Source organism: Typopeltis vanoorti, chromosome 9 (assembly GCF_054136105.1).
Source record: "Typopeltis vanoorti isolate ZY-2024b chromosome 9, IOZ_Tvanoo_1.0, whole genome shotgun sequence".
NCBI lineage: Eukaryota > Metazoa > Arthropoda > Arachnida > Uropygi > Thelyphonidae > Typopeltis > Typopeltis vanoorti.
The window spans coordinates 104,117,931-104,190,019 of record NC_143557.1 but is presented as its reverse complement, the minus strand read 5'-3'; the positions used below and the strand labels follow the sequence as shown (position 1 = coordinate 104,190,019).

At 34.8% G+C, this 72,089-nt stretch overlaps 3 protein-coding genes across 4 annotated transcripts; 1 reads left to right on the top strand and 2 right to left on the bottom strand.

Annotated features, from left to right (window-relative positions):
• Positions 1 to 3,266: 3,266 nt before the first annotated feature.
• On the bottom strand, positions 3,267 to 11,542 carry LOC150103367 (uncharacterized). The gene is made up of 3 exons (XM_090398325.1): positions 11,468 to 11,542; positions 6,212 to 7,016; positions 3,267 to 3,458 (listed from the first exon to the last, which is right to left on the bottom strand). Exons 1-2 carry the CDS (start codon positions 11,477 to 11,479, stop codon positions 6,249 to 6,251), a joined length of 780 nt encoding a protein of 259 aa, XP_090254451.1. The 5' UTR covers positions 11,480 to 11,542; the 3' UTR covers positions 3,267 to 3,458; positions 6,212 to 6,248.
• Positions 11,543 to 38,073: 26,531 nt separating this feature from the next.
• LOC150103366 (uncharacterized) lies at positions 38,074 to 49,198 on the top strand. Of its 2 annotated transcripts, XM_090398085.1 has the most exons (4): positions 38,074 to 38,148; positions 41,193 to 41,751; positions 41,998 to 43,088; positions 49,055 to 49,198. In XM_090398085.1, the coding sequence occupies exons 1-3, from the start codon at positions 38,137 to 38,139 to the stop codon at positions 43,086 to 43,088; spliced, it is 1,662 nt and encodes a 553-aa protein (XP_090254211.1). In that variant the 5' UTR covers positions 38,074 to 38,136; the 3' UTR covers positions 49,055 to 49,198. The 2 variants fall into 2 exon arrangements, with proteins under 2 accessions (XP_090254211.1, XP_090254210.1); XM_090398084.1 differs by having other exon boundaries at positions 41,193 to 43,088.
• A 12,128-nt stretch (positions 49,199 to 61,326) lies between these two features.
• On the bottom strand, positions 61,327 to 65,455 carry LOC150103365 (uncharacterized). The gene is made up of 3 exons (XM_090398456.1): positions 65,444 to 65,455; positions 62,780 to 63,818; positions 61,327 to 61,435 (listed from the first exon to the last, which is right to left on the bottom strand). Exons 1-2 carry the CDS (start codon positions 65,453 to 65,455, stop codon positions 62,844 to 62,846), a joined length of 987 nt encoding a protein of 328 aa, XP_090254582.1. The 3' UTR covers positions 61,327 to 61,435; positions 62,780 to 62,843.
• Positions 65,456 to 72,089: the final 6,634 nt, after the last annotated feature.

Sequence of the window (72,089 nt, the reverse complement as noted above, 5' to 3'; positions counted from 1 at the left end):
TTCCTCACATCATGGACGGAAATGGAACCCAGGTTCTTATTATTTGCCTTAGTGTGTATCGAATAATGCAAGCACATCCCCCTTTCGGGTGTGTATGATGCTAATAATGGCCATTAACTAAAATAGTTTCTACCTATATTGAAACTTGTTTTTGAGGTTTCATCAACGGGAGCAAAACCCGGGAAAAACCAAGATCCTGAGACCTGTTAACTCACCTTTAATCGAAAGAGACCATATAAAGGTTACTCACATCATGGACGGGAATGGAACCCAGGTTCTTATCATTTGCCTTAGTATGTGTATCGCATAATGCAAGCACATCTCCCTTTCGAATGTGTATGATGCTAATAATGGCCATTACCTAAAACAGTTTCTACCTATAGCGAAGGTTTCATCAACGGGAGCCAAACCCGGGAAAAAACTAAAATAGTTCTTATAAGAACTGGGCGATGGACTGAGTCCCTTGACTCTTTATCCCGTCATCTGAATGAAGTAAATCTGTGTGAATGGGGTGTTATTGAGCTAAGTAGCTCTAGTCATGGCTGGGTAACGGCAATAGCTAAGCCTCAGTTAAAACTTCATTGGCTACAACATTGCCATTTGTTACCATCCAGAATTCATATATATCTTATATACAAATAAATAAACAGTTTTAGAAGTTATTAATAAAAATCTCTAGATAAGAGAAATATATGGAAAGTATTTTACATGAACTTCATTAAACATTAAAGATACAATGAAATTATATATAATATTTGGTTTTATATTCCTTTTACCAAGGAAGCAAAAGAATGTTTTCCACGTTTAATATATATATATATATATATTTATATATTAAACGTGTAATCAATTTTTTAACTTGGGGATAAGATGTAATTAATTTTTTAACTTGGGGATATTGTATATTAGGGTTACCAAGTAATTTTATAAGCTTGATTATTTAACTCCTAATCTCAAGTATGCAAACACATAAATATATACACATTTATATATACACACATAAATAAATAAATAAATATATATATATATATATATATATATATATATATATATTTTTTTTTTTTTTTTTTTTTTTTTTTTTTTCGAATTGCGCGCAAATGATAATGACTGGTGAACGATATTGCAACGAGTTCTTCAACGTCATGTTCGGCTGTTCCGTGATGCTGTAGGCGAAGAATTCATTTTTATGGATGACAATGCCAAGTCACATCGCACACGAGCAGTGGAGATACTTCTGTAGACCGAGGACATTAATCGAATCGAGTGGCCAGCATGCTTCCCAGATTTCAACTCCGTTTGGGACGCAATTGGGAGACGCATTGCTGCTCGAAATTCCCCTACAGAAAACAAACAAGGCCTTATCCTTAATGTGAAGAGGAGTTGGCGAGTTTACCTAAAGAACTCCTGAGTCACTTGGTGCTAAACATGGTACGCCGTTGTGAGAGCTGCATCGCAGTTCGGGATGGACATATAACATTAAATGACAAACTAATAACATTAAAAATATATCATTCTGGTGTATTTAAGAAAATATAGTTATGAAATATGGATGATATCATAATCCATATTTCAAGCATTGGCGTCACGCTTTCAAATTTGTAATCAAGTGCTGCAGGCGCAGCTGTTGCGTGATAGGCGTCCCCTAATTTTTCAGAATCTGTACTGCAGTCAGTATTCACGAATTGGATTCAGTCGATCTCATATGGGAATGGCAGAATATTCTGTTTTGCAGAATGAAAAAAGTCTGAGTTCTGAGAGGAAGCATCCTGACATCTCCATACGAAACGGGCATTTTCTCTTATCTTGTAACTGAAGATTACATCCTCTGTTCAAAAAGAAACCGAACTTTTCGGAAATAGAAGAAACTAGTGGCGCCACCTGTTGTATATTTTTATTATGGAAAGCCGCAACCTTCAGTAGTGTTGTGTCAACTGCTTATGACATTTGTTTGATTAGAAGCTGAGTTATAATGTGAAGAATGACAGTGTGTTTTGACGAACGGTCGAAAAATGAGTTTCAAACAGAGAGCTGCGATTGACTTTTGTGTTAAACTTGGTAAAAGTTTTACCGAAACGCATCAAATGTTTCAAAAAGCATGCGATGATGAATACTTGTCCCGTACTCAAGTTTAAACAATGAGTGGTTTAAGCGATTTCAAAGTGTTCGTGAGACGTTTGAGAACGATGAAAAGCCGAGCCGTCCAAAAGCTGGACTGAGCGAAGTTAATATCCAAAAAGTGTGTGATTTCATCAAATAAAACCCGAACTCGTCCGTGAGATTGATTGAAGATAAAATGATTATTAAGATATTGATAATGTCACACACACACAATTTTTTTTTTTTTTTTGAAAAAAGGCAACTGTAGATAATGCAATTTTAGATAACTACAATTTTCTCTGCTGCAATTTTTTTATTATTATTTTTCATTTTTTCGTTTCGTTCTTTGTTTTTTTTTTCCATAATGCTCCTCATTATTCTAAACCCTGCATTACTGGCATCGACATTCTTGTTTCTTGTCTTATATTATAACATGGTCTTATATTTTATCAAAAATGTTTGTATTCATTTAAAAAGAAATATCTCATTTTTTTTGTGACGAAAAAATAATAATAAAAAAAAATCAACTTCCAAAGGTTTATTCCCCATTCGAGAAGAAAATATAAAATGGTAAAATTTTATATTTTCGTGATTCTTTGTTATTTTTCACTACATTTCTGCTTTCCTAAATGATTTAATCTCTTTATTCGTTAATGTCATCAAGAATCGCTCACAACAGTTTGTGTCATGCATTTTTGTATTTTTTTTAAACAATTCTAGCAGTGAGTCTTGGAACTTTCTGTTAGAGGGCGCTGGGTTATTATCAACACGCCGAATGAGTTGATCGAGTGTTGGTTTAAGTGATAAAATATTTCTTAATATTTATTCATTATTTGATTATATTTTTCATAAAAACATCTTCAAAATGTGAATACATTTTTATATAAAAAATACTGATTAGGAGCTTTGTTTAAATTTTAGAATCTTAAGGAACATTAGATTCAGATAACGTGGGACAGATTTTAATCAGTGCTATACACCTTTCGATTATACTTATAAATAATAATAATAATGAAAAATGTTATTTTTTTTCTGGTTATAACTAACCGAGATTTCCAATTGAAATTGACAAACTCCAATTCCAATTCTAGTTATCAATAATTATTCACTTTTCTTCCTTTGTCTTTCAAATATCAAACTAATTCACTTTCCTTCCTTTGTCTTTCAAATAAAGTCAAAATTTTCTTTCTATGTAAAAAATATTCTTTATTAATATGAAAATTTACAGATGAGTCACGCTTTAGTTGAATAATATTGTGGCCGCTTGCTTCTCTGGTAAGCACAGGATCTGCCTGGTGGACATTTAATTTTCTTTTATTTTCTAGTTCTTTGTGGAAAAAAGCCTCCTTCAACGTAACAGTCTGAAAGAGAGAACAAATAACATTCAAAAATCAAACATTTGCTTTAAACCGTAATGAATATTATATTGCAATTTTATCGAGCATTGTAATAATAAATACTGTATACCAATATAATTGGTGAGTTGGAATTATGGATGGACAAATCAACTAAGAATTTGTCTGTTAACTACATGTGTTTGGAGAATTTGCTTATTTTGTTAGAAAGAAAACAAAATCGTACCGCCTTTAGTTTTGAACCAACTTCGCTTGTTGAAATGTTCCTAACTTCCTAGACAAGATTCGAATCCAGAACTTCGAATCTTGTCTATTCGAATCCAGAAATTCGAATCCTACAGAATTTCTGACTAAACTACAAAAGTTTGTCTATAAATAGATTAGTGAAAGACTGTTAACATCACAGCAGGCATCATTGGTCACTCACGGGATTAACTGTTTAAATGCGTAAAATAATCTTGTATCATCTGAAAATAAGATACAAGAAGAACAGGTGCGTGGTTTGACCTTTCCTCTGAGCGGTGGGCCCCCTTCACAATTCCAGTAATGAAGGTCAACCACTTACTAAAAAACCCAGTCTGGTTCTTTCACCTGTTTATATAAATTATGATACTTCTGGTTAGAATAGCAAGGTAGTTTGTCTTTGTACAAGACCACTGACTGTAAACGCATTGCCTGTTGTAACCATGGCAAACCTCTATAAGAAAAAAAATAAAAAATAAACTTCTTCGATTCTGTTTTGAACGTTCATAATTCCCAATAAAAATTCATAACTACTATGGAAATCGTAAAACGACATCTACTTTAGCAACTTGATTCCACATCTGTTAAACAAGTCGATACAGATAAACTACCATTAAAAATTTATTAGATGAGTGTCACTCTATATTTATAACACCTTACTTGTATGGATATAATGGGAATATAATAGTAAAAATAGCAGGATATGGTAACTATTTTGTAATTTATTTTTAGACAAACCCTGTATAAATATCCAAAGTTCAGTAACCCCTTCCCCAAAAAACATCATAATGATTTTAATGAATAATTTTAAACTTTTTATCCAAAATTCACTGTGTTCTTTAAATGGCCCTCAGTGATCAAGTAGAGCTCTGCCCTAATTCCAAAGTTTAGTATTAAATATTATAATATAATAATATCTATATTATAATATAATAATATTATATTATAATAATAATTAAAATAATATCAAAAATAAAAAATGATGGTACAACATGACAAATATTATATATTATTATAATTTATATATTTTATATGTGTAATACATTAAGTTATTTAATTTTTAAAGCAGTTTCTTTAACAATTTAAAAACATAGAAATATTTAAAATATTACAATACACCATTTTTCTTTTTGTATGTATAAGACAATAGTAATCTGGTCTACTGAGTTAATTTTAGATGTATTCGTGGAGAGAGAGAGAGAGAGATGAGCACGAGAAAGCCCTTTTTAGGACTTCCAGGGTAACAAATGGCAATGCTGTAGCCAATGAAGTTTTAACTGAGGCTCGGCTATTGCCGTTATCCAGCCATGACTGGAACTTTTTAGCTCAATGACACCCCATCCACACAGATTTTCTTCATTCAGATGACGGGATAAAGAGTCAAGGACTCAGTCCATCGCCCAGTTCTTATAAGAACTAGATGTATTCGTCATAAGTGGAAAAACTGCAAGCATCCATGGTTGTTGGATTGTCTCATTCTGAACGAATTTTAAGCTGTCGGATTTTGTGGGTTACGCCTTATTTTTTAGATAGATGTGGTCCACTTCATCAGTGCTAGGAAATCGCTCATTCAGTACTATTAAGCGTAAGCAACACATAATGCGAAAAAATGTAACTCTAAAGTACATTAGTACTGTTGGGATGATTTTTCCCCTACATAATCCGAAAGCCCTGCTGTAGAGACTAAGGAAAACAGCTTTTTCAATTATCCAATGATCATCAAGATTACACACACACACACACACACACACACACACACACACACACACACACACACACACACACACACACACACACACACACACACACACACACACACACACACACACACACACACACACACACACACACACACACACACACACACACACACACACACACACACACACACACACACACACAAAGAATGATTTTATGACTAAAGTCTTGCATATGTTTACACATCATATACGATAGAATTAGAATGCCAAATGAATCAATTATGTCCTTCACTGCACTTTCTAGTGTCTATTAAGAATAAAAACATGACCCCATTTGCTAACTAATAAGATAGATACTTAATGGAATAATTACAAGAAAACTCACTTCAAACAGAAATCACATCATTAGCGACAAAGGATCAATATACATTCCTGCCCTGTTTTGTCAAGTGGTTCCCGTTAACGCTCTTCAGCCAACCACTGGTGGTTCGAATCTTGCCATTGGCATGATGTTTGTGATTGTCTTTAGGTAAGAAATGAATTCCATAGCCTCCAGCGGCTTGAAAAGGTTTCATGTTTGGTCTCTATAGCAATTTTCGGACTTTATAGGAAATACATAAAATCAATAAAAATAGGAAAAAATCTTTAACGCATGCAGTACATTTGTAATGTACTATTTGTACGCCTATAGTACTGTAATGTACTATAGGTTTACAAATAAACCTTTCGGCAAAGTAAAACACATAAATTTAATATATGGCAAATATATTAAATCTAGATATATATATTTGAGTAATAAAGTCGATTTATCCTTACCTTTTGATTAGCTGCCTATCAGGACCAAGTCAGTTTCTTACCCTTTGACTTTTTCATGTTCTCTTCCATAGCCAGTTCCATATCCACCCAAGTCTTCTCTTCCACCTCCAATTTTGCTACCATAGGAGGTTCTAGTGTCCCTCACGCCATCTAATTTGCCATGCCCTCCTGAGCTTCTGTGATCTTCACCTCTTACATAACCTCCGTAGCCTCCATATTCTCCGCCTCTAAAACCATCGACCTTACCAGAAGCACCATGACCGCCGCGAACTCCTCCGTCCACTTTTCCGTGACTTTCAGTCTCGTGTCCTCCGTATCCACCTCCAAATCTTCCGCCATGGCTTCCACTTCCACCTGTGAACTTTCCATGACCTCCGCTGCTGACATATCCACCAGTACCGATTTTACCTTGTTCTCCTCCGTAAACTCCACTTCCGTGTCCGACTTTTCCATGATCTCTACCACCGTAAATGCCGGTGCCGTGTCCACTCTCGCCGAATTTACCCTGCTCTCCACCGCTACCGCCGTAAATGCCAGTTCCATGTCCACTTCCACCGAATTTCTCACGCTCTCCACCACCATAACTTCCGCTTCCACCGAACTTACCACGGTCTCCACCACCACCACCATAAATTCCACTTCCATGTCCTCCTACTCTACCACCATGGCCTCCAGTACTGACTTTGCCATGATCTCCTAAATAACTTCCAGTTCTATATCCTTCTCGATGACCGCCCCCGTATCGATCTGTTCCTTTAGGCTTTTCTGCAACGACAACAACCAGAAGAACAGTCGCGATGAGAACCTGAAAAATAGGATTGATATTCATTAATTGCATAGCTTGGATCTGTGATCAGAGAGTTAGTAAAGTAACTCCTAATCATTAATAATGTAAAATATTATGAATGATTGTCAGTATTGCATACCATAATAATTTAAAATTTTTATTAATTGAAAACTACGTAAACTCAAAAAAAAAAAAAAAATCAGCTAACGCCTTTTTATTCCCGTATATACGGGAGTAGGCGAGGCCATTTAGCCATATCTAACTTTTGGAGACTGAGTGGGCAGTTCAATCTCCACTGGTACCCAATCAGAGACAGATGGCCCAAGGCTATCACTAATTAAGCGGTACGCAGTGAAGAGAGACGGCTCAAATGTGCCGCCATCTCGTGGTCTCTAACCCTAACACAATATATTTAATGTCTGAAATAATGTGGGTTCTACGGTCGATTTTCTTGAGTTTACAGGACGAAAAACCCGAGTTTCCGGGAGGAAAAACCTGCTTGCCCGTGCCAGAGATCGACTAACTCGGGAACCGGTCGAAAAAAGGCTTAGAAAAATTTCGTCTAGTCGCCGACTAGACTGGAAACCAAGACTTCCTTCGTGCGGCCTAGCGCGATGGTGTGCAAACGCCACATCCACTGAGCTACACAGGCTACCACTACGTAAACTCATTAGATTAAAAATAAATTGGCGCGTTTTTTTTTTTTTTTTTTTTTTTTTTTTTTTTTTTTTATCTACACGTATGTACTATATCAAAACCGCGATGTACTATATCGAAATATTTATATGTTGAGTGTAAATCAGGTAAGTCCACTTCCATTTGATCGATTTGATTTAACTTCGTTTATATTTTTATTCATTTAACATCCATACTTAAATTTGTCAAGTTATCTCAGTTTTGGTCTGATCAGATACTTTTTAAAGAAAAATTAAGTAAAGGATTTTTGAAACATACAGTTCTTATCTACTTTAAATGGATAAAAATAAATACATTAATAAATGGTCTACAGTACATAAGCATATTGCGGCTCATGATTGGTTCAGCTGTTCTAATAATCGATGACGTCATTAAGCAAGTATATCGCCAAACTCTCTTTTCCTGATTGGCTCAGTTCATTTTATAACATGTTATATACTTTTAGTATTGATTTTTTTACGAGGTTATATTTGCTCTTTCTATCTTGCCTTTTTCAGATATCCACCTAACATACTAATTATTATGATTAATAATCATAATAATTCAGATAAAAATCTGAATTATTATTATTATTATTATTATTATTATTATTATTATTATTATTATTATTATGACATGAGAACTCTATGCACCAACTGAAAACATGGAAAAGCCTGTATCAAATATTGTTTCAAAATAATAATTTCGTTCCTTCTGCAGTAAGCTTTTACCCAGTATACATAAATGTCGTAAATCAAATCTATAACCAGAAAATTTGAAATGTTCCAGCTTCTATTTACATATTTTCAGTAAGTTGGAGACCGATCAGCTAAACTGTCAATTCCAATTCTCGGACCGTTCTATTAACTTTAATCAAAAAATAAATAAAATAATTAAAAGTAAATAAAGTAAAATAAATAAATAAGTGAATAAAAATAACCTACTCATTTATGTCATTGTTCTTAGCATAATTTATGCACTTTTAATCAGTAAGTTAAAAAATATCATACCCACATCGATAGACGTCTCTTTATTTTTGTGTCCCGCAGAAGTAAGGTTGTAAACTAATAGTGTATTAATACCGTGGATATATCAGTTTTTTTATATTTTTATTGTATTTATATTTTAAAAATTATAAAACATTCTAAAGCTATTTTGAACACCTTCAAAAAGCGGAGTATTGATCTCACACCGGAAAATAAAATTCATCTTCTGCTTTAAGATATAGAGAAATATATCTACCCGTGTGGTGGCCGGGATAAGAATAGCCCCAATGTTGCTCATGCATGTCGTACGAGGCGACTAAAATGGGTATCCAGGGAAGGTAATGGATGGCAATGCCGTAGCCAATGAAGTTCTAACTAAGGCTCGGCTATTGCTGTTACCCTCCTGCCATGATCAGAGCTTTATATAGCTCAATAACATCCTATCCTTCACTGTCCTCTTCAGATGACGGGGAAGATAAAAAGCATTCTTGCTTCGCCCCTTTAAGCCAGTCCTTATAAGGACTTATATAAGAAATATATCCATTGACATCCGTGACTGGATTGAAACTCATAACTTATTTGGTATGGTAAATTTGCAGCTTGTTTCATGTAAAGCGAATAGAATGTGGCAACCAGAACGTCGAACTTAAGTTTTATTTTAAAACATATTAAGTTTTAAAATGAGGGTCACTGAAATCCAATTTAATTCCAAATAGATTATATATCGAACATCAATCTGTGTTTTTCAACTCCTTGAGGATGTCGGTATGAGACTGGCTAACTAATCTTCAGTTGAAAAGCCCTGATAAAATTTCTTTGCGTCCATACGAGATTTAAATCCCGTAGTGTCGCGACGTTCTCGTGAATATCAAAGGGGAGACAAAGAAGAAATTTCCAAATACCAACTTCAATAACATAATTTGTAAATGAATGCTATGTGTATTTTTGCTTACCTGATATTTAGTTGCGAATTCTATGTAAATTAGACAGTTAAAGTGCTAATAGCCCAATCATATTAACGATGCCCTTTGGAAATACCAGGCATCGTTAATTTTGATCTAGAAACGCGAATGTTTAATAACGCAAAACAAGCAGATTGGTCTACAGAATGCAGGAAATAATACACTTGCCTCATGGCCTTTTTCTGTAGTTTAAAACAACCTAAACCGCAACTTTTTCATTTGTCAGATAATTCACAGGCTGGAATCCGAAATCTTAATTCCTAAACTGTGAACATATTAATAATTATACTAAGAGCCGTTATTATAACAGAAACAAATCTTACTGCTTCGATATTGAATAGATATTATCGGAATGGATTCTCCTTCTGTTGGCATGCGCAGAAGTGTCGAAGGGTCTCGTATCTGTGGGTGTACTATACCATAAATTACAAGCTGTAAACATATTATGTAATGTTTTTATACAACAAAATTACTGTTATTGGTAGTTTTATGAATTTCAACACTTAAATATCTATATTTTTAGAGACTGTATTTGAAATTTTAAAACTTACTTAAGATTTTTTTTTCAGTTTAGACTATTGCTATAGAAAATTTTAAATAAACATTTTTGATACCCCTTAATCTACATTAGGGGGTGTCAAACCCGCGGGCCGCGTGCAGCCCTGAATGTAAGTAATGCGAAAAATATGCTGTCATTCTTACAGTTTTGATACAGGAATTTTTAAGTTTCAAGATTTCAGAAAAAAAAATTTTTTTTGTGACTTTATTTGCGACTCCATTTTCAGTCGACATAAATACGTTACCTTCAAATTTTCAAATGGAATGTATAGAGTTGCAATCAGATATTCAACTCAAAGAAAAATTTAGTCGTATCCCTTTGCTAGATTTTTATAAGACCTATCTTCCCAGAGAAAAATATCCTTCGCTTCACAATCACGCTTTATTCGTGTCATCGCTTTTTGGTAGTACGTACATTTGTGAACAACTATTTTCAAGAATGAAGCATACGAAGAGTAAAATAGATCAAACATTTCTGATGAGAACCTTGAAAGCTCAAGGTTCGAATTGCAACCACTTCCACCGAACCACACATCGATGCATTGGTTTCACGTAAACAAGATCAAATATCTCACTAGCTTTGTGTTTATGCTGCTCACTCTTTTTAATGCTATAATAAAAATTTTAAAAAAATAAAGGAAGTTTTGTTACTTATATAAGTAACAAAAGCAATACATTAACTATATTATATATTTCATATGCGGCCCAAGACAATTCCTCTTCACCTCAATGTGGCCCAGAAACCGAAAGTAAGAAGTCAAATCATATATTAGTTTACATTTATACTTGTTTAGAATAATTTAAGACAGAATCCGATTATCGTTTCATCTTGCTATAGAAAGTTATTAGTTTATTTTAGGATTGTTAAAGTTTAAAATTTTCATCCATTTTCGTTTCCTTGGTAAGGGGTAGTAAGTCTAGGCTCAAATTTCCCTGGGAAAGGGGACTGCCTTTGATCCAATACGTATTGAACCGCTTTCAAGTTTAATATTGGCTTATTGGAGTTGGACCCTTTTATTATGGCATCGCAAGATGAAAGTAATGTGCCCTTAATTTTAAAAATAATGTAAACTGTGAGATTCAGGCATCTTTTTCAGGAAAAACAGAATCAGATCTTGATAAAAATATAGTAACTGACTGGCGATGTTTATGACTCCTCATGTCGCATCACTCAGTTCATAGAAATCTACTATCAAGATATAAACTCAATGCTAATGAAATAACGGACAGCTTGATTAATAAAACTGCACTTGATAGTAAATAAGAAACACAAAACGGAACAACTTACCACAGACTTCATAGTTAGGATATTCTCGACAACTTCAAGAGATCAAGGCAGGTTGCACTGAAGTGATGACCTTCGCCACTACACTAAACTCTTTATATATGTATACTGCCGACGATGACGTAACACCAACCTCGAGTTCATCCACGCATAGCCTATCAGAGAAAGAGCGTGAAAATATACGAGAAAGACCCCAACCTCTCTCTCTCTCTCTCTTGGAACCAAATGTTAGTAGCGAAGGTCAGAGGTGAATCCAAAGTGTCGATGGGCGGAGACACGATCATAAATGTTGGGTTTAACCTTAAGCACTGATGTTTAGGTACGGCTGCCTTCAGGCACGACAGACATCCTCTTGCTGGTTAAAACAACAACAAAAGTAAAAGAGAAAAATGGACTACTCACCGAGTAGCGACCCTTCCTGAACGAGTTACTGGATGTCCTAAAACTCACCTTGAAACCTGAGTGGCCTCAGTAAAGAGAAGCAATGGGCAGTGGGTTAAAGAAAAAATAATAACAGAAGATGCTCACATCAAAGTCCGTTACGAGAAGAGTTAACATTAAATAAGTAATTCACCGAACTCAGACGTACGTGAGTCTGGTTTCTGTATTTTTCACTTGTAGCCCTCAAAAATTCTTTTAGATTAATCTAGATTAGGATCCTGGATGGAACTTATACCTTTAATAGCCAGACCACATAAACAAATTTTGTTTTCGAGATAAGTAGAAATATTTGCAAAATTCTTGCATTATTTTATTGCATTATTTTTAAAAACTATAAAAATAAAAAAAATGCTAGAATCTATATAAAATAATACAATCTTTACTTGAATTATTTTTTTAATTTCGTTATTTTGTGTAATATTGATACCACACCATTTTCTTTTATATACGAAGCATATATTTTCATTTTATTTCCCCCCCCCCACACACACACACAAAAAATCACAATTTGTGACATATTTTATTTTATGAATTGCAAGGATTATGATTTTTTTTGTCATCTACTGTCATACCAGGTGTGCTAAGAAAAGGGTGAAAGAGAAACAATTAAGTGATTTGAGAAATAATTATTTTATACAAAAGAACACACTAGTGAATACCGCTACGAGACAGCGGACGGAGTAGAAGGGAACATACAAGCAATAAAAGTACCTCCGATCGAAGCAAGTACAGGTAAGAAAATTTTTCTGATCTCTACAAGCAACAACAGTGTTAGACATGGAAAAACTACTAGACGAAACTAAATTCGACGACGTATATCAAGAATTTATGACTAGGGGAAAGTACTTAATAACAATTGGCCAGATATAATAAAACTCTATGAGACACTTTCCCCCCACAATCGCCACAGAAGACAATCTGGAAGACCCAAACCACGAGAACGTGATAGCACTAAACAACAGACAGCAGAGTTCAGACCAGTCACCTGAGGATGCGGCAAAGTTCCAAACCAATGCCCACCCCATACCGGATACAGTAAACACACAGGAGGAATTCCAAACAAGCAAAACGAAGAGGAAAAATCTCCATCACCAGAGACACACACACACACCCAGACCAATGAAAATAGAGATCGATAAGGATACAAACCCAAAAGAAAGACTAATCCCAGTCATCCTAAGAGCCAAAGATCACTGGACATACTTTGCCACTTCACTTAGACATAAGAAATGCCACTAACACTGAAGAAGGAATACCCATCCACCATCCAACCAAAAACCGCTTCAAAACAGAAGATCGAAAGCCTTCATCGCAAAAGAAAGCTGAAACCACCCAAAACGCTCACAAAGAGCTGGTAAAGCGCCTACACTAACCCCACAAACAAGAACACAGATTAAAGAGTCAAGGACTCAGTCCATCACTCAAAGAAGTTGACAGTGAACAGTTGTAAGCATGGCAATTGCTTCATAACATTGGAGAATGTGGGTGCTGCAAACTTTCGATTTTATCAGTAATATTTTAATCTATACTAATAATATTAATATATTTTAATGATAGCAAGACATTTTCAAATGAAACTAACTTAGTCGGTCTCACATGGTAGCCAGAAGAGCCAACTTAGTTAACATACACATACACGTTGAATTCACAGCCTGAGTTACCTCGTGTTTGTTTTTATTTAATTAATTTTTACCCAGTCATATTTCATAAAATTCGACAAAAAGTAAACTTTCCCGACTCCATTATTTTCGAAGCGTTCGCTTAATATATAATAATTATCATACACCTACATATGTGCGTGTGTGTAGTGCGACCGAGCATCCCAAATAGTTCCTGGATGTTGACATTTGTGATCACGCAAACTCCTTTAGTCTCGATACGTTGATTTTGTTATGAGAAGTGAAAAGCGACTTGCACTGATATTATCTTCATGGTTTTCCTTGCTTGCTTGTTTTGCCATCTTTAAACCAACTGAAAACAATGACGTGAGCTGAAGTGACATTTTGTATTCTTTTTTTGACTATTTCGAAACATTTCTCTGATTTTCCGATTTCAAAAGCTGTTCAACGCATCTGCTGTTGATGATCTGAAAAAAGAAAGCACTGGTATTTCTAAAAGTGCACAATAAAAGTATGACGACACTTGTCTTGTTTTTCGTAGGTTGCAAAATAGATATTAGCCAGAAATAAATTATTATTTTATAAAGTTATAAATTATATATAATATACTTTTTACTTTAGAAATAATACTAAATTATATTAAAGATAATTAAAAAAAAGTATATTTTTCTGATACACCTTTTTTTTTAAACAATTCACTTTCATTATTAAGTCAAATATAGGGATAACAACTGTTCGGAGAATAATGAATTGGACAAGAAAAGGATCAATCGACCGTGAGATGCGGTGATTGATTCATTCAATCCAATACCCTTGGAGGGTAATGGATAGCAATGCTGTAGCCAATGAAGTTCTAACTGAGGCTCGGCTATTGCTGTTACCCTCCTGCCATGATCAGAGCTTTAATAGCTCAATAACACCTTATCCATACACTGTCCTTTACAGTTAACGGGGAAGATGAAAAGCATTCTTGCTTCGCCCCTTTAAGCCAGTCCTTATAAGGACAACTGTTCGGAATGCTCGAGGATGAATCAATCGACCGTGAGATGCGGTGATTGATTCATTCAATCCAATACATACCCTTGGAGGGTAATGGATGGCAAAGCTGTAGCCAATAAAGTTCTAACTGAGGCTCGGCTATTGCTGTTACCCTCCTGCCATGATCAGAGCTTTAATTGCTCAATAACACATTGTCCTCTACTGATAACGGGGAAGATGAAAAGCATTCTTGCTTCGCCCCTTTAAGCCAGTCCTTATAAGGACTCATGTTCGGGAGAAAAATGTTTTGGCTTTAGACAAGCCAAAAGTCCTTTTTAGGACTTCCAGGGTAACAAATGGCAATGCTGTAGCCAATGAAGTTTTAACTGAGGCTCGGCTATTGCCCGTTACCCAGCCATGACTGGAGCTTATAGCTCATTAACACCCCATGCCCACAGATTCTCTTCATGCAGATGACGGATAAAGAGTCAAAGACTCAATCCATCTCCCAGTTCTTTTAAGAACAACTGTTCGGGAGCGACTTGAGGATATAAAAAGTCCTTTTTAGGACTTACAGGGTAACGAATGGCAATGCTATAGCCAAAGAAGTTTTAACTGAGGCTCGGCTATTGCCCGTTACCCAGTCATGACTGGAGCTTTTAGCTCGATAACACTCCATTCACACAGATTCTCTTCATTCATATGACGGGATAAAGAGTCAAGGACTCAGTCCATCGCCCAGTTCTTTTAAGAACAACTGTTTGGGGGGTACGCAAGAAGAAGATCTAAAATCGACCGTGAGATGCGGTGATTAACACTCTTGGAGGGTAATGGATGGCAATGCTGTAGCTAATGAAGTTCTAACTGAGGCGTGGCTATTGCTGTTACCCTCCTGCCATGATCAGAGCTTTAATTGCTCAATAACACCTTATCCCCACACTGTCCTCTACAGATAACGGGGAGGATAAAAAACATTCTTGCTTCGCCCCTTTAAGCCAGTCCTTATAAGGGCAACTGTTTGTAATACAAATAATTGCTGTTAGACTTTCAATGAAACAATTACACTTCGAATAAAGCAGGGGATTCTCAACCTTCTCCAGTGGCGTACCACTCTATTTAATTCAGGATATTAGATGTACCAGTAAGCAAATTTATTCTGGAAAAGAATGATTTATTGGTCCCAGGGGAAAAATAAGCATTTCTCTAAAAGACTAGTGATTTATTTAGTTGTTTATTATTTTATTCAGATATTTATTGGAGAAACAGATACTCTTTGAATCTATTCAATGGATTGTTCTGTAAAATGTGCAATTTTTGAAAATTAAAATAATAATGAGTGACTTTCATAAACAAATTTTGACAAACACATATTCCTGATAATGGTACTCCAGTTCTCAAATTAACTTACAATTAGTGCAAGCTATAAATGTGACATATTTTAAATTACACAACTGACATTCTTGTTTCAGTGTGAAGGTTCTGCTTGTTCAGCTAAACACAGCTTCTTAATGTCTGGTTTCAATTGACCTAATTTGAGTCTTAAATCGGGTTCAACATTCAACTTATTCCTGTGCTTGTTTTTGATATAAATGAGAGAAGAAAACCCACATTCACAGGGTAAGTAGTTGCAAATACCAACAAAAAGTTTACTTTTTGTTGGTATTTGCAACTAAAATCATTCGATATTCATTTCTTCTTGCCAACCAGAAGTCTGTTAAATCCATCCTCTTGATCGTTTGCCTGAGACTTCCGACTTCCGAGAAAGATGAACTGATCGAAATCCGGAGATTTCGATCAGTTCATCTTTCTCGGAAGGAGTTAACGTTTCTGGTACAATGGAAAACGGCTCTGTAATCCAAAATTCTGAAGCCAGGTTTTCAGGTAAGTATTCCATGAAATTTGTGATTAAACTCCCAAGATGCTTCTTTATATTCACTGCCAGTTCACTATGAAGAAGAATTCCATTCTCAGTTAAGAACGCATCCAACAATGGAAAGGAACACGTGTTTCCAATCGATTTATTTAATGATGAAGCCAAATTTTTTTCCTAAGAGCCGTAGTGTTATCCTGTACCAAGAATAACGAAGTACGCGCACACTGCAAGCTCGTGTTCAGCTGGTTGAGGTGGCAAAATAAATCTATAAGGCAAGCCACAGTTCATCAGTGAAATAATTCAAGTGTGAGTCTGAGGTAAAAATCTGCATTTCTGAAGGAAGTTCAAACAGGAGGCTCAATACATTCCCCTCGACAGCCACCTAACTTCGGTGTGAAGTAAAAGAGAATCATGTTCAGCAACTATTTCATTGCACAAAATGGAAAATAGTCGTGAATTCACAGCTCTGGACTTAATGAAGTTAACAATTCTCACACGTTCATTCAAAACTGTCATCAGAGCAACAGGCATTTTTGCAACAACGCCACTGTTTCCCAACCATTGCAAGTGCTCCATCACAACAAACACCAACACATTTATTCCATTCTATATCATTCATTTTCATAAATTGGTCTAATTTTGAAAATATTTCATTTGAGGTTGTTCGAGCAGGAAATGGTTCACAACTCTTCCTTCACTGTTTTCCCATCTATAAATCTCATATACGTAAGAAGATGGGCAAAGCTGATAATGTCAGTAGTTTCATCCAATTGTATGGAAAAATACTAGCCTGAATTTTTTCTATTAACTACTCCTTAACATTTGAAGACAAATCTGAAATTCTTTGTGATACGGTGTCATTGGATAATGGAATCATTTCAAGTTGTTTTGCTGCCTTTAATGACTCTCCGATCCCGTGACGATTTCCTGCCTTAGCTATTCTTGAACTGACTCCATAAGATGCCTCCAGAGCCTTCGTGTTAAATCTTGAAAATGAAGATATTTGTTTTTTCTTTGGTGACAAATCGGACAGTTTTCTCTGGAAATATTCCAAAGGTTTGTGTTTTAAATCGCCATGCTGGGTTTCAAAATGATGTTTAAGAAGGGAAGGCTTCATCGAATGTTTTGATAGCGTTTCATAACAAATCACACACACACACACACACACTGGAGAACAGGTGCGGTTTCTTCTCGAATATATGTGCAGCCATATGATAAACAACTAAGATTATATTTACGTTGTGCTGTATGGGGATTTTTGTTGCATTCTTGTACAATGGTCCTCCATCGGTTGGTTAGGATTCGAAGTCGTGGCTTCTGGCAGAGAAGAATTGTTTCCCCAGCTTACACTAATTTCTCCCTTCGATCTTCTTGAGGACCCGCTCGTTAACCACTTATTCATGTTCCGGTTTCTATAATCCGGCACAAACTACATGTAAATACGACAATTTCACAAATAAAATCTCACACTCAAAGACAATAATCTAACACCACAACTTTCATAACTGTAACTGCGGCTCCTACAAACGACAACGGACAAACTGTTGTTGTCCGATCAAATATATACGCGTTACTTTCTGTTATTTTCATTTGATTCATACTTATTAAATTCAAATTGAACTTCCGTATTATTTTTGTATATTATTATACAAAAGTTTTTAATTATAATGTGAAATCTAATTGTTTTCATTTAGTTGCCTGAAATATTTTAAGTAGAACTATTAAATATTTGTGCATACATTTGTAATTCTCAACTCATGTTGCGAGTAAAAAAAAAAATATGTTAATTTACCCTTTTATTTTATACTCTGTTTTCGTACCACCCGGCAGTGGCTCACGTACCACCAGTGGTACGCGTAGCATAGGTTGAGAATCCCTGATGAGGGTATCACTATGAGCCCTTGTGATATTCTGGATTTAAATCCCACATATGAAGTGTCGTAGTGGTGTTAGGAGTTTGGCATTTGTTTCGCGTGTCTTTAGATGGTAGATTAATTTCACTGCCTACTTTGAGATCAAAATGTTGCTTATTAAATGACTCAAACCGTTTCAAAAAGTTCCATATACCATACTAAAATTCCATAGACCACATGTCACTATGGTGCTATTCATTTCCAAACTTTTATTAATAAGGAAAAGTAAAGTAATCAAATTAGCAAACTAGATTATTTTTTGTTTACGAAATTATATCCATGACAATACTTCCATATTTGTGTGAGTTCTGAATATCAGAACAAGTAAAAAATAAATAATGAATAAAATTAGTAAAAATTTTAATAAATGATCTTATTCAGAGTATTGCGTAAAGACACCATTTTATTTCCTATATATATTTTGTTGATAGTCCTGCTTGCTTGGTGGTTCATTTCAGTAATGAAGAACGATTACCTCTGTTTCCTTTCTTTTGGTTACTTGGAGGATTCGAATGCAATGGAAAAAAATATAGTCCCATTTTTTGTAGGCATTACTAAATTACTTAAGATACCCAGATTTCCCTTGGAATACATCGAAACCGATGAAAAGATTATCCACGACGTATTCGGGAAATGGGGCGTTGTACGCAATACGCAATGTACAAGTTCTGAATGACGCAGACAACCCCAAGTTGAAGTCGGGCGAGGTCAATATCTTCATCGAGATGAAAACGCCCGTTCCCAACTTTGTTGTTATTGGATCCGCCAGAGTAATGGTAAACTACCCTGGCGTAAAAAAACAATGTTTTAGATGTGGTGCCTTCATTCACCTTGGGGCAGATTGTCCTAGAGTGAAGTTTAAAAACTGCCTCAAAGCAGGCCACAACCAAGAAAAATGTGAGGCAGCTTGCCTGAAATGTGGGGTCACTAACTACAAAGTGGACACATGCCCATCCAGAACCCTTGCAGAGAGGATGGGTGGTGCAATCACGCCAGCAACTACACCAAGCAATGGATATGGCACAGCACAAGAAGCTCCTCCTCCTTTGGAGGCCGCTCCTGATACAACAGAAATCCATATCTCCAAGTCTAAGACAACTAAGAAAAACCGTAAGGAAAAAAAAATTTCCATAACTGAAACAAGCAGTAAAAACCAACAGAAGAAACAGTCGTAACTCCAGCAGAAGAAAGAGAAGCTACCAATACTACTATAGATATAGATATAGCCAATTCAGATAAGAAAGAAGAAAAGCAGAGGAGACTCTAAGCCATCTTATTAAAGGTATCCCCGAGGTGGCGGAAAAATTCAAAGAAGCGATGGAAAAAGTAGGAGAACCTGAACTCCTTCTCACAGGGAAGTATGGACCTGACGTCGTCAGTGCAAAATGGGGTGACCTCTTCGTTGATGACATCAGCAAAATCACCCCTGAGCAAGTAGAGGTAGCTATGGATATAGATGAGGAGGCAGCTTCGGCGTTCTTCATAGCTCTCTGCAAACTGGACATGGCTAAGGGAAGTGAGGTGACCAAAAGGATCAGGACAGCCCACAACAAAAGAAAGACACAGTAATCATCTGGTGGGTTTCTGTATACAGCTTCACTGGTTCTTTTAGCTCCCACAGGTGGGGGATGGATCTGAGAACCCGAGCGGCGAAGGCTTACAGCGAGGCGGTGCAGCTACTTGTGAGCTGCATCACTCCGGCCAGATCCTTCTCTCACCTCTAAGTTTACCTTTCTTTTCTTTTTCCAGGTACTTCTTGCTTTCTCTGTACTTATGTTTTATTTGTTTGTTATATGTTTTCCTTTTTAAGATTTTTCATTTTTCTAAAGTGAAAAATCAACGACCGTTTTAGAAACACCCCTTGGGGGGTAAACAGCTAAAACAGATCAACTGAGGCCTCTTTTACCTACTCTACCACTATGCACTCTATCTTTATTTCCTCTCCTACTATCTGCTGACTCTCAGCTTATCTTACTCCACAGGCCGATGATAAAGATTTGTTGAACTCACAAATTGGATTTCCGAATGATATATTATTATATATCATTCGGAAATCCAAAACTGTCCTCTTAGACTGTCACATTTTGTTCTCTTAGACTATTACACGGGCTCCAACTGCTAATTGTATTGATTGAAAAGGATTATATTGTAAAGTTGCATACAAGCATAAGTATTAAATATATATATATTAAATATATATACATATATCCTCTTGACTGTTAGATATTAAATATATATACATATATCCTCTTAGACTGTTACATATTAAATATATATACATATATCCTCTTAGACTGTTACATATTAAATATATATACATTTATCCTCTTGACTGTTAAATATTAAATATATATACATATATCCTTTTAGACTGTTGCACGGGCTCCACCTGCTAGTTTTATTGATTGAAAACGATTATTGTTAAGTTGCATACAAACATGAAACGAAGTATTAAATATATATATTAAATTAAATATATATTAAATATATATATGTAATATATGTAAATAATTATATATACAGGGTTAGCCTAAAAGAAATGGCTGTATAAATTGAAAAAGAAATTTCAATTTATACAGCAGTTTAAATGCTGTATAAATTGAAATTTGTTTGTTACATCAGACATATTTGTTGTTACAAAAGGGTCACATATAGAACACTTGTAACTTACCCATGTAAACTTCAGGACGTACTCTTCAAGCCATGTAAGTATTTCAGCCATGCTATTAAAACTTCTTTCTGTAAAACTTTGAAAGTGTCTATTTTTAGGCTAACCCTGTATATTAATATCATGGCTGAAATACTTACAAGTAATTTAATATATATTACATATATTAAATATATTACATATATTTAATATATGTAATATATATTAAATATATGTAATATATATATTAAATATATGTAATTATCATCATCATCATCATCATCATCATGCGTATTAAGGCCTAGCATGGCCTGTTCCAGCCTTAGAAGTCATCGTTGAATCGTTTAAGAGGACATCCTGGTTTTCTTTTTCCTAATGGCTTGTACTCTAAGGCTTGTTTTGGTAATCTTTCTGTTTTCATTCTTTGAACGTGTTCCATCCATTTATGTTTATACTTTTAATTTTTTCAATTACTGGTTCTTGGTTTAATTCTTTCATAATTTCTTCATTTCTTTTGTGATCAAATAGGGTATATTTTGCAGTTTTTCTCATAAACTTCATTTCTGCTGTTACTAATCTTTGTTTGGCTTTTTGTTTTATTAGTCATATTTCGCTTCTATACATTAAGACTGGTAGGGCTAATGTATTGTATACTTTTAGCCTGGTTTGTTTTTGAACTAGGTTTGGTTTAAATATAGAGTTAATTACACCTGTTATTTTTAAATATTTTGCAATTTTTACGTTTATATCTTTTTCATTTTCTATATATTTAGTAATATATTTAACTAAATTATCGCGTCCTTAATAGGACTCGATCCTAAAAATATTTTCAAAGGGGCTCCGTTGTTATCGACTGCGCAAGGACACACACATACACAAATTCAAGCTATCTCAGATCGTATGAAATTCGTCATTGTCTTTTCTCCTGGTCTTTCGTCTCAAAACCAGATAAACCAGCCAGGAGAACACACGCAGTTTATATATAAAAATATATATTTACGCATATATGATTTTATCCAAAAATTGTGGTTTCGAAAGTCAATCAGCATAGGTTGTGGACTTTGTAGGTACACGGATTAAATTTTAAGTAATTTAAATGTGTGGAAATGAGAGAATCATCTCGGATGTAAGGTAAACTAACGTTTATCTTACATTGGGTCCAAAGTCCAAATCTCTATATATGCTCCAAGTCACTCTCTGCCAAGAGATTTAGACCTTTACACATACGTGTTTATTCATTGAAAGTATAAAATCTCTCGATGAATCGAAAGTCTTCACTTCCAAGCTTGTCAAATTGTACTCTGATATAATAAAACAAAAGTATAATGGCACCGTTGATTATCATGAGACCCCTTCCGTTGATGTAAACCAATTTAATCTGATCTTCCAGAGACGAAATATAAACTGAGTCATGGTAAATAAACAACAAGAACAACCTTGATTTATTTGACTCATCAAAAAAAGAGGGATCAAAATATTACAAATCTGTATAAATCTACGAGATTTCAGAAGTTTCCATCACTTTTCTTGAAGTGTGTTAAGTAATAATAATGAACATGTTTTCTACTAATGGATGATATTCTTTTTTAAATAACGAAACCTGTGGTGCGTTCATAATTAGAAGAAACACACGTATAAACCACAGTGAAAATTATTTAATTGTAAATATTTCATCCTAAGTATCTTTAGGACATCATCAGTACAGTATTTAAACAAAATTAGGAATAACATACAGTTAGGGCGCATGATTACAATAGAATCTCATGAAAACGTGCATAACGTGCTAAAGTGGTAAAAAAAAAAAAAAAAAAAAAAAAAAAAAAAAAACGTTAATTATTTAACACAGTTTTGTATGATAATTTCCCATACTTTAGGAATAGTAAAAACGTCGTTGCGGTTTAGGTTTGGTCTGTGTAGTAGGGCTTCAGAACTTTCTTTGTATAAACGTTCATGTTTAAATAAAGATCTATGTAAAAGTTTAGCCTTTTCCCAATGGATCCTATGGTTTGGATTTTCAATTCCGTGTTGAGAGAGGCCAGATTTCTGCGGTTTAAGAAGACAAATGTGGTCTTGATGTTCCGAGATGCGTTTCTGAACAAACCTACCTGTCTGTCCAAAGTAAGATAATTTGCATGAGCATGGAATCTCATAAACACCAGGTAACATCAAGGGTGAGAATTTGTCCTTAGGAGAAGGTAATAAGTTGTAAATTTGGTTGATAGGTTTATAAGTAGTGGCAAAATTGTATTTCTTCATAATTTTAGAAAGACGTTCTGAGATGCCTTTAACGTAAGGTATGGGAATCCTATGCACTTCTTCCTGTCTGGTTTGATGTATGCAGAAGTGACTGATGATTTTTTGAGTTGTTTTGGGATTATATCCATTTACAGGGTGTTCGGGATAAATTTGACATATTTATAATTAATTATATTTTTCCGTAAGTTACATGTATTAACACACACTTCTCTTCATTTAAAAGTTTGGACCCTTCTTCATTCATATACAAGATGTCAGAAAGGATGGATAGCTGGAACCCACCTGAATCATGGAAGAGAATAACTTGTATCATGATGATTCGTGCCCGCCATCAAAATAAGGATATTACGACTGCTGCCCAATGCTCCCTGAATACAGTAAAAACAATCAGGCATGAACTAGAGACTTGCAATGGTGACTACGAGGATGTAGCAAGAAGAAAGATCCCTAGCAGACGATCTGATTGCGTTCGTACAGCAGAATTCCTCGCAAATCTGCAGGAACAGGTGTTGAAGAACCCTGGCATTGGAATTCGGGCTTTGTTCGTGGAGTTGCTAACTGTAGTCAAGCCCTGGATAACAAGGGTAGCCAATGGTAGGCCGTATGTATGGCAGCAGGATTCGGCCCCTTGCCACACCTCTGGGAAAAGTCAAAAATGGTTGTCTGAAAATTTCTACGACTTCACCAGTCCAAATGTTTGGCCTCCAAACTCCCCAGACCTTAACCCCATGGATTATTTTGTATGGGGCGCAGTTGAAAAAGACACCAATCGCACTTCCAGTAATACAAAAGCCCAGTTAATGGATAAAATTAAAACAGTTTTTGCGGCCCTTCCCAGGGAGACTGTAGCATCGGCTTGTTCGAGGTTCCGAAGCAGAATTGAAGCTGTGATCGATGCTAATGGTGGTTATTTTGAGTAAATCTTGTTGATAGTATTGTAATTAACTCTGCCTGTAATGTTTTGTTGTCAATTCATTAAATTTAATAGATACAAAGAAGATTTTCTTTTTCCTTACGAAACTGTCAAATTTATCCCGAACACCCTGTATATCTATATAAATTATTATTACTTAGAAAAAGAATCTCCACAGGGTATCTCTTTTTTGGATTTACACATCAAAAGAAAAGAAGACGGTTCCATCGCCACTTCCGTCTTTCGCAAGCCTACATTCTCAGATCGCTACATTCACAATTCTTCTGCTCATCATCCAGCTCAGAAATCTGGCATTATTAAATCACTAGTTTCCAGAGCGCACAAATTCTGCTCCTCTGAAGAATCTTTAAACCAGGAATTAGAAGTTATCAAAAATACAGCCATCCTAAATGGATATGATCCCAAAACAACTCAAAAAATCATTAGTCACTTCTGCATACATCAAACCAGACAGGAAGAAGTGCATAGGATTCCCATACCTTACGTTAAAGGCATCTCAGAACGTCTTTCTAAAATTATGAAGAAATACAATTTTGCCACTACTTACAAACCTATCAACCAAATTTACAACTTATTACCTTCTCCTAAGGACAAATTCTCACCCTTGATGTTACCTGGTGTTTATGAGATTCCATGCTCATGTAAATTATCTTACTTTGGACAGACAGGTAGGTCTGTTCAGAAACGCATCTCGGAACATCAAGACCACATTCGTCTTCTTAAACCGCAGAAATCTGGTCTCTCTCAACACGGAATTGAAAATCCAAACCATAGCATCCATTGGGAAAAGGCTAAACTTTTACATAGATCTTTATATAAACATGAACGTTTATATAAAGAAAGTTCTGAAGCCCTACTACACAAACCAAACCTAAACCGCAACGACGTTCTTACTATTCCTAAAGTATGGGAAATTATCATACAAAACTGTGTTAAATAATTAAGTTTTTTTTTTTTTTGTACCACTTTAGCACGTTATGCACGTTTTCATGAGATTCTATTGTAATCATGCGCCCTAACTGTATGTTATTCCTAATTTTTGTTTAAATACTGTACTGATGATGTCCTAAGATACTTAGGACGAAATATTTACAATTTAATAATTTTCACTGTGGTTTATACGTGTGTTTCTTCTAATGATGATATTCTTATCATCCATTGGTAGAAATTTTTACTTATACTGAGACTATTAAACAGTTATGGATGATATTCTTATCATCCGTAACAAGAATAAAACATCCAAGTTTAATCTAATTGAAACAAGCCTTTGCTGTTTTGTTTTTCCACTGCTAAAATACTTCCATGGTTTTTCGTATAGACATAGGATGGTAAACAAGTTTTAAGAATACGTAATTTAAATAAACTAACGTAAGAGGGGGGGGGGGGATAACTGTCTGCGGCTTTCTTTCTCCAGCAAAGTACTTTGTGAAAGTTACCAACTCCGAATTTTTCAAGAGTGTGATCAGAATAATTGTAGTCTGTGAGGACGTTTATAACGTACACAAACACAGACAAATATGTCTATGTGACTAAACTTAAAAAAAAAAAAAGCATGTTAAATCCACCGTTCGATGCCACTTTTCTTTCGTAGGAGGAGGAGGATATCCATCCTTCGAATTACCTATGAAGCTTTTTATGTAACAAAAATAGTTAGATTTCATAGCTTGTTTCACTAGATGTGCCTTCCTTTAAAGTGGAGAATAAAAAATGCATCTGCCAGTAGACGACAGAAACCTAGGGACCTACAGAGAGATGAAACAGGCCCTATATAAATATTACACACACGCACACACATATATTTCCAAGCACACATATATAAGTTTCCAAGCACATACATATAAACAGTTAAATCTACACCTGGCTCGCGACAGGTATTGAAACCAAACCACCGCCATATATTATCTTCCTGAGATAAGCTCTGCAGAAGCTTCGAGGAAAAAATAAAGAAGAAATGCTACAAACAAACAAACAAGTATATCAAAAAGAATGTACTCAGTAATTTGTATACTGAATTTTTGTACAGAAGTAAAATATCTACATTAAATACAGAATCTATAAAAAAATATTGAAAAAAAAAAACACAAAAGACAGAATGCAGAAAAATTATGCATATTAATATAAAATCATTCCATCATTATTATTACTATTGAACTGTGAGTTGTGTTACTGCATTGTATAGTAAATTGTATGCACACACATTCCAGTCCATATGTAAATACGGTGGATAAATATTTAATTTGTTTTAAAAATGTATAATTATATTTATAAAGAATTAAGTACTCTGCATTTTTCACTGAATCCTTGTAAGGTACAGAAAATATGTCTCATGTGTGTATATACGTAAATACTCAGTATAATAATAAACCTTGTCATTGTTAAAAAAAAATATTATTATTATTACTATTACATTAGTTATTCATTATACAAAATATTCTGTTCATTGTTAATATTAGAACATGTGTTGTAAATATAGAGGCGAAAAAGTATTATTGAAAATTTAATTTAAATGCAATGTAGAAAATGAACCACATATGTAGCACTTAGTGCTGAATTTGTAAAAATTATAAGTTGGAATATCACTCAAGATGATTATTGTATATGTGTAAATATTTTAGAAATCAATAAAAATTATTATTATTATTATCATTATTATAGAAACTCAAAATTAAACCTAAAAGAAAATTTTAGCAACTTTTGAAATGTCAAAATTACACTCTTAGTGATCCGAGACACAAAATTCATTTATTTTCGATTCACCCAAAAAAAGTTAAGAAATTTTTCTCTGTACTTTAACAAGGTCTTTAATGAGGTATTGTTCACACAAAGAAGGATGTAAAATGTCCCATTCTTATCTGAAACGTAAGCACCCTTCGCAAGTTAAGCGAATTATCCTTCTTATGTGCTTCATTCTTTCTTATTATGAGGTTCTTTTAAAAGTCGGGGATGAAAAAGAGGAATGTAGTTTTGCAGTTTCAATAGCTTCTGTATTGACACTTTAAATATGTTATGATACGTTTAATAAATAAGTTATTCTTTATAAACCTACTACTTGGTTAATCTTTCATTTAGTATGTATATAAGTATGTTCTATTCAAATTAAAATCACCATCACCAACTCCTTATGTACCCTCAAGGAATGTACCGGATACGCTGATAATACTCTATAATTAAATTTACATTACTATAAGCTTCCTGTCAACAAGTTACTTCCAAATTAACCTGTTAAGAATCCAATATTGTCAGATCTTACATTTCCGTCCTGAATCACTTTTAACTGCGTTAGTCATGATATCATTAAAAAGTGATCAGTCATCTTGGTCTTTTCTGGCATCAAACAACTCTTTTGCTGAATTTTTCTTTTGCATTCGTTTAAGTGAACATGTTTTTTTTTTCTTTTTCATTCTTTCCCAGGAATTCTGTTTATCTGCTTTTACTCATTACTTAGCTGTCTTACACTTTGTATTTGTAATGAGAAATGATGGCGTACTTCTCAGCAACTTTCGGCATGATTTCTTCTTTTGCAAGACTGCTCTTTAACTTCTTGAGTCTACCCTGAAATCTTGATTTTTTTTTCCCAATAATCTACCTGATTTTCATTCCCTTTAAATTTATGGGCAGCAAGATATTTTTATTTGGGCTGTAGAGCACAGTTTTAGGACTATGTAAAAATAAATTTTAAAAAATTAAAAAATAGAAAAAAATAGAAAAAAATCACACACTGCACTCACCGTACTAATGTAGTATAAGTTTACAACTTTTTCATGGATAGAAGTTACATAAAAAAAAAAAAATAATAATATAACTTGCTAGTATTATTAGTAAACTTGATATTCCAGATCTTACGAAGTCCTTATCTGAACCAGCAATCGTAAAGGGCTTAATATAGATGACCACTGTTTCATTTTTATTAGCCTTTCTTGTATTGATTTATTTTATTAACCTTTCTTATTCTTTTTATTGACTATCTTCAATGAAAGCGCACTTCATTCTCTGTTTTGTAAAACACCTTCAAATAAAAACACACTGTTCGCTTTTGAATGTTGGTAATTAAGATCCCCATGGGTTCAAATCTTCTACTACTGGAATTCTGAAATCAAAATAATTATAAGTTACTAATATCAAACAATAATATCAAAAACGGCGGTATTACTTCTGAGCCATGTAATATACATGTATGATTTACATATATATGACTAACATGAATTAATTTAATTATATATTGATTATTGGGAATCTCTTATACAGTACTTTCCGATTTCTTGAGAATTCATTTTTTTGCCATGATTGTGGGTGACTATATTTATAAAATTTTCTTTCTAAAATCGCAACGATTGTACTTTCTTCGTTGTTGATTGCAACTCACTCTAAATTCTGACGAACCACAACAAATAGAGAATTCTCGCAATGTGAGTAGACAGTGATTCAGCCTTTCGTGTACCTTTAAGGGTGCTTTCGTCTTCCCGTGATGGCCTTCATTTTCGGGTGAATGTCACAATGTTATGATGTGAACAACAAATGAATCACACTAGGGTTTCATGCAATGGGGTCGTCAATAACAACAAAAAATAAATAAAAAGTAAAAATAAAATAAAATAAAATACAGAACTGCAATATATATTTTATGTTTTTTTAAGTGTGATTATCATATTTTTAGTTTTTAAAAATTTATTTTTAAAAATAAATGACTTTTATTCAATAATAAAGCAATATTCCTTTAATTTATCTTTTTTTTTCTTCGTGTGCGTGCCTTTTAAGGTACCTACTGCAAGAGGATATCGCATTCGTCTTTCACTTTGACTCACATTACTCAAGAATGTGGTTTTTGCCAATAAAAAATAAAATAAAACAAAATAAAATAAAATACATTTTATTTTGACTTTTGTAAAATATATAATAAAATTCCTAGCGTTATGTATATTTATATGTTAAGTTTCTGTATATTTGCATGTTATTTCTGCTATATGTCATGCACCTGTCAGGAAAAAAAAAAAAAAAAAAAAAAAAAAAAACGGTAGAGATATCTGATTACACACATTTTAGTAGGCTTAGGTAACACTAAATAATTACCTGTCAGAAGTACCAATGATAAGCATTTTGTGGGATTGTTATAAAAAAAAAAAACATACCGCCTTAGCATTTTAGATAATATGTAATTAAAATTACCTGATAAGAATAGGCTTCTCTGAGTGGAGGATAACACTCTTTTGTATCTCAAAGCAATTTACACATCAAGTATTGGATATATTTGATAATCTCTTCTATTAAGAGATAGAATATAAGCTATATTTGCTCTTTCTTAGAGCACAACACAATGAATTTCAGATTTAGGATTTACTATTATTTTGTTTTGTTTTTCGATCTAAAGTTCTATAAAGTAATATATAACTCCCTAATCCTACTTTAATATTCTCAATTAGTTTTAACTTTATGATTCTGACTACTATTTTTTTGAGCATTGTGATATTCGGTATCATGTACTTAGTTTTTTTTCTAAATCAATTAAAACTTTTAAAATAACATGTATTCATAAAATATACATGAGGTATTATAAATATTTTATTTATAAACTGGATTTAAAATTTAATTTTTCAAAATTTATTTGGCACCTTTTAAAATTAAGTATAATAATCCTAAATAAGGTAAGTTTTAACTTTTCGATTTATCATTCAACAAATGTTGTTGGTATGGAAGAGGATGTTCCCATTTCAGATCCCTCTGTTTCCCACAATGAAAAGGTGCCACCGATTATCCTAAGGGAAAAGCAGAGATGGACAACACTCAGAACCATCATGGCAAATTCACAAATTCATTACACGTCTGCTAAAAATGCAGACGAGGGAATACGAATTCAGCCCACCACGGTGGCTGACTATAGAAACCTTACAAAGGAACTGGATACTAGAGGAACCCAATATCACACATTTTCACTTGCCTCTGAAAAAAATCTGAAAGTAGTCTTACGAGGAGTCTCTGAGGATATTGACACAGATGAAATAGTTACTGACCTTAACCTACAGGAACTACCCCCCATAAAGGTCACTAGAATGTTTAGATCAAATAAGACACCTATGCCTTTAGTCTTAGTAGAAATTCATAACATCTACAAAGACATTTATAATTTAAAATCAATCTGTGGACTCAAAATCACCACAGAACCATTGAGAAAGAAATCATCTTCTGGGCAGTGCCACCGGTGCCAAAAATTTGGCCATGCCCAGAAGCTATGCAAAGCTCAGTTCAGATGCGTAAAATGTGGCGAGAATCACCCCACAAACACCTGCGCCAAGCCAAAAACCACCCCGGCTAAGTGCGCTAATTGTGGGGGTCCCCACCCTGCTAATTATAGAGGGTGTATGCATCATCCCAAAAACAGATGGAATGATCCCAGTCATCAATCTACCTCGTCATCTAATGCGAGAGTTCCTGAAGCTCAGGCTACTCAGTTCTCCAAGAGTGAGAACATGACAACTGGTGCTCGCCCATCATTAACTGAGCCCCTTAAGAAAACGAATCTTCAACATCAAGTAAGAACATATGCTGATGTGGCCCGCTCCAAACAGATAGTACAAACCCAGAACCGGAATACTCCACACTCAAATCTATCAGCTGTTATCACCTCTTCTCTTGCAAACATGCTCCAGGATTTCAGCAACTCAAATCCATCCTTAAGTGTCACAAAAAGATTCCTACAGCAAACCCAATCCATATTATCTGCACTCTCTGATGCATAGGAAAAAAATCGTCCCAAACTCTCTTAGGATTATCGGTTGGAATGCCAACGGTATAAAAAACAAACTATTAGAAATCCAGGAATTTAATAATAGATACAACCCAGATATACTGCTAATTAATGAAACTCACCTGAGGCCTGCTGACACCCTGAAAATCAGAGGGTATCAGATTTACAGAAACGACAGGCTTGGGTATAGAGGTGGAGGTACAGCCACTCTTATCAAAAGCTATATCAATCATCACTCAATAACCAACCCTACTACCACCAACCTCGAAATCACAGGAATCAATGTTCTCACAAACTCAATTGGGAACCTCAAAATTTTTTCTGCTTACAACCCTCCATTAAAGACATTATTGACCTCAGATCTGGATGCCATCCTTGGAGTAAAAGGACCGATCATCATCGCTGGAGACCTCAATGCAAAGCATCCTGCTTGGAACAGTAAATCCACTAACAAAAATGGTCGTATCCTTTCTAGCTACACAGGATTAAACCATGCTGTTGTGGCTGGACCTACCGAACCAACTCATCTCAGTACATCTGGCACTGCTGACATCTTGGATATAGCCATCCTGCAAGACATTAAACTACAGTACAGCCTTACATCACTAAACGAGCTGTCGTCGGATCACAACCCAATTCTACTGCAATTGGGAGAACAAGAATGCCTGTCTCCTCCTCATTCAGGCATATCGTGGGAGAGATTGTCTAAAGCACTTCGGGATCAAATAGGACCCGTCCCACACATATGCACACCAGAAGATGTGGATTCTGCAGTGACTAGCCTCACCCAACAGATTAAGTCCGCTATAATGGTTGCAACCTTCCAGAAACCTGTTCCCAAGCCTGATCGTTTGCCTGAGGACATTATGGACCTGATCAGAGAGAAGAACAGAGCTAGGAAGAGATTTCGTAACACTCGCGCTCCTCAGGATAAGACAGTGCTTAATAGATTGAATGGAGCAGTAAGAGATGCACTTAAAACGCATAGAAACGAAGTTTGGGATAAAAAGTTAGCCTCTATCTCACCTATTGATCACTCTATCTGGGACCTACTGAGAAACATCAAAAACAAAAACAGATCCCTCCCCCCTATAATCTCAAACCAGGGCCTAATCCACACAGATGCAGATAAGGCAGAAGCCATACTTAAAAATCTTGAGGATCAGTGCAAACCATCTTATAACAACATTGATTTCAATCATCTGTATAAAATCCACAGACAGGTTAGACATGCACTAAACCTCCCGGATACCAGTGCTGATCATATTGCACCCGCATCACCTGTTGAATTATATGATATTATTAAAAAACTTAAGAACAATAAAGCTCCTGGACCAGACAGCATCTCAAACAGGGTGATCAAGCTGCTGCCTCGAAAAGCTATAGTGCATCTGACCAGTATAATAAATGCAATCTTAAGACTTCACTATTTTCCTTCCACCTGGAAACTGGCTGATGTGATTCCTATACATAAGCCAGGCAAAGACCCACACTTACCGCAGAATTATCGTCCAATCAGTCTCATCTCCAACCTGGGTAAGATTGCAGAGAAGGTCATCCTCTCACGACTCCAAACCTCAATAAATGACCTAAACATCCTCCCTAAAGAACAGTTTGGTTTTCGGCAACACCATAGTACTACCCAGCAAATCCATAGAATTGTGGAATATATCATCACCAGCTACAACTGGCGCCAGTACACAGGAGCTGTTTTCCTAGACCTATCTAAAGCATTTGATAAAATCTGGCATTTTGGACTCCTGCACAAACTTATCTCAGCCGGCATCTCACTAAAAATGGTTCATCTAATCCGTTCATATCTTCAGAATAGAACAATGCAAGTTAAAATTAACGGTTCTATATCGTCCCAGCGCCATATCTTTGCTGGAGTGCCACAGGGATCTCTACTGGCTCCATTGCTGTTTTCTGTATACATGTCAGACATCCCTCACAATCCGATGACTTCCATTTTAGCGCTGTATGCGGACGATACGGCAATACTAACCAGATCCCTCAGACCCCACTTCGTTACTAGAAAGCTTCAAGAAAACATTCTAAAGCTGGAGGGTTGGTTCTCTAGGTGGAGATTGGAAGTCAACCCCCTGAAAAGCTCAGCGGTTCTTTTCTCAAAAAGGCCAATGTCTCCTGCAGGAGATGTGTTACTATTCAATACTAAAATTCCCTGGCAGACAGAAACAAATTACCTGGGTGTAATTCTCGACAAAAAGCTATCTTTCAACCAACATATCAAGTCTGCATGTGCAAAAGCATCTAAAGCCATAGCTCAGATTTACCCGCTAATTAATAGAAATAGCAAGCTCAGCAACAGAATCAAATTGCAACTTTACCAGATGACGATTCGTCCCATAATCACCTATGCCTCTCCAGCCTGGAGCCACACCTCTAACGCTAACATTATCAAGATTCAGCGTGTGCAGAACAAGTGCTTGAGAATGATTCTGAACGCCCCGTGGTATGTTAGAAACAGCCAGCTCCATAGAGACACAAATATTCCATATATTCTCTCTTATCTACAATCCTTAGCTTCCAAGTTTTTTCTAAAGACGTCCACACACCCCAATGATTTGATTCAACAAGCTGCAGCATATGAGCCAACGGACATATTCAAATATAGAAGACCAAAAACTATATTAGCCTCCTATAACGATGCATAATCTCCATGCCCATTCAGGGCGAGCAAACTGCTCGTAAATTTTACCCTCACTGTAACCACGACAGATAGCGGGGAATATGAAAAGCATCTTGCTTCACCCTTAAAGACATAAATGTCAATTGTCAATTGTCAATATCGATTTATCATATTTATCATCATGATTTCGTACAAAAAAAGCGGTTCTTAAAAGTAAGAGAGGAGGAAACGTATTTTTGGGAAAAACTTTTGACATATGAATATGAATACGATGGTAAGCGATAGAAAAACTACCAGATTTAAGCTCTTGCTCAATTATCGATGTTTTACATATTTTCTTATCTCATTGTTCTCTTTCAAATTTAAATGGGTCTATCACAAGTTCGTCTTTTAAAAATATTTGTCTAGTTACTTTATTCTTTATTTTCAGATTGAAATTTATGTGAGATAAAGATGGATATTCATGATTATAAAAAGACCGCTTTTTCATATTTCAAAATTCATACAACTCTGTTTTTTTTTAATTTAAGATAGAAAAGTTGTTTTCCAAAAGTATTCATTATTAATTATTATTAGATCAACAACAGTTCATCCAAATAGTTGGATCAATTGTTAAATCAAAAATAAGGACTATTATTTGAATATTTTTATGATAAATAAGTTAATAAAGATTTTATTATCCATCTGTATTCATAATTATATTGTATATACATTATATGTACATAATAATCATTAATTTTCTGGAGCCTGTATACATGTTAAGTTTTACATATCTTGAGTATACAAGATTCTTGAGTGATTGATATCATTTTGGAACTTCATGGTAAATTCTAACCAATGGAGAAGTTGATTCTAAGCAAGGTCACTAATTTTGCAGACGGGTGCAATAGGTCACTTGGTAACTCCTGGAACCCTACGAACAAAAGTGGACTCACGGAAAGGTTCACGAAGTTGAATTCACCATTTGCGTCACCGCTTCTGACGTCGGGAGTTCATTGGCATCCCTAGACACAAACATTCTTGTTTGATAGCCCTAAAGAAAAGAACACATGAGGTCTGGTAGGGGGGGGGGGCATAAAGGTGACTTTTGCAGTAGCCTACGGAAATACCCACGCACGCACACAGCTTGTTAAACATCAGACATGATTACAGGCAGGTGTTTCTACGCATAATAATTTCAGATAGTAACAAAAGGTAAAAAGTTTGTAAGGTGCAAAGCAAACAACGTTGATTTTTCTAGTATTAGAGTTACAAGAAATGCACATTTTTCATTTTGAAACATACAGCATTTCTATGGGTACATTTGTATTCGAAAATAGCATTTTATTGCAATGAATTAGCGCTTTAGTGATTGTTATATTTATTTATAAAGAAGGAGTATTGATGAACTTTTTTTTCTTGCTAAAGTCGAATTTTAAACCAATAGGCATGCATCTGTTTCTTGTGTAATTTTTTTCTGCTGTTGTCTGCTACTGTTGCATCAGTTAAGCACATGTGTATATTGTTGTTTCTCAATTGGCTGCTGACCGACTTTCACTATGCCTACATTGTTGAAATTTTGGTCCAAGTATACAATAACGTTCTTTATTCCTTTTTCCCCTCTATCTCAGGTTCCACAGGAAAACTGCAAAAACCAATGCCAATTAATAAGTAAATCGTTATAAAAGTTTTAGCTTTTAAAACATTAGATGGAACATGAGTTAAAAAGTTTATGAAATATATCTGGGAAGCTAGTTAATAATAAAGGCTAAAAAAGTCGTTCAGTGCATACAAAATAGCAAAACAAATATGCTTTCTGCTATTTAACGATAAGCAACAATAAATATTAGGTCAGTATATACAACAAATAAATTAAAACTATAAGCACTCATATATAAACAGAATAAGCTTACTGAATACTTTATTTTAGCAAAATTTCGGTAAATATAAATAAAATAGTAACAACTTCATTTAGGACAAAAAAAAATGATATAATACAAGCGAAGTTGGAGATGAGTTCGGACTGATCTATCGTTTTAAAAGATCAGACTAATCGAAATCTGATCTTGTCTGGCGATTTTAATACCATCAATGAAAAGAGAAAGTGATGTGGGATCTTTCTTCAAAGAAATAATATTGGATGGACGTAAATTCTGGAGAACTTCAAACACAATGGGGATTACCCACAGTTAATTGTTCATAAAAGACACGAGAAGAATTATTATTTTGTGTGTAGGCTTGCTATGATTCTGTAGGAAAGATGTCAGAGGAGTATGAAAAGACTGTGAGCATAGTATTGGATAAGTGTAGCACAAGTTTTCATTAGGTTGATTAAAGTTGGAGATACCACAAGACTTCTACAAGTTATTACTATTTTTTTTCAGCGATATTGCAGTGTTTTTTGGTGCCTGCTATGATTAGTGATATAAACAGAAATAAGTTTATTACAAAGCACTGGAGTGCTTGGAAGTAGCAGACGTGCTAACATTTTTTTTTTTTTCAAATTTTTCAGAATAAGTGAAAATAGAATGGCTGGGGATCCTCTAGGTTCGTTACCATTAACTTCGATTTCTTGTACCATTAATCGGTTGGTCTGTGGAACTGCTATACTGCTGTACCCATGAGGAACATGTCAGACATGCTCTTTGAGGGTAACGTAATAAAAGTTTAAGAACTCCGCAGTCTGTTTGACATGCCATTGTAGGGTATGTAAATTTAGTGAATGTACGAGGTGTGACAATTTAATTCCCGGAATGCACCTGTAAAAAGCCTACTTTCGGAACTGTGCATTAGTTGTTACTGTCGCCTTCGAAGTAACCTCCTTTTTCGATTCATTTGCAATTCATCAGCCATTAATCGCACACTTAATCGTCTGTCAGACTGTACCAAATCTCGCACTCTGTTCACATGTGCATCCGTCACTTTTATTTTTGGCTGCCTACTTCTGGGGTTGTGCTTCACATCTTCTCTCCCACCTTTGAATCTCTTATGCCACTCAAAGACGCTTGACTTTTTTTCAGAGATCCACACCATATGCCACTTTCAACAGCTCCGACGTTTCAATAGCAATTTTGCCGATTTTTACAGAAAATTTGATGTTAACACTCTGCTTCAAATTTCAATCACACATTTTTAAACCAAAGTTTACACACAGATCTCTATTGTTTTTGCAAGAGCTAACCAAATCACCACACGGGCGACACTACGCGACCGTTCTGGGAATTAAATTGTTACACCTCGTATATTCAGGTCGTATGTAAAGGAAAGATCAAAGATAGAACCACTGCCATGTACACCAATCATAACAATACGATGTACCGTAAGCAAGATGTTAGTACTTCGCCAAGCTAGGAAACTGTCTTCTTCTACATAAATACCTTTATGGCGGCAATATCATCCGATTCTCAAGAATCTGGTTTTTTGTTTGGAAACAGGCCACACCATAGGAAGATGGGACATGCTTAGCTGGAAGAGGCCATATGTTGAATATCACCAGAATTATTTGTCAGTTAGCAGTAGAGTAAATAAATAATAATGAATATATTAGGATATTCTGATACTCTGCAAAGCTACAAAGAATACAAATAATGCTTGAAACCGCTATTTTCGTATAATTTTCGTATAATCGCTATTGCCGTATTGAGGTATGAGTGATCTTATCTAGATACACTGGCACCTTGGGATCAACATTAAAAAAAGCGTCTTTTAAAGCCCTCAAGTAACCTTGTGGTTTATGGTACGAAACATGGGGTGATAAAAAGAATCTGTCGCTCGAATCTCACCTTGGGTATGAATGTCTCTTCTGATTGTTATTTGTTTTCACACATTCAGCCATGCATAAGACGCTAGTGGGTAGCATAATGCATGCTAATCCTAAGTAAGGTCAGCCTGGTTAGTTAAAATGCTACATCTGTATAACATATATTTTTTTAGTTTTGGCTTGCGATCTCAATGCTCTGTATCAGATAATTTCATCCCTCCTTAAATAAATGAAAAAATCAAGGCCAAATAGACCTCTCTCTCTCTCTCTCTCTCTCTCTCTCTCTCTCTCCATTGAAATACTCATAACATTATACCGCCAACTCTTATTTCTTTTTATTATTTTTTTCTTGCCTTGTTTGTGAGTGATGGTAGTGACACCTATATTACTTATTACTATTTTTTATTACTTACAAAGCTAACTCGGTATTCTCATTTGTTTTATGTGTTTTTCCGCACGGCTCTGAGCGAGACGCATCATCTTCATGCATGTCATGTTCCTCAGTAGCGACACTTCACAGACACGTGCACTTACGTAATGTACTAAGTTGCATGACATCTACACGTAATTTCCTCGTCTTGTTATCTAGAATCTCTAATGTCTGTGATGTTCCGTGAAATTCTTGGCGACACAGAATTTCAGACAATTTATCATTGGCTTACTTTAATGTTAGCTTCCGGAATTATCTGTTTTCACTATTACCAGTGATTAATCATTCACCTATGAGATTACAAATCAAACTGATGTTGCTATGACGTCACTTAGAGCACTGAAAACCGCTAGACAACGAGAGTATATATATATATATGTTAATTTTTTATTTTTATTTTTATATAGTAGTTGGTATACTGTTAGTTGAAACACACTCTGGTTTAGACTAATTATGAAGTATTTGGTAAGTATCATAATATCGTAGTCCTTCAAAAAAATTTTTTGTAGTACAATATCAATTATTTTATTTTAAACTAATTTTTATTTTAAAATAATTTTATTTTAAAATAAAAAGTGGTTTGTCGGTTTTATATATATATAGCCTACTTGGTTGGACGAGTGATTGGCGTATCCACACTTAAGCCTAAAGTTTGCGAGTTTGATTGAAATCAGTCATACAAGTATGTATGACTGATATGACAAGTGTGTACTCTCTGAAGATGGACGTGATGTGGGGAAGACAGATGCTAAAAATTATATATATAATCTGATGAAACGAAGCAAAGTTAATTAAGTGCGAAATATAAATCGTGATAGTTTCATGTATATCATGCATCAACTCAAACAACAATTGACCCTGTGCTGCTCACACCAAAATCTGTCCTTATCCTTATAAGGACTGGCTTAAAGAGGCGTGCAAGAATGCTTTTCATCTTCCCCATTATCTGTAGAGGACAGTGTAGGGATAAGGTGTTATTGAGCTATTAAAGCTCTGATCACGGCAGGAGGGTAACAGCAATAGCCAAGCCTCAGTTAGAACTTCATTGGCTACAGCATTGCCATTCATTATCCTCCCTGGGTACCAATTTTAGTCGCCTCGTACGACATGCATTAGCTATATTGGTGCTATTCTTATCCCGGCAATCACACGGGGATCTTATCCTTATAAGGACTGGCTTAAAGGGTCGAAGCAAGATTGCTTTTCATATTCCACGTTCTCTGTAGAGGACAGTAAGGATAAGGTATTATTGAGCTATTAAAGCTCTGATCATGGCAAGAGGGTAACAGCAATAGCCAAGCCTCAGTTAGAACTTCATTGGCTACAACAATGTCACCCATTACCCTCCATGGGTATTAATCACCGCATCTCATGGTCGATTCCTACCATTCACACGGGATCTTAAAGTTCTTAAAAGAACTGGGAGATGGACTGAGTCCTTGACTCTTTATCCCGTCATCTGAATGAAGAAAATCTGTGTGGTTGGGCTGTTATTGAGCTAAAAGCTCTAGTCATGGCTGGGTAACGGCAATAGCCAAGCCCCAGTTAAAACTTCATTGGCTACAGTATTGCCATTCGGTACCCTGGAAGTCCTAAAAAGGACTCTCTTTTTTCTTGCGCATAATATATAAATGCACACATGCAAAACAATTATTAGTGTATCTTTATTTATAAAAATAGTTCATAAATATAAAGGATTATAAAAATTCCTGTTTAAAATTATTATATAATAATTATTGCAAATTAAAATATGATAAATTATATATTATTTTAATGAATTTTAATAAAAATCGAATTAAACTCTAGTTAATACTAAAATCAGTCAAATCAGACTGAGGTTTGTTAAAAGTAGAAGGGTTCAGAATATTGCATCTATCATATTAGCTTCTAAAAAAGATTCATCAAGAGAGTATAAAAAAGTGCATTTGGAGTTAACACAATACAACATATTTATCGAAATAACGTTATTTATGTTTTGTATATGACTCTACACATGAACTCTATCTTCGTGCATATTGAACATTCTGAAATTGCACAAAACTAAGACCAAGATATCTCATTCGAGCTTGTATATATATATATATATATATATATATATATATATATATATATATATATATATATATATATATATATATATATATATATATATATATATATATATATATATATATATACCATTTAATTGACTTAATTTATATTTTAAAAATATAAATGAAATCATTTTTTTAATCGTTAATGTTATTTCTTAAAAAAACGAAATTATTTTAAGCGTGTTTCCAGTGTATGGTAGAATTTGTATTTATTATTATTATTATTTGGCTAGATGGGTGAAGCAAGAACGCTTTTCATATTCCCCGTTATCTGTAGAAGAAAATATATGGACAGAGTGTGTTATTGAGCTATAAGCTCAAGTCATGGCGAGATAACAGCAATAGCCGAGCCTCAGTTAAAACTTCATTGGCTATAGCATTGCCATCTTATCCTCTGGAATTGTTTTACCAGAATTTGCATATTTATTGAAGAAAATATTTATATTTTCAGCAAAAAAAAAATTCAGCTAACGCCTTTTATTCCCTTAGGGAGTACGCGAGGCCTTTATACCCTATATAGCGTTTAGAGACTGAGTGGGCAGTTCAATCTCCACCAGTAGCCAATCAGAGATAGCTTGCCCATGTCTATCACTAATTATAGCAGCCACCAATGAAGAGGCTGGAAAACAAGTGCTGCCATCTCTTGGTACCTAACCCTAACAAGATTTCTGGAGTTTACGGGATTAAAAAAAAAACTACTTTCCAGGAGGAAAAACCCTCTTGCCTGTGCCAGAGATCGACTAACTCGTGAATCGGTCGAAGATAGGTCTAGAAAAAGTTCCTCCGCCGACTAGACTTGAACTTAAGTCTGACTTCGAGCTACCAACCACAGAGGACATAAGCGCGATTTCTACTTATCTATACAGACCTTTTTATTTTTATTTTTATATTTTATATATATATTTTATTATGACAAATTTATTTAAAAAAGAAAAACGTGTTTTAATTAAAATTAAAAATTTCTACACTACTTATAGAGAACTTTGAAAAGTACATTTTATTTTTATACTAAATTATACTTGCAAAGAAATTTTATTGTTGATTAATTCTTTCCTATGTAAGCAAACAAAATTTGCATTGAAGATTCTTCACTACTAGAACTTGCGCTTAAAGTATCTTCACAATTCACTTGTATGATAACTTATCATAAATACTGGTTAGAATTAGGAAAAAATACTTTTATCATACATGTTACTGGAAGGCAATGAACCTTGGAGACTGCTACAATACTAATTTCCTAAAAGTCATTGGCTAATACAATGCAAATATTAGTAAAAACTCACAATAGTAACTATTTTAGAAATTCATATTATTAGCTATTAAATACGAGTAACACACTAATATTAGTAATTACTACATAAACTACACCACGTAGATGTTAACTGTACATACATTGATTTTTTTTGTTCATTTCAGGTGGTTCTGATTCTCTTCGTGACGTTGATTTTTGCAGTGTGTGCTGATAGAAAGGGCAAAACAAATGAATCTGGATTGGGAGGATCTGGTGGAAAACAAGAAGGAGGGGGTTTGAGTGGAGATGGAAAATTTGGGGGAGGACGTCTTGGAGGAGACAACGATAGATTTGTAGGTAGACGTGGTGGAATAAAAGGAGGAAATTTAGGAGATGGTGAATTCGGAGGCGAACGAGGTGGAATTGCAGGCGGACGTGGCGAAATAAAAGAAGGAAATTTAGGAGGTGATGAATTTGGAGGCCAACGAGGTGGCATTGGAGGTGGGCGTGGTGGAATTGGCGGTGGACGTGGCAGAATAAAAGGAGGAAATGTAGGAGATGATGAATTCGGAGGCAGACGAGATGGTATTGGAGGTGAACGGGGTGGAATTGACAGTGGTCGTGGCGGACTTGGAGGTAGACCTTTCAGAGGAGAGAACGACAGATTTGGAAGAGGTGGGCGCGGTGGATTTAAAGGAGGAAATTTAAATGACGAATTTGGAGGCGGACGTGGTGAAATTGGAGGTCAAATCAAGGTAGGAAAATTAGAAACCTATGAATTTAAAGGTGGGCGTGGTGGAATTGGAGGAGGACGCGGTGGAATCGAAGGAGGAATATCAGAAGATAGTGAATTTAAAAGAGGACGTGGCGGACGGGGAGGAGGAGGAGGACGTGGTGGACTAGGAGGAGGACGTGGAGGATTAGGAAGAGGTAATGGCGTTGGATTAGGAGATAACAGTAAATTTGGAGGAGGACGTGGTGAAATTGGAGGTGGACGTGGTGGATTTGGAGGTCAAATCAAGCTAGGAAAATTAGAAACCTCTGAATTTAAAGGTGGGCGTGGTGGAATTGGAGGAGGACGTGACGGACGTGGTGGAATTGGAGGAGGACGCGGTGGAATCGAAGGAGGAATATCAGAAGATAGTGAATTTAAAAGAGGACGGGGAGGAGGAGGAGGACGTGGTGGACTAGGAGGAGGACGTGGAGGATTAGGAAGAGGTAATGGCGTTGAATTAGGAGATAACAGTAAATTTGGAGGAGGACGTGGTGAAATTGGAGGTGGACGTGGTGGATTTGGAGGTCAAATCAAGCTAGGAAAATTAGAAACCTCTGAATTTAAAGGTGGGCGTGGTGGAATTGGAGGAGGACGTGACGGACGTGGTGGAATTGGAGGAGGACGCGGTGGAATCGAAGGAGGAATATCAGAAGATAGTGAATTTAAAAGAGGACGGGGAGGAGGAGGAGGACGTGGTGGACTAGGAGGAGGACGTGGAGGATTAGGAAGAGGTAATGGCATTGAATTAGGAGATAACAGTAAATTTGGAGGAGGACGTGGTGAAATTGGAGGTGGACGTGGTGGATTTGGAGGTCAAATCAAGCTAGGAAAATTAGAAACCTCTGAATTTAAAGGTGGGCGTGGTGGAATTGGAGGAGGACGTGACGGACGTGATGGAATTGGAGGAGGACGCGGTGGAATCGAAGGAGGAATATCAGAAGATAGTGAATTTAAAAGAGGACGTGGCGGACGGGGAGGAGGAGGAGGACGTGGTGGACTAGGAGGAGGACGTGGTGGACTAGGAGGAGGACGTGGTGGACTAGGAGGAGGACGTGGTGGACTAGGAAGAGGACGTGGTGGACTAGGAGGAGGACGTGGAGGATTAGGAAGAGGTAATGGCGTTGGATTAGGAGATAACAGTAAATTTGGTGGTGAAATTGGAGAAGGACGCGGTGTATTAGGAGGAGACTACGATAGATTTGGAGGTGGTTTGGGTGGTGGCAATGGAGGAGTTAAAGGCGGTATTAAAGTTGGACAAGAAAGAGAAGAGACTTTTCTTGCTGATTATGCAAGAAAATCAGGATAAGTAAGTATGCTGCCATAAAAGGCATTTTGATTAATATAAATGTCTTAATATGAAAGGGTGTGGAATCACAGCACTAAAGTTGTTATGATCATTGTAACTGACTATAATTTCATTGTTGATTTTATACTGTCTGGTTTGGCTAGAGTAGAAGATTTTCTATGTGTAAAGTCTATTATAACCAAACAGCAAGTCGCTATAATGGATGCTCATTACAACTAAGGATTGCATCAATAAAACTATCATAATTTTGTTTGTATTATCAGCGATTTGTAAAATTCACTGGTTATAAATACGACTACTGCTATTATTAAATTAATAATAACAAGAAGAAGAATTTATTCTTCTACTACTACTACTACTACTAATAATAATAATAATATTATTATTATTATTAGTAGTAGTAGTAGTAGTAGTAGTATCAGCAACTAGCAAACTCATTCAACCATGCTTTCACAAACAGCATCACACAACTCAAAAAAGACAAACTACCAACAATCAACAAAAAACTACCGACACAAAGTCAACAACAAACTATGTGGTTTCCACCCGTAACAAAACAGGAACTGAAAGAAGCACTCCTACAACGAAAATACCAAAGACCACTCCAGGAATAGACAAAATAAGACTCACAGACCTTATAACACACTTTGAACAAATAAATCCAATACTTTTGAAACTCGTGAACATAACATTCGACACAGGAATTATTACACAACAACTAAAAACTGCAGTAATTACGTCAATATACAAACACGGCAAAAGAAACGATACTCAGAACTACAGACCAATAGTTACACTACCAGTCATCTCAAAAATTCTAGAAAAAATAACACACACCAGACCACAGAACTATTTACAGAAGTACAACATCATCTCACAAAACCAATACGGCTTCCAGAAAACAAAAAGCACCATTACTTTATTAGAAGACATCGCCAAGAGAATAAACAAAGCTCTCGACAAAAACAAGTACGCTGTCCTTATACTGCTGGACCTAACCAAAGCATTTGACACACTTGAACATGACATACTACTCACCAAACTATACTCAATAGGTATAAAAGGAACACTGCATACATGGTTCAAGAACAACCTCTCAAACAGAACAAAAGTAGCAAAAATAGGCACATGTCACAGCCGGGATATATATACAAATAAAACACGGTGTCTCTCAAGTCGCCATATTATCACCCACACTTTTCAACATATACATTAATTAGGTATAGTTTCTGGGAAAATTCCCTTATACATTCCCTATAGATTAATGATGTTCATAACCTGGCTATAAGAAGTCAAATATTTCAGTAGGCAGATGACACCGCACTACTAGCAATCCACACAGACATCAACACGGCTCTCTGCAACGCACAACAAGACCTAAATGAAATCACAACATACTTCCACCAAAACGCAATTCTAATCAACGGCACCAAAACACAGATGTTGATAATACATAACCCAAGAATCATACGCCCCACACCACTATCGATACATTGTCACACATACCGCTGCATTAACAACAAAAATACCTGCCAATGTTCCGAAATCAAACCTGTAACACATGCAAAATACCTCGGTCTCTATATAGATTCCCACCTTAAATGGACAAAACATATAGAATACCTACATACCAAACTCCGGATCATCGCAGCTAAACTCTTCCAAGTAAAATACATTATTCCATCCAACATAAAAAACTCCTATATCGCGGTATCAGCGAATCCCTACTCAGATACGGCATACAGTCTATGAAAGCACATCAAACAGCCACCTAACAAAATTAGAAACATTACACAGGAAAATTGTGTCAACAGTGATTTAGACACCTTACACGCAACAACCAATATCCGATCAGCACATGGCGACACACTGAATCCTGAGCATTAAAAACCTGAAACACTACATGACATTAACAAGGAATTACTTCAACATCACCTATCGAAACAACAGAGACACATATCGTATAACACGACCTACAACAACGCTCTACATTGCTACACCCTTCAACAACTCATACGGTTCTTCTGTGAGATCACATCAGATACCCACGTAACTCAACAACCTACCAAGAAATTTAAAACACATAGATAACTACAGAACATTAAAAAACGAATTCTGGAAAATATACCAACAAAGTTAATACATCATTAACACTAACATACCAATCACAAATCACCAGCATCCAGTGCCTACTGCCATGCATAAACAGTAACAACAACACAAATAGTGAAGGCTAAAACCCAAGCATCGAAGTAGGTGGGATTAACTTGCCTCACCCATCTACACGTAATCCTTATAATCAAATGTAGAAATGTAACAAAACAGTCAGTAAATTGCATAACAATAAAGAAGATACTGATTATTATGTGATAATATCATTAATATAATATTATTTCTTCTTCTTCTTTAGTATTCTGCAATTGAGCAGGTGTTCTTCTCTTAGTAGCAGAAACTTTCCTTCCACTCTCTTCTGTTCTGAGCCTTCTCTTTCAAGGTTGTGTACCTGTCTCCATTGAGCATATCATCTAGCATTGTTTTCTTTACTCTTCCATTTGGTCTTCGTCCATCTATTTTTCCTTCGATGGCATCTCTGATGATTCCATTCCCTCTCAGAATATGCCCAATCTAGTTTCCATTACTTCTTTTTATCTTCCTTAACAGGCTTCCTTCTTCTACTCATTTTAAGACTTCATTAGTTATTTTATCTGTCCATTTGATTTTTTCCATCTTTCTCCAAGTCCACATTTCAACGCTTTCCAAAATCTTAATGTCTTCTTTCTTCAATGTTCAAGTTTCAGCTGCACAGAGAGCAACACTCCACACATAACTTTTTATTAGTCTTTTCTTTAGGTTTCTGTTCATTTTACTTCTGAATAAATTCCATTTTCTATTAAAGGCATCTCTTTCCATCGCTATTCTTGCTTTATAATGTTACTATGTAACATGAAAAAAATAATATAATAAATTATTCTTATTATTAAAAAAAATATGTAAAAAATGAGTTTACATTGTATGTTTGTGAGAAATAGGGAATATAATATTTTAATTGCATATGTGTAAATACTGTTGTATAATCACTCTTTCTCAAACTTTGAAAAAAAAATAGTAAACTACATGTAATATTATATAACTTGTGTAACTCCGAACTATGTAATTGTAAAAAATAAACTGTGATTGTTATTTTAAAAGACAGCAAAAAAACTATGTTATCATCATTATTGTGGAAATCTCATTATATGTAGCGCTCAGTACTGAACCTTGTAAAATAACATACTGAATGTTACTCAAGATGATAATTGTATATATGTTAATATTTGAGAGATCAATTTAAAAAAATATTATTACTATTATTTTCCTGCCTTATTATTATTATTATTATTATATATGCAAAACCACTAACCAGAAATGATTATCACATAGTAGAAAAGTATTTATTCAATGTAAATTAAGTTGGGTAGTACTAATTGAAAACTATCTGAGTAGCTAGTTTGAATATGCCACTCTGGCTATGGAGTTAGATGATTGAGTTGCTGTAAAAGAAGACTTCTTTAGTCCAGAAGAATGTTCCAGTTATCTTAAGATTATCTGTGCATGGAATGATGAAGTAAACAAGATAGCTATAGTGTTTCATGAAGAAAGACGTAAAGCAAGTGACACAGATAGTAAAAACAAAGCTACATTACTTAGCGTCGATGAACTTTATATAATTCATAAGCAGCTGATATTAGTACATCCTGATTTAGATGAATATTTTCCACAGTTACAGAGTAAGAGAGTAAAATTTCTTTCTAGCTTCTTTAAATGACAACAGAAATCACCGACAGAAATTTCAAGTATATGCAGAAACGTTGAATACTATTTATATAAATCATCTAAAACCTGTGGACAGAAGTTTGCTTCTAGCTGTTTTCTTTAGTGATACTGATCCTATAGGCGAATGTGAAGAAAATATTAATGATTTTATAATCAAGGACATGAAAGTACTGTCCAAAAAAGCATTCTGTGAGCTAGAAGAGGTCTTTGTTTTCAGGGACAGAGCAACAACAATCTTAGAAATGGCAACAGTTGATTCTCTAGAAGACGAAGTATTTACTAATGTAACTATTGCTTTTGCAGAATTTATAACTTGCAGTTACTTCTAAAGCTTAGAAAGCATTAGAAGAGTGAGAGGATCAGTATCTTTTAGCAAATAAAGCAATAATACACTTGTATCTGGAATATTATTGGAAAACCTTCCATCTTGTTTCTAGTAGGTGTATTTTATGACGCATTTCTTTATCATTTAAATTTGTATAGCTAGAGTTTTTTTTTTGGGGGGGGGTATAGTTGCTGTACTAATATTTTACTTATTATAATACAAAGATATAATACAGATTGTTTTATATATAATGCCTAAATTACATTATACATAAAAAAGCTTTTTTTAAATATTTTGATTGTCATCATTAGCTTATATCCTGTAGTGCCTATTAGTAAACTTAACATTTCATTTTTAAAATATATATATATATTATTAAGACAAAGTTATTCATATTTAGAACATCGTTCATCCTATCCGACATTCTTCTTCGGATATGTAAAAACAAGATAGATTCCTCAGCGAAAACGGGGGGTTTATCTACTATAACGCTAGTTATAAACACTTGGAATTTATCTTGATAAAGATCTGAACTGGAATAGCCTAATAAACCATTACAAGACAAATTTCAGATACAGCAAGTGATCTAAAGGCGTTGAACCATAAGATACGAGCCTTTATGTATGTATATATATATATATATTTAATATAAATATATTAAATTATATTATATTAAATTATATATATATATATATATATATAATTTAATATAATATAATTTAAGAATATTTTGGTGGCATGTCAAAATTCAAATGTGAGAATAGTATTCTAGAGTTGGTCGCATTTAGGATTTATAAAGTTTAGGAGTTCAGCAAAAGAGAAGTAGTGTTTTCAACAATAAAGAATGCCAAGATTTTTTGGACACTGTAGAGGCTATGGATGTTTATGTTAGGATAATAAGACAGAACTGTGCACTAGGTCACCTTCATTCCATTTGAGAATGATAAGGAGATCAGTGTTTAAGACATTGGTTATGGAAAACCTTGAAGTTTGAATTATTTGAGCGCTACCACCATGACACACCATGAGCTTTCACCATGACGCAGGGAAAGGCTGAGCAAGAAGTTGGCAATAGTTGGGCTAATGATCTTAGAAATTATAGACCAATTTCCTTTCTTCAGGATTTGTTTCTAAAATATTCTAGAAATTAATAAAAATTAAAATAGATGAAATATATAGAGGGAAAAAACAATCACTTGTCCAAAAAAATAGCTTGGATTTAAAGAAAACCATAGTACCGAACAGGGCTGTTGAACTTCAAAACCGAATATATTTATCAATTAACATAAACTAACTTAGCAAGCTATCGAGACCTACAGAAAGCTTTTGTCACAGCAACATAATCTAAAATCCACATGCTAGAGAATTATGCGAAAAAAATATAAGAATTTTAAAGATTCTTAACTGTAACAATTTAAGAACGTTATGTTTTCCGTGAATACGAATTGTTATACAGTTGGGTATTCTAAGCTAAGATGGAACTTATCACAATATTGACACCTCTAATTTCTTTACACACCAATTAATATTAACTATAAGGATACTGCAATGATCTTCAAATAGACTCTTATTAAATATCTTACCACTTAGACAATTGTATTTCTATGGAATGTTCTTAATATCGGATAATCAATTTCTACATTTTGTACATAAAGCATTTATTATTATTATTATTATTATTATTATTATTATTATTATTATTATTTAATTATATAATATTATTGATTGGGTTTAATATATATATATAGTGTTCATCATTACATGCAACTAACAGTTTTAGGGAAAATTAGTAATATATTTACTTATTTTATTCTATTCTACTTTACAGGATAAGTGCTCAGGATTGGACTACAAAACAATTGGAATTGTGTGTAATTTTACACATAGTATGTGGCGCCCTCTATTGACACAAATCTCACATTTTGTATATAAAGCATTTCTAATAAACTGCTTATTGGTTTCTTAAACAGTACCAATTGTTTATTCTTTTTGTTCTCGCTTATTTTAGTATCATCAAGAATCTTTTGTAAAATATCTAAGTAAAAGACAATATTTTTTTAAAAAAGAAAAAAACGTGTTATTTTATATTCCTAAACTGAGTTTATATTGTCAGAAATTATTGCTTCTGGCAATGTGAACAGGTTATGGAGAACAAGGGATCTGAAGAAACAAAACCGGTACTAATAAAAGAGAAACAAAAAAAAAAAATTTTGAATTCCTTGCACATCTCATCCTTAAAGACAGCTAGTAATTTTCTAGCTGCGTCAAGATGCATTTTATGATGACGTAAACTGTGTCAAATCACCCACCTGCTCAGCTCTTTATTGCTGAACCACGTTTCGTATTATATTGCCTACATATAGCGGTGTGTTCAAAGATAAATGAAAGATATTATAACTGAAATAATAAAAATGATCCTGCTTTTCTTATACACTTTATTTTTTACGTCCATTGTTGTTTTAATATATTTAATTAGTAAAAGTTAATAGCTAAAACTACAATCGTATTTTTCCAAGAAGTGACTGAAATATACATAAATTAAAAAATAGATGGCCTGCTTGGTTATTGCGCAATATTGCGCAAGTCACCTACGAATAATTGTTTTGAACTGACAAATTACATTACTGGAGTAGATGAATCTTAAGGGGTGTTTAACAATAAATCTAATTTGTGTATTTACAAATTAATTAGCGAGTAAAATTAGATTTCAAGCAGCGTATATTTTATTTAAATCGATATCTACTGAATGCAATCTATCTAAAAAAAGAATTTCAAGCCTTATCTTCTATAATTATTATTAAAGCCGACAGGTCGAGCAGTTGGTAGTTCAAAGATAAGAACAATTATTTTAGAAAAACTTAATATTTTACTACAAGATCATTCTACGTACAGAAGCATTGATTGAGACCCAACTCAATCACAAATCAATAAACTTAACAGCCTCTTGGAAGAAGTTCATTCTTAGGATGTAGAACGAGTAAAAAGGCTAAACATTCATCAAGTTTTTGCTCCAAGACTTGGCGTTACAAAATTGCATAAAGAAAATGTCCCGTTAAGATCTATTGTGAACGACAATGGATGTCTGACGTATAAAGTCTCAAAATACTTATATAATAATCTTTCTGCTACTAGCAATCATTCTTCGTCAACCAAAAGGCAGTTTACAGTTCTCGATATATAGAAAACCAACTCATACTGATAAAAACATTGATTCTAACTCACATCATCACCCTTGTCAGATATATGGTTTCAAACTACAGCTTAGTACTATATGCCTTATTTCATGTTTTCAGCTGAAAAAAAAACTGGATTTTGACGTGATGTGTGCCGATATCACGGAATGAAGACAAAAATTTCACACATCTCAGGTCACAGGGCTATCCTGTGGCCAAATAGCCCAATCGATCATACTGTTAAAGTTGCTATTGTTCAAATCGCTACACTGTTTTTTATGTAGTGCATTGGTAGTGCAACCATTACAATGATGTAAATAAGAAATTAATAGGGTGATGTGCAAATTAATGAAAAAAATTGCAAGATATTCAACAATTAAGAGTGACACAGCGCCATCTACCGGTAATAATTGACATTGCGATGTTAATTTAAGTATAAATTGTATTGCTGTGTTCTGTTGCAACCACTATCTGATATAATCTAAATTACTAACGAAAGATGCTTAAATAAGCACCACGTGCTCAACGTCATAGCATTTTGTGTTAAAAGTCGAAAGTAACTCGAAACTACTACAGCTTACTACTATATGGAATTAAGGGAAATGAGACTACAGATGCAGCTGTTAGATCAACTCATACCTTCTCCATGTACTCTTTGACAGTACCAAATACAGACTATAGACAGTTTATAAGATCAAAGCTAATTGCTGAATGGCAGTCATCATTGATAAACAAATTACATGACATTAAGCCTGAAATTAAGCATTGGCATTCTAGTCAACGTAGAAATAGAAGAGAGGAAGTTGTTCTTGCTAGGCTCCTCATTGGTCACAACTATCTTACACATTCTTATTTACTAAGGGCTGATGACCCTCCACCCCCCCATATATGAAAAATGCAATACACATTTCACTACTTATCATATTCTGGTGGAGTTCCAGCACTTTATACGAGAGAGGAATGAAATTTTTACCTATCTAACCAAGTCAGGAAGATGCTATCAGACTCATAAAAACTTCATGATTAATAGAGTGATGTTTTTAATCTTTTACAAATAATTAATTTGTACAAACACATTTGACTGGAATTTGACTGGTATATATATATATATATATATATATATATATATATATATATATATATATATATATATATATATATATATATATATATATATATATATATATATATATATATATATATATACATATATATATATATCAGTGTAGTAAATAAATAATTATAAATATATTAGGATATTCTGATACTCTGCAAAGCTACGAAGAATACGAATAATGTTTGACGTGGCCTTTCATGAAATATATAGCGGGTGGGTTCACTTATGAAATAAAAAATTATTTTCTACTACCGTTGCCTTTGTGAGGGATGATTTTATCTTGGCGCATAATATCATAATTATCGTATCATAATATCGTATTCCCTTACAAACCTTTTTTGAGTACTATGGTATGGCGCAAAAAAAAAAAAAAAAAAGAGTATTGCACTACTTTCAATGCACGCGCTATGAGATATGCTGTTCAGTTGCATGCATATTAATAGAATAGCACGTGTAGATTCTACCCCCCCCCTTTTACATTTAACTGTAGCAGTGGTGTTGATACCAGTCATCTTTCGGATGTCGCTATTTCCTTTCCAAACAATGAATAAATCATCATTGTTTGGAAAGGAAAATAAATGCTCAGATATCATCATCATCATCAAATCCTGACATGAACCTTCAAGGGGGTGTACAGGATATGATAGTACTACATGAAAAAATTACATCATTACTAACTTCCTATCTACAATTTTCCTCCAAATCAGTCTGTTACTTGTCAAGACTCCAATATTATCAGATCTTATGTTTCTATCGTCTAAGGTACTTTGTACCGTATCAATCCACCTATATCTTGGTCTTCCTCTGGGTCGTTTTGCTGCCAACCTGGCAGAGAACACATGTTTTGCTAATGTTTCATCGCCCATTCTGTTGAAGTGACCATACCACCTGAGATTAGCTCTGCTAACGCATTCCTGGATGCTGACAATGTCAAGTTCTTTCCTAATATCCTCGTTTTTAATATGATATTGCCATTGATGCCATCTGTTCATGCCTCTAATCTTTCTCAGGACTCTCATATCTGCGGTCTCTAGTCTTTGGTCAAGTGTTTCACTTCTGACCCAGCTCTCAGATCCATAAGTTAAAACTGGTTTGAACACTGTCTGTATACAGCTAATTTAGTGTTTTGACTAATTTCTCTCTTATTCCATATGAATTTATTCAATTGACTTCCTACCATAACAGCTTTGCTGATTCTGTTGTCTATTTCTATATTTAATTTACCATCTTCACTAAAAATCGTGCCTAAGTAGCTGAAATGTTTTACTAGTTCCACAGGTTCTCCATTCACACCACAGTTGATATTTTCAATGATTCTGCCTATTTTCATTGTCGTTGTCTTTTTATTGCTGACCTTCATACCATATCTATTACAACAGCTATTCAATTTAGTCAGAGAATCTTGCAGGCTTGTAGCGGATTTATTTAGAAGTATAACATCATCCGCATAAAGCAAAGAGCTGACATTAACATCTCCAATTTTGATATCAGATATAATATCACTTTCCTTCATAATGTGATCCATATAGATAATGAATAATAGAGGGGATAATGTACATCCTTGTCTCACACCAGATTTAACATTGAACCATCTTCCTGTACTTCCTTCAATTCTAACTGCTGACTTACAACTCAAATAAAGACTAAGTATTGCTTGATATAATGCCCCATTGACACCATATAACTGCAGCGTATTGAATAGCTTCTCTCTTGGCACCATGTCATATGCCTTTTCCAAATCGACAAAACTTAAATACAGATCTTTGTTATATTCCCATGCTTTCTCGACTATTTGTCGTAAAGTGAAGATCTGATCCTGATAGCCTCTATTTGGCCTGAATCCAGCTTGTTCTTCACCAAGCTTCTCTTACACAATTTTTCTCAACTATACTTGCATAGATCTTGCCAGGAACACTCAGTAGAGAAATACCTCTGTAATTCTCACATTCAGTTTTATTTCCCTTTTTATATATGGGTACTATGAGAACTCTATTCCAATCATCGGGGATTCATCCCTCTGTCCAGGTTTTCTGAACTATGCAGTGCGGTCACTGTAAGAATCTTATACCACCATACTTCAGCATTTCTGGTCGAATATCATCTACTCCTGCTGTCTTTCCACATTTCAAGCCTTTGATGGCTTTTTCTACTTCAAGTATGGATATGTATTATTCCTGACTGCATGCCTGGTCAGCGTTTTTTACCACTGCTCTGTCATCACTGCTTGTTTCATTTAGCAGTTTTTCAAAGTAATTACTCTATACTTCAAGGATATCTTTTTCTCCCGTTTTCATGTCACCTTTATCATCTCTAACTCCTTTTACAGCACTCTTTCCTCCATTCCTAAGCTTCTTCAACAACCTCCAGAATATCTTACCACCTTCTTGATATTTATTTTCTATGTTCTTGCCAAAGTCCTCCCATGACTTTTGTGTAGTTAGTTTTACACAGTGTTTCACTTTCTTACATTTGACTCGGTATTCTCTACGAGCTCAAGCTCACTTATTTGCCAGGAACTTTTGATATGCTTTCTTCTTTTCCTTCAGTGCCAATTTAACTTCCTGTGTCTACCATGGAGTTCTAATTTTTCTATCCTTGCAGACAACTTCACCACATGCCTCTCTAGCTGAATCAATCAGAGCTTTCTTCAAGGCTTGCCACTGAATCTCCAAGGTTTGATTCCTGTTCTCAAACTCTTTCATTTTCTTTTCAATAATATTTCTGTATTTTAGTCTACAGTTCACATCTGAGAGCTGCTCAACTTTTATTCGCTTTTAAAACTTTCTTACATGTTATTCTTTTCAATATGAAATTCAATTTTATCCTGCTCAAGACTAAATAGTGATCACTTCCAATTTCAAATCCTCTGTACACTCTGGTGTCCTGCACCAGGGAGAAAACATCACTATCAACAATAACATAGTCAATAAGACTTTTCTTATTTCTAGCCTCTTCTCTCCATGTGAATTTGTGCACATTTTTATGTTGGAATATGGTGTTAGTAATAACCAGTCCATGTCCTGAGCAAAAATCCAACAGGTATTTGCCATTATTATTAGCTTTGCTCTTTTCTCCAAATTTTCCCAAAATGTTTTTTTATGTCTCACAATCATTTCCTACTCTGCTATTTAGATTCCCAATAAGGACCAACTTTTCCTTTCTCATTGTGTCAGTTGCTTTTTCTAAAGCCTCAAAAAATTCCTCTGTTTCTACCTTAGTAGAACCTTCTGTGGGACCATAAGCACAAATAAGTCTCATTGTCCAGTTCCCCATTCTCATATTTGCCCACATTACTCTATTTGAGACTGACTGCCATTCAAGAATATTAGCCTCGTATTTTGTGTTGAATACTATGGCTACTCCTTCTTTTCCTTGATTGTGATTGCTTGAATATAACATTTTGTATTTATTGCTCAGAAAGACCTCACCAGTTTTTGTCTTTTTTGTTTCAGTCACCCCTATTATGTCGATCTGGTACTTATCTAATTCCTCAGTTAGCTCCATTTCTTTGCCATTCAGGCTTCTTACGTTGATAGTACCGATCTTTAACTCTGGTGATGTTGAGTTGGGGTTTGTTTTCAGATTTGTTCCAGTAACTGACTTTTCGCTGTTCGCCCTGGTTCCCTGGCGAAAACAACGGGGGCCTTGTTTAACCGGGCGACGCCCCAGCCGGCATGAATTTTTGTCATGTTGTACTATTATTTTTTATTTTGGTTTAACCAATAAGAATACAATTTGGTCGGCTAAATCCCAAATTGCCAGCCCATCCTCGTTCGTTCAGTATCAAAGTAGATACCCAACAGGGTGCACCACGAGAAGGTGAGGATTGGACATTAGGTCAGAAGCCCTGGTCGGTTCTCCGCATTCCTTTGAAGGCTATGTGGAGGTCTCCTCTCAGTTATACAGCTTTGACCCTTAAGCACCCCCTGTGTATTATTAACCCCCTGTGAATAATATTAATGCTATATGCTCACATATAGCATTAATAATATTCTGACCAAGTCATTCGTAGATTACAAATAATGAAGCTGGAACTGTTATGAACAAATAAAAGTGTCGTAGAAAGATTATCTCTTCATTGAAATGTTCGTCATTATTAGCATATTTTCTGAACATTACTTGGCTTGCTTCCTTTTGGAAATTCGATGTTTTCTAAATATGCCGTGAAATGATTTTTTCCTTCAGCGAGTTGGAGCATCCGTTTTTCCTTAAAAAAAGGAAAACGATTTTTTTCTTTATTCTTCAGCGAGTTGGAGCATTCGTTAATGATCTTAAGCGTGGTGGCGTTTCAAGCGCGGTGTGACGTCATTTCAGGTGACGTTAAATCCTACTAGTCACCGGATCACGTGCTGTTGTTTACGTCGAGGGTTTAGATTAGAATCTAGGTCTCATCTTCCTTTTCCCTCTTTTAGCTTGCGGTGTTGAGGGTTTATTAATCATCGGACCGCAAACCGTTCACAGGATAAGGTGGTCAGCCCTACACCCCCGGTGTATCCTATGTCCGCAGTGTAAGCTCTTCACGTCACCGACGGGAATCGAACCCAGGACACTCCTTCCCCAGGCATATGGTTGCGAAACGCACAGCCACTAGGCTAACCGCGCGGACTTAAAAAAAAACCGCTTGCCCGTGTCAGAGATCGAGATCAAGTTAGTCGATCGAGATCGACTAACTCGATCTCGATCTCGTCGAAAAAAGGCTTAGAAAAATTTCCTTTAGTCGCCGACTAGAGTTGAAATCAAGTCTTCCTTCGAGAGGTCAAGGGTCGTGGTATGCAAACGCCACATTCACTGAGTATATTTTATTAACCATAAAGCATCTACGTACAATCCAAATAAATATATATACATTTGTACATGGAATGCTTATTCTAATTGGCATTTTGATTTACATTTCTTGATATCTTAATAATATATATTATGTACAATTTATTTTTCCTTATTTTTAACATCAATAATCTGCTCAGTGTCTGCTTCTTCCTACAGTCCTTTTTACATGAGTTGAGCAGTATTTTTCTTTTAATGTAACATAACTTTACTATCCATGGAATTCTGTATTATGAATTTAAGTTACCAGTCATCACATTTCTTTTTCCATAATTCATATTTCCTTTTTATAATGAAATTCCTATAAGAGACACATTTCCTTAAACCTATGTAAGGTTTGTTTTAAAATATACAACAATGGATTTTATATTGTTAACTAATCTGACAATATTCATACTTAAATGTACATATTTATACATGTATGTACATATACACACATATACATATATACCTATTACTATTTTACATATAATACGTCTTCTATGCATATGACTATTTTACTTATAATACATATAATTATTCTTTCGGAGACACTTCTTTGTAGCCCTTTGTTATGTTTGACTTGACACTTTTACATTTGGACTGTAAACAATTTGGATTGTACATTATACATTTACAGTATAATTTACATTTTGGATTGTACATTATACATTTACAGTATAATTTACATTTTGGATTGTACATTATACATATATAGATATAGTTTGGATTATACATTATTAACTTATCATGAAGTGTTAAGCGCTATTTACATATACCATATTTATACATACACATGTAGTTATTTTACATATCATAAATATTCTTAACATATAATTACTAAAACTTGTTTTTGCATATCATTACATGATTTATTGCTTCATTATTATCATTTTCAGATTGCAAATGTCTATATACATATGTAGTATTTGTTTTAACATAGAAGGAGAGGGTTACATTTTGGCAGATATTTGAGTTACCCACCGGATCAGCAAAATGTCATCAAGTTCTTCCACTATATAAACTGTCATTGACATTTTTTGATACATAAAAATAAACTACAACCTCTATAATTGGCAAATATTATGCACAGAACTACAACTAATCATAGCATAAAGCAATTAATGTACAAATGGTTATACAGCTTAATGAAAAAGTTTACAATATGCTTTTCTTTCGCTTATGTATATTTATTTTATCGTGTATATGTGTGTTTTATGCTTCTTTTTTAAATTTATGGTGGGTCCTTTATTTCTATGATTTACAGTTGTTCTTCGAATTCTGAGATGAGACCTACTTGCTGCCATTGGTGTTTTGTTATTTTGTTTCTGTTTATGGTATCTGTGATTGTTTCTTTTAATATGTTGTTTATTTTGCTGAGTATGTCTGGTCCTGTTTCCCTTCCGTAAATTTTGTCGCATCTGTATGTCCAAATCGAGTACATGGTTGTTATAATAATGATTGCTTTAGTTGTGTTAATGTTTCCTTCGTTTAACCAGTATAATGTGTGTTCTGTAAGGGGTTGTTTGTGTTTTATGAATGTTTGAACCGTGTTCCATATTCAGGAGGTGTGAGGACAGTACATCATTAAGTGGTAAAGTGTTTCTGGTTGGGGGCAAAAATGACATCTGGCGGGGCCTTCAAGAGGGATCCCTTTCGCTGTGCACCATATTTTGGTGGGCAAACAAGCGTGGTGTACTTTGTAGTAGAAAGTTTTTAATTTGGGGTTTATGGGCAGATTGAAAGCTTTTTTAAGTGCCTTTGATAGTCTTAATGTCCCTCTTTCAATCTCCCGGTGTTGTGGTGGTGGTATAACTGTGCGCGTGAGTTTGATGTGTGCTGCTTTAGGTCTCATCTTCAAGAATTCGTTTATGTATTAATGTATTAATGAAGTTGTAACCTTTCGCAATCTCGTGGAACATTCTTGGTGTTTTGCCACTCGAACGCGGAAGGGAACATATTACTTTGTCGGGCATTATCTTCTGCATATAATATATTATATATGCGCTCCACGCTTTTTCCTCCGTGTAAGCTCTCTCTATGATTTTTGCTCTCGCACTTAGAGTTTTTAGGTGTACGTTTATTAAGTCGAGTCCTCCTGCCTCAATGTCATGGAATATTGTGGATCTTCTGATGGGTTCGTATTTGGAACCCCAGATGAACTTTGCGCACTCTCTGTGTATTCTGTCTACTGCTTGACCGTTGTAGTTGGTATTGTTCATGAGGTACCATATCTTAGACAGTAGGTATTGATTGCATATTTTAGCTTTACTTGTTACTGATAGTTGTCTGTGTCTCATCTGTGTAATTTTCTTGGTTATTTTTGTATGTGCAAGCTCCCATTGTGTGTTGTGTTGGATTTGTTCCCCTATGACGATCCCCAGTAGTGGTAGGTGTTTGTCTATTTTTATGTCGTTCGGCATGGTAGGCCTTTTTACCCACCTGCCGACGAACATCGCATGGCACTTGTGAAGGTTTACTTTCAGTGCTGACGCTTTTTCAAATTTTTTGAGTATGTTGTGTGCGAGTGTGAAGGACTCGGCTGTAGTTACGGTTAGTATTACATCGTGGGCATAGGCGAGCACTTTTGTTTTTCCTTCACCTCCTATGTGAGTGCCCGCTATGCCGGGATGCTTAGATATTTCTCGTATCACCGGGTCTAAGGCGAGACCAAAGAGGATCATAGAGAGACTGTCTTCTTGTCTGATCGAGCATTTAATTTTGACCGGTGCAGACAGTTTCTTGTTTATGATTAGGCGAGACTCTGCTGTGATGTAAATATTTGAAATCAGATTTTGAAATTTTTTCCCAAAACCTGTAGCTTTGATGACTTCATGTAGGTAATGATGACTCACTGAGTCAAAGGCCTTTTCAATGTCGAGACCTACCAGTAGACATGGTTGTTGTGTTGCCTGGTAGTGCTCATATATACATCGAATTTGAAGGATATTGTCTTCTATTTTGCGGCCTTTTATTCCGCAGGTTTGGAATTTGGATATGATCTGGTTTATGTGTCTCTGCACTCTTTCGGAAATAATTTTAGTTAATATTTTTTGGTCTGTATTGAGGAGTGTGATTCCTCTCCATTGTGTCTCTTCGTTGTTTGCTGTGTCTTTCTTTTTGGGAATTAATGCTATGTAGCCGAGGTTGAAATGTTCTGGGATGCTCTCCGAATTGTTCGGATAGCATTTTCACAAATAGTGTCTCAAACAGGGGGTAGTACGCTTTGTAAAACTCCGCAGTGAGGCTGTCGGGTCCTGGGGATTTGTGTAATGATAGGGATTTTATAATTTTCTTGCATTCTGTTGGCGTGATTGGTGAGTCTATGTGTTCTGCCTCCTTGTCTGTGAGTCTTGGTAGTTGTGTCAAGAAGTTTTGTGTTTCTGTTTCGTCGTTTTCTTTTTCAGAGAATGTATTCGTGTATTGTGAGTGGAAGAATCGGAGGAGATTTGCATCTCCCTCGATTTCTACCCCCTCGTGTTTTATTTTATTAAACTGTGCTTTCTGCTTTTTTTGCTCTTCAAAGAGCCACGCAGCTTTGGTCCTTCCTTCATCTTGTTCCACTGTTTTTATTTTAGCGCGAACCCAGGCCTCTTCAGCCTCTTTTATTTCAATTTGTTTTAGGTTTGCTATGAGTGCATTAATGGCTATTTTATTTTCTGGAAGTGTTCTGTCTATGTTGTATTTCTGCATTAGTTCTTTAATTATGTTTATTATTTCTTTGTTTGTGTTGTATTTTTTTTTGTTTCCCTATCTTTATGGCGGCTTTTTTTACTTGTATTTTAAATTTGTTCCATGCCTCCTTTACATTTGTTATTTTTTTTATATTGTTTAGTATTTGTTTAATTTCCGATGTAAATTGATCTGTGTTAATAATACTGTTATTCAGTTTCCATAGCGGGTAGTTTCTGTTAGTGTGTGTTGCTGTCTAAGGTCTCAAGGGACAGTTTAGCCTTGACCAAGTGGTGGTCACTAAAGGTTAGTGGTGTATGGCAAACTTCCTTAACAGTGGACTTTAGATGCTGGCTTATGTATATTCTGTCTGGCCGTGAGGCATTGGTGGGGGAAAAATGTGTATACTCCCTCCGTGTAGGTTATAGTATTCACTGAGCTACACTGACTCTGGTATCTAGGTCTTTCCAACTAAATGGAATGGTATCTAGGTCTTTCCAACTACAAGAGCTCTTGTAGCTCTGAAAAGAGCTACAAGAGCTCTTGAAGTTGAAAGCTCTTGTAGCTCTGGAAAGAGCTACAAGAGCTTTCAACTATGTATATTATATTTGTGCATTATTTATTATTATAATTATTATTATTATTATTATTATTATTATTATTATTATTATTATTATTATTATTATTATTATTATTATTATTAGCTATTTAAATTCAGTTATATAATAAAAATTAATTTTTATTTATACTTATTAAATTAGATGTTTATATTTATCACATTAATTATTTCAACAATAAATTTAATTAATCTGAATAAAAAATCATGATTTAAACCATAATGACGTAATTGCACTACGAAGATAGTTCCATAACAATTGCTTTATTCAAATTTCTGTATATTAATATCAGAAAACAAATAAATCTATGCTCACCGAGTTCATTACCCTGTAAACTAGCCGGTATTATATTAATTATAAATCCTTCATTTATTCTGTTTAAAGATGTAATACACAAATGCAATCATTATTAAACATAAGCAAAAAATTTGTCTACGTGAGAAATGCAACTTGCAACTTCAAACAATATTTCTTGGTGATGACATGCGCAGTACTGATTAAGACAAACACGTCACTACTATTATAATTTCATTGCGCATGTGCAATTTACGATTTCAATGCATTCTGTTTTATCATGTATAACATCTTTGATTTATTTTTGAATACATCGCTATATGTAGACAGTATAATACGAAACCTGGTTCAGCAATAAGGATAGAGGAGATTCTTGAGTAATACTAAAATAAACGAGAACAAAATGAATAAACAATTAGCACTGTTTGAGTAACCAGTAAGCAGTTTATTAGAACTGTTTCATGTACAAATGTATCGCATCTTATGCGTAAAATTCCATTTTTCTTGTAGTCTAATCTAGGCCGCTTATCCTCCTGTAAAATAAAACAAAATAAAAATATAAATAAATACATAAAATGAGAAATAAACAGCATTCTTTTTCCATGTAATGATGAGAACAATTAGAGAGTTTATATATATTTTTTTTCAACACTTGTTAATGCATTAAATACATGTAATGGTATAATAACATTCATTTTTAGTACTAATTCATACTTATGTACGTCAGTACAAAAAATTACTGAAGGAAAGATGGTGAACCAGTCAACTGTTTCGGTCGTCTACCCATTCAAGGTTTCCATTTCGGCAATAAGACTATCTCATATTTACAAATAACTATAATTAAGTTGGGTAGCATTTTTCACTTCGTTGAGAATTTTATGTTTGTTTTGTTGTTGTTAAAAACAAAACATGTTGAATAAAACCATCGTCACTTAATATAGCAGTTTTAATTTTAGTATCTAGCGTAATCACATATCGCTGACTTTGAATTTCATCTGCCATTATTACAATAGTAAAATAAAATAATAATTACAAAGCGTTTCTAATTCACAACAAAACAATGAGAGATTCAGTGAGCAACGTCGTATAAACGTCGTTGCTCACTGAATCTCTCACGAAAACAAAAAAAAAATCGATTGATTCATGGAATCGCTATGAGTTACCAAAAACCATCGTATAGGAGCGAAGTGTCGTATATATGGGCATTGGTCATAATTGAAAACGTCTCATGAGCAGATCATCGTAAAGCAAAGCCTAATGTCATCATACTAAGATGGATATCGTTTAGCAACTATCTTAGGAACCATCTGAAACAACTATGACTTTTAAAATTGCACGAGTTATCAGTATAGTTTTAAGTGGTGGGTGTGAAATATTATCCCTGATAATTTATAGGAGATATAAAGATTTGAAATGTCATTTATTACTCGTATTTATTCCCCACGTATATAAGTAAATATAATAATAATAATATTTTTTTTGAATTAATCAACGTCTATACAGATTTTTTTAGCATTTACAAATGCTTTTCAACTGAAGATGAGGTATTCAGTCATATTATTAGCATTATATAATAATAATAGTAGTTGTATTTATAACTACAGTGAATTTTAAACTGTTAATGAACACATAATTAATTTTTTAGCCAACATTATTGGTTATAATGATAATTCATTACATTGAACACCTTGTTTCGTTATAATTGACTTAAGATATAGAAAATAGCCTACTGCAGACAAAGTCTATAAAAATCAACAATGAAAATATTATGCAGCATAGTGATGATGATAACAACTTTAATGCAGTAATTCCACATAAAATTCCAATTTTAAGAAATTTATATTAAACGAAATGCCTTTAATGGCAGTTATACTTACTTATCCTGCATTTCTTGCACAATCGGTAAGAAAAAATACTTCTCTTTCCTGTCCAACATCACTTTCAACGGGCTTTAACACCGCTGTTAACGCCCCTTCGATTGACACCCAGTCCTCCAATACTACCATGTCCACCTCTAAATCTATCGTAGTCTCCACCCAGTACTCCACGTTTTTCTCCTAATCTATGAGGTTCTCTTCCAATTCCACCACTATCGCCTTCCTTTCCTCCAAAGGGATCATCAATTTCATGAGGTAGTAATTTTCCTCCTGTGATTATAACTCTTCCACCTTCCAATATGTCCAACACTTCTCCAGTACGTCCATGTTTATCTATAACAGAATCACCTATATGGAAGTCTCGTCTTCCACTAGGTCCATCTATAAATTTAAAACCAGTATCTTCTAATGTTTCTCTTGTGTTTCCACCACGTCCACCTCTAATTCCACGACTTTCACCTTCCTTTCCTCCAAAGGGATCATCAATTTCATGAGGTAGCAATTTTCCTCCTGTGATTATAACTCTTCCACCTGCCAATATATCCAACACTTCTCCATTACGTCCATCTTTATCTATAACAGAATCACCTATATCTAAGGCTCGTCTTCCACTAGGGCCATCTATAAATTTAAAACCAGTATCTTCTAATGTTTCTCCTGTGTTTCCACCACGTCCACCTCTAATTCCACGACTTTCACCTTCCTTTCCTCCAAAGGGATCATCAATTTCATGAGGTTGTAATTTTCCTCCTGTGATTATAACTCTTCCACCTTGCAATATATCCAACACTTCTCCAGTACGTCCATCTCTATCTATAACAGAATCACCTATTTGTAAGCCTTGTCTTCCACCAGGTTCATCTATCAATTTAAAACCAGTATCTTCTAAATTTCCTCCTTTGAACCCACCACCCCTACCATCTCCACGTTCACGTAGTGAGCGCCGAACTCCTGTTTCTTCATTTACACCTCCATTCGGCTTGCTTATTCTAATAGCAGACACAGCAAAAATCAAAGTCGTCAAGAGAATGAGAACTACCTGAAAGCAGAAACAAAAAAATCCATGAAGAATTAACAACAGATGCTGCTTACATAATAGTTACTACTTCTGAGTATGTTACTAATATGTAATACACATTAATATGAATTGTTAACATTACAGTTAGTGTGAATTGCTAACAAAAATTACTAATATTAGGGTGCTATTAATATTTAATTAACACAGTCTTGTTACCAATTAAATGGTAACAAGACTGATTGCAATGAAGCAACTGTTCTTCTTGCTCCATCAACTGTAAAGATAAAAAGAAGGGTTTAAACAAAGGAAAATGGCATTTTTTCAGCCATCACAAGCCTTTAAAATCCATAAATTCTCTAACGAATATTCTGAAATAATAATTTCATCTACGAATTATGTTTGGATGTTAGTTCATGCCACGGACAGTTCGCATTTTACTGCTCTAACATTTAGGAAATTAGTAGAGAAGTAATCTTCAAGGTTCAATGCATTCCATTGGCATGTTAAATAAGAAAATAAAAACAAATCCTCTTAATCCTATCTAGTATTTATTTGTATGTATTCGTGTGTATTCTGAAGTCAATTTCGCTGTCAGTGCCAACAGTCTACTAACTCAATGCTTCCCAAACTTATGGATGTCAGGGCCCCCTTTGGAAAAATATAAATAATTCACGGTCCTCCCTCGAAAAAAAATCGTAACATAGGCATATATTATTATAATATTTATTGTATTTATATTCAATGCAAAACATGCACAGCGAATATCGCAACAATCAAATGCAAATTTTACCTTTTTAGTATCTTACGTAGAGAATTGACATGGCATACTATTTCATATTTTTACGTAGATAGATATATTTTTATTGTACATTTGCAGTACAAGCACATGAAACGTAAAACGATTAGTAATAAAAAGGTAATAATTAAAAATATAAAAGAAGTTTAATAACAATTTAATGTGATGGAGGTGTTTCAATACTGCTGCACAAAAAGTCAATATCAGGTGAAATATTTGAAACTGCAATTCTTAGATTTCTGCTTTGAAATTAAACTTATACGAATAAGCATATATTTACTAATATTCATTAAGCGCCGAAATAGGCAGGAAGCAAAATTTGTGAACCCGCACCAATGTGTGATTTTTTTCCATTAAAATATAAAAAATAACAAAGAAGAAATAATAAATAATAAAAATTAAATACGTTTCTTTTAAGATAAAAAAATCTGAACATTTAAAACATTTTAAAATTGTTTTCATTATTCCACGGCACCCAAGGGGGCCGCGGCCCACAGTTTGGGAAGCGCTGTACTAACTCGTGTCCTAAACGCACCTTATAGCTTTATTTACCATATTATAGCTACTATGTAGAAAGGTAAAAGAAAATTAAAGTAGTGAAGTTCTTTTCTCTTCTTCAGATATGTTTCCCACTGGAGACGATGGAAATAAACTGCTACCTTAAAGAAATTCAGAAACATCCGCTCTAAATTGGGTTTCCGGCATGCAATCTCTTAGTTAGAAGAGGGTACCTATTCAAGCTGAATGAGTTGCATTATTATTTCACTACTCAAGATATTGCATATCTTTATTACAGGTTGTATATTAAGACTAATAAGAGTTTGTTAAATTACGATACTATAGAACTTACCTTACACTTCATAATTAGTCTGAGCCAGGCAGGGTTACAATAAAGGTAGACCAACCACTACTACTACTACTACAACTGCAAATATGTATATTTATATATCCTTGTTCAGAGGATAATGATCTCATTAGTGACGTCATAGTACTATCATCGGAAATTGTCTTATCACAGGAGACAATTAATCACTTGTAATAGCTAAATGAAACAAATCCAGGTGCTACAAGTGATGCAATCATAAATTGTCGGAAATTCTTGCTCCTCAAGATTGAATTCATGGAACATCCTTGATTGCACATTAGAAATGTCGACATTACATGTGTATGTTGTGCAACTCGGTACAAGTGATGTCAAAGGTCGCTACAAAGAAGCACGACATCCATGGTGATGGTGCATCTCACTCAAAGAAATGCCGAAAAAATAAAATAAAAAACTAACAAGAAAGAATAATAGACGTCACCGCCTTCACCTTCTTCAACCTGCTTGTGTCACCCACAAGCAGGTTGAAGAAATTTAAACACCAAGGAAAAGAGTTAAGTCTATTGATTCCCTCTGATGAGAGATATTTATTTTCCTTTAATTTTTCCCTTTAATTAAGGAGGATTGATGTGTAGAAATCAGAACATTGAAATAAGAAGAGATGATAATTAAAATTTTGATAGAGTGGAATCCTCCATAGAATCCCCCCCCCCCAAGATATATTATATAGATGACATAATGTTTCACTAGCTAAGCAGGCTAACCCTACTTCGGGATGAATGAATGCTACCTGCTAGTCTTATCGAATCAACGAATCAACCCTAGTTAGTCAGTAAACGAAGTCTGTTTGATAAGTTTCAAAATGTTTCTTGCAGATTAATGATAATTTTGTTCACCCATTTTTTTTTCAGATGGACAGATATTTTTTATTTTATGTTTCATATTCTAGTACAAAATTTTGACAATTATATGTGTAACCTAAGAGCAACAGCTCGTCCAAGTTACGATATGCATAAAGTTACAAAAAGTTATGTAATGCATTATCATTATATACGCTTATGTACATGCATAAAATATATATATTATATATTATTATAATATAATAACATAATAAAATAACTGGAGACATGCGCTAATTAGGAACAAAATAAAACAAAGTATTTAAACAGATTTTAAATTTTTTTACATTTTACATCTAAAACAGGATCGTTTCAATATCAGTATTCAAAGCCATTCATTTATATTATTATTTTCAGCAGCTAAATAAGTATAAGTTTATGAATTGTTCTTTTATAAGCTTTTGGAACTATATATTTTGGATGCCGTATAGTTCGTTTTTTTATGAATAGCAGTACCCAATAGGCGTATAAATATCTATGGGGATAGTATGTTTAGTATGGTGTAATTATTACACGTTGCAGTATCCTTGTATTTATTTCTAGTTAAGATTTGAATTACTTTATTCTCAATCGAAACTAGAGGTTTCAGCGTAGTGCGATTGATCCTTCAGCGACTTAATACTCCATATTCTAGTGTGCTTTTAATCCAGCAGAATATAATATTTTCAGCATGTTTAAATTTAAGAAAATGTTTAAGCAGTAAAGTATATTTAACATAATCCTTACTTTATTTACGACATCGGTAATCTGCAGTTTCTAGCTTAAATTACTATCAGTTTTTAATCCCAAGTAAGTTATTACATTGACTTTTTCTCTTTCCTCACAGTTGCAATTCGAATTTGTCCTGCAATTCCAATCATGCAAAATAAATTGTGAAGTATATTTACTTTTGCCTGTTGTATTTCGCAAATTAAAATTTACATATTTAATTTTTGAGACATTCAGACTGAGTTTGTTTGACTGGAACCAATTTGTTACTTTTAAAAAATCAGCATTCACTGGGAAAGTATTTATTGGGAAAATACTGGGAAAGTATTTATTTTACTGTCTAGCTTAAGATTGCAGAAGTCATTGATGTAAATATTAAATAAAATTGGTCTTAAGACAGATCCTTGTGGCACACCACAGTCTACTGTTTTGGAGCTGCTATGGCTGTTGTTTATTTTCACAATTTGCGAACTGGCATTTAAGTAATTTTGGTACCACTTTAGGGCAGTACTTCGTATTCCTATGACTTCTAATTTCTTTTTATTAAAATTTCATGGGATACAGTGTGAAAAGCTTTGTGTGTATATATAAAAATGTATTCTTTAAAAAGAAGTTGTTGTTTTTTTTTTTTCAAAACGTTCATGAGTCTGATTTTTACCAATTTCTCTAATATGTTTGAAAAGACCGGCAAAAGGGAGATCGGTCTCTAATTTTTCGAGTTATTTTTGTTTCCCTTTTACAACTATGGCCTTCTTAAAATCCGATGGAAACGTGCCTGTCATCAGTGATAAGTTAAAAATCAATATGAGGGGTTCGATAATGTATATTTGGCATTCTTTCACAAAGCTAGTGTTAATACCATCGTATCCTGAAGCGTTGGTTGTGTTTAGTCTCGCTATAACACTTTTGATTTCATTTTCACAAGTGGGGAAAAGATATCTGGAGTTATCAATTATCTTGGGAGCGCAGTTCCGAGGAAGGTTTTAGCATTTCTCAGAAAGTATTCGCCGACGTTGGCAAAATAATTATTAATATAAATAATAAATATAATATAAATAATAATCCTCTGTCTCCATTTTCTCTATTCCTGTCCATATCTTTAAGTATGGGAATGATTTGTATTCATGTGTATCTTTGCCGATTAATTTATGCACAAACTTCCAATATTTTCTGGGATTAGATTGGCATTTTAGGAATTCATTTCTGGAGTATTCGTTTTTGCTTTCTTTTAATTTATAGTGTATTAGATTTCTATAGTGAGTCTATTAAGGAACAAACGCAAAGGGTGAAAGAAATGATAGTGGTGGCAGGTACGAATGATTTGAAAGGAGATAAAATGGAAATGATAGAGGATCTGAAGGAAATGTTTGAGGTAGCAAAAAAAAAAAGAGTGAGAGAGTTAGGATGGTTAGTCTTCTACCGCGGTATGACAGTGAAGAGTTTAGAAGGAGAGCCATAATTGCAAATGACTTTATGCGTGGGTTATGTATGACGAGTGGTGTGGAATTTGTGGACGTGTGGAGCGAGTTCGATGGTCAAAAGGATCTATATAAAATGGATGGTTTGCATTTGAATGGATTCGGTGTAAGGAGACTTGAAAAACTGTTGTTGAATGAAGTGGATGTGCAGAATCAGGGAAACTAGATTTATTAAGGGGGGAGTAGATATGCAGACCTTAGGGAGGCAGTTGAATGTTTTTTATTGCTTTTATGCCTGAGCGAATAAGGACAACAAATCAGAATGGGATAGTTAGTATAAGGCATCGAGGTAGGGATTGGATTGACGGAGGGTCTGCAATTCACGTATACTAATACTAAGAGTATTAGGAACAAGAAGGAAGAATTTTTGGCCTTGATTGGCACTTCCAGACCACAGGTTATTGGTATTAGTGAAACATGGCTGACTGTAGATGATATAGCTAGTGGGATTGAATGTGATGGGTATAGTGTGTTCAGGAATGACAGAGAGAATAAAATAAGGGAGGAGTATTATTGATGATAGCTGATGAACTGCAGCCAAGGAGAATTGAAGTTGAATTGCAGGATAGAGGAAAGAGCACATTTGAGGCCATTTGGTGTGAGATTGAGGCTAGCAGAACAAAATATAAAATTGGGTGCGGCTATAGACCTAATGATGGAATGGATGGTGGAGATAGTATGCATAAGCAAATAGAAGAAATGAGTGGAAGGAGGGTAATTATTGTGGGAGATTTCAACTATGGTAACATTGATTGGAAGGAGGAGAGGACACAGGGGAGGAAGGAATTGTATTTTATGCGGTTATTAAGGGATAACTATCTGCGATAACATGTAATTGAAAATACTAGGGGTCAGTGAGTGCTTGACCTAGTAATTGCATCTGAGAATTTGGCTGTAACGAATATGACCACGTTGCCCACCAATTGATGAGAGTGATTATGAAGGGTCTTGACATGGGAGGTGGCTAAAAATGCGGAATTTATAATTAGGACAGGGTACATGTGGAATTACCAGGCTGGTAAGTATGACAAGCTTAGAAGTTTGATTGGTTCAGTGCCATGGCATGTAAAACTGCAAGGACTAGATGTTGATAATGCATGGGAGGCAGTTAGGAAATGTTTGAGTGAGACAATGGCTGACTGTATACCTAGAGTCTGAGTAATAAATCAAGTAGGGGTTAAATGGATGAATAACACCATTAAGCTTCAGCTGCAAAAAAAAAAAAACAATAAACTACTATGGAGGGAATTTAAGGAGAAAGGTGACCAGCAGGCACATGAACGGTATAAAGCGTAGGCCAGAAGGGTAACGAGTGTGGTAAGAAAAGCAAAAAAGAATTACGAAAGAACATTAGCCATGCAGGCTAAAGAGAATCCCAAGCAGTTTTTTTGGATATGTTGCAAGTAAAAGAAAAAATGTACATGGCAGAATGATTTTGAAGAATGCCGATGGTAGGGAGGTAACTGAATCAGTTGATATAGTGGAATTATTGAGCGAGCACTTTGCAAGAATATATCATCCAGGTGGTGACATTGCAGAAATAAATGAACCAATAGATTATACGGGAATTGTGGTGAATGAAGCGGAGGCGAGTAGTCTATTACAAAACCTCAATGTCAATACATCTGTTGGATTGGATGGTATACCAGCTCGTGTCGTACGGGAAGCGACTAAAGAATTGTCAGTGCCTTTGACCATTTTGTTTAATTTGAGTCTCGGGTCTGGCTTAGTCCCAAGGGGGTGGAAAGAGGGGAAAATAGGTCCACTGCATAAAGGAGGTTCAAAGACTGCTGTTGAAAATTACCGGCCGATCAGCATATCAGGAATTGTTGTCAAGGTCTTGGAGAAAAATGATCAAGAGGAAAATACAAGATTGGATAGATGAAAATTGGATACTGTATGGAGGACAGCATGGCTTTGTGACGGGTAGATCATGCCTCAGTAACTTGCTCACGTTCTATACCACAGTGACGGCTGAACTGGATATGGGTAACGGGTTTACAGTGATTCTATTGTACCTTGTTAAAGCCTTTGATAGGATACTACATGAAACTCTAATCAGTAAACTGGAGCAGATGGGGATGGATATAGGGTTGGTGAGATGGATAGGAAGGTGGTTGATGAAGAGATATCAGAGAGTGATTTATTCAGGAGTAGAGTCCAAAAGACGGCCTGTGACTAGTGATGTGTTGCAGGGTTCCGTTCTTGGGCTACTACTATTTAATTTGTTCATTAACGATATAGGAAAGGATCTGAGAGGAACTGTGCATCTGTTTGCGGATGATGCAAAGTTGGATACAGCAATAGTGATTGCTCTGGATGTCAAAATTTTGCAGGATGATTTGGATAGTTTGGAGGACTGGGATAAGGAGAATGGGTGTCAGTTTAATGTGGAAAAATGTAAGGTTTTGCATTTCGGGGTGAAAAGATTAGCAGCAGTATATCACATTCGTGTAACTGTACTCCAGGAGATTGACGAAGCCAGGGATTTGGTAGTGTTGGTGGATACGGAGTTGACGTTTAGGGGGACACATCACAAAAGTGTCAAAATCAGCTCATCAAATTACTTGGTTGCTGAAAAACACTTTAGCGAGCAGAGACAAACAGGTTATTGTTCCTCTGTATCGAGCCTTGATAAGACCCTATCTAGACTACTGTGGCCAGATATTGGCACCAGGGTTTCTTCTCGATGGGGAGGAGGTGGAGAGGATCCAGAGACTAGTGACCAAGATAATAACAGGACTATGGAATGAACTTTATGAGAACAAGTTGAAGATTTGTGGGCTGCAGAAATTGGTTGATAGGCGGAAAAGGGGTGATATGATTGAGACATTTAAATTACTAAAGGGTTTCTATAAGATTAATTCAGAAGATATTTGTGAGAATAGGACTGGTAGTGGGAGAAATAGGGCCATCCTTGGAAGCTTGGTAAGAGTGTGGCTAGCAAGGGTATTAGAGCTAGATTTTTTACTTGTTGAATGTTGAATAAGTGGAATAAGCTGCCAGAGTCTGTTGTAGGTGCCATGACTGTAAATGAGTTCAAGATGAAGTATGATAGATACTGTGCGAATGTTGAATAATTGTTCTTGACATGATGTTGGGCCTCCCTCGGTGAGTCTAAGGACTCCTTGGAGCTGCCGGTAATTTTTTTTCTTTTTTTTTGTAATAATATATTTTATTTATTGCTAAAATATTTATACATACAATAAACATCTTGTGTGACACTGCATCTTATAATTTTACAGAGTTCAGCACTAAGTGCTGCAATTCCTACATTGGATTTCACTTAAAAGTTTTTAATAATACTTTTTGGCCTTTATATTATGCATTTACAACACATGTTCTTCGAATATCAACAGTGAAGATTATACAGAATTTTTTGTATAATTTTTATTTTATTTTTTATTTTTATTTATTTATTATTATTATTTTTTTTGTAAGTTTGAGAAAGAATGATTATACATACAAATTTCTGCATTTGCTTATAAGTAAATATTGTCTAACTTGGAATAATGTCTAACTTGGAAGAGTTTTGCTGCGATGATCCGGAGTTTGGTGTGTAGGTATTCTATATGTTTTGTCCATTTA